The sequence below is a fragment of the Phaseolus vulgaris genome, chromosome 3 (genome assembly GCF_000499845.2).
Source record: "Phaseolus vulgaris cultivar G19833 chromosome 3, P. vulgaris v2.0, whole genome shotgun sequence".
In the NCBI taxonomy this organism is placed as follows: Eukaryota; Viridiplantae; Streptophyta; class Magnoliopsida; order Fabales; family Fabaceae; genus Phaseolus; species Phaseolus vulgaris.
Window position 1 is genome coordinate 12450363 of NC_023757.2, and position 72089 is coordinate 12522451.

The 72089-nt window shown below is 32.2% G+C and overlaps 6 protein-coding genes across 7 annotated transcripts; 2 read left to right on the forward strand and 4 right to left on the reverse strand.

The window, feature by feature from the left end:
- Positions 1-1447: 1447 nt before the first annotated feature.
- Positions 1448-13226, forward strand: LOC137806689 (uncharacterized). Of its 2 annotated transcripts, none has more exons than XM_068606925.1 (22): positions 1448-2199; positions 2304-2772; positions 2882-2967; positions 3211-3324; positions 3428-3616; positions 3731-3793; positions 4107-4163; positions 4544-4666; positions 4744-4860; positions 7162-7269; positions 7358-7493; positions 8062-8193; positions 8694-8870; positions 8958-9793; positions 10119-10296; positions 10384-10619; positions 11105-11168; positions 11288-11505; positions 11821-12010; positions 12385-12610; positions 12706-12861; positions 12975-13226. In XM_068606925.1, exons 1-22 carry the CDS (start codon positions 1552-1554, stop codon positions 13066-13068), a joined length of 4617 nt encoding a protein of 1538 aa, XP_068463026.1. In that variant the 5' UTR covers positions 1448-1551; the 3' UTR covers positions 13069-13226. The 2 variants fall into 2 exon arrangements, with proteins under 2 accessions (XP_068463026.1, XP_068463027.1); XM_068606926.1 differs by having other exon boundaries at positions 11312-11505.
- Positions 13227-19820: 6594 nt separating this feature from the next.
- Positions 19821-24085, forward strand: LOC137806690 (polyadenylate-binding protein RBP45-like). Its single transcript, XM_068606927.1, has 6 exons — positions 19821-20250; positions 20706-21177; positions 23152-23207; positions 23277-23407; positions 23513-23609; positions 23704-24085. Exons 1-6 carry the CDS (start codon positions 19987-19989, stop codon positions 23878-23880), a joined length of 1197 nt encoding a protein of 398 aa, XP_068463028.1. The 5' UTR covers positions 19821-19986; the 3' UTR covers positions 23881-24085.
- A 1463-nt stretch (positions 24086-25548) lies between these two features.
- On the reverse strand, positions 25549-28461 carry LOC137806691 (uncharacterized). The gene is made up of 2 exons (XM_068606929.1): positions 28199-28461; positions 25549-26991 (listed from the first exon to the last, which is right to left on the reverse strand). Exon 2 carries the CDS (start codon positions 26947-26949, stop codon positions 25687-25689), a length of 1263 nt encoding a protein of 420 aa, XP_068463030.1. The 5' UTR covers positions 26950-26991; positions 28199-28461; the 3' UTR covers positions 25549-25686.
- Positions 28462-30266: 1805 nt separating this feature from the next.
- LOC137806692 (uncharacterized) lies at positions 30267-31094 on the reverse strand. Its single transcript, XM_068606930.1, has one exon. The coding sequence runs from the start codon at positions 30871-30873 to the stop codon at positions 30568-30570; it is 306 nt and encodes a 101-aa protein (XP_068463031.1). The 5' UTR covers positions 30874-31094; the 3' UTR covers positions 30267-30567.
- A 3364-nt stretch (positions 31095-34458) lies between these two features.
- Positions 34459-34875, reverse strand: LOC137839128 (uncharacterized). Its single transcript, XM_068648254.1, has one exon. It carries the CDS (start codon positions 34873-34875, stop codon positions 34459-34461), a length of 417 nt encoding a protein of 138 aa, XP_068504355.1.
- Positions 34876-58485: 23610 nt separating this feature from the next.
- Positions 58486-59359, reverse strand: LOC137805817 (uncharacterized). Its single transcript, XM_068605733.1, has one exon. It carries the CDS (start codon positions 59196-59198, stop codon positions 58821-58823), a length of 378 nt encoding a protein of 125 aa, XP_068461834.1. The 5' UTR covers positions 59199-59359; the 3' UTR covers positions 58486-58820.
- Positions 59360-72089: the final 12730 nt, after the last annotated feature.

The window sequence follows — 72089 nt, forward strand, 5'->3', positions numbered from 1 at the left end:
TTGTCATTTATTGAACACTTTTAATGTATATTAATGTGGTCGGTCGATCACCGAGACCGAATAATATAACTTATCCTGCACTCAAAGGGTACATGTTTTACAAATCCTAAATTCTAAAAGGTTAACATTGTCTAAATTATTTGTTATCCACTTTATTAAGTATGATTTTTATTTAAAAAATATAGTTTGAGTTGATTTATTTTTAATAATTATAAAATCATTTTTCTATGTATATTTTATTTAACAACCATTAAATTAAAAAACATCGTCTCTTACTTGCTTTCAAACATTATTATAATTATAATATAATTACGATACTAAACATGTAATAAATAATAAGGGTTATAAACATAACAAATTTCACGAGCGATATGAGTCTATTTTTAATAGCAAATTGTAAAAAAAAAATCAAATTAAGAGTTCAAAGGCCAGTTTTCTTATTTGATTTTCGGTTTTTAAATTTCATAATAGTTTTTTAACTCTTGTTTCTATTACAGTTAAGGCTTCTTAAGGGGATTATTTGTTTTAATTATTCTTTTATATACAAGATTTCTTACCGTTTTATATATTTAGATAACTGTTATTTTAAATTCATCAATAATTTATATATACCATTTAGAAATTTCTTACGTGTTTTAGTCGAACAATTGTACCTTTTAATAAATAAAAATAATTTATTTATTTATTTAATGAATAAATAATTGAATAATATTTTTAAAATAATTAAATAGCTTCTCCTTTGAAAAGCAATAATTAAATAATTTTTTAATACTATTTTTACAAAATTATATATATATATAATTGAATTTAATAATTATTTTTTAAAATTCAATTAATTATCTATCATAAAATAATAAAAAATATTTATTTTATAATATTTTTAATATGAATATTTGTTTATAGATTTAATAATATTTTTATTTTAATAATTACCTATAACTATTAATAAATAATATTTTTATAATGGTTATGGAATAGTTTTTAGTGTACACGATTTAATACTAAATCTATTTTTTTTTAATATAATTTATTTTATTATTTTATAACTGTTTTTATAAATTAATTAATTAACTATTGTGAAATTATAAATATGATTTATTTTATAATTAATTTTTATGAATATATTTTTTATTTTAATAATTATTACAAAAAATAAGTTTTACTTTTTAATGTTTTATTATCGTAAAAAAAGTGTACATAGTAAAACAATACTTACACAGTAAAAAATATTATAAAAATTTATTTATTTTAATAATTATTAGTTGTGATTTTTTTTTTTATAATTTAATAAGATATTTAATTTTTAATAATAAGTTTTTATCTTTTATAATGTATACTTTGTTCAATTTTAACAAAAAAATATTAACAGGAAAGGACATCAAAAAGTTATTATACATGAACCATAGAATAAAGAAAGAAAGCATAGGTACAAAAAGCAAAGCAAACGGTCAGAAGAAGATTTTGAAATTCAAAATTCAAAAGGAGAGGGAGAGTGATTCTAGTTGTTTTTTCCCAGTTGGGAATTGAGAGCAACAGAAAGAGCAGAGTGCAATGGATTCCGATGAGCCTCCCTCTCCTTGTCTCCGTTCTTCCTCTCTTCTCAAGGACATCTCCAACTTCACCACTCCCAGACGCCCACCTTTCTCTCTCACCACCGCCCCTTCTCCCGCCACTCAATTCTTCACCGCCTCCAAACATGCACCTACCTCCTCCTCCTTCCACCGCCGCCCCAACAAACCATCTACCGCCGCCACAGCCAAGAAATTCAAGGCCTTCCAATTGGAGCAGTCTCAGTCCTCCCGTAAGGCCCAAATCAACAAGGAGCGCTCCCTCAAATCCCTCGCCAAGTCTCTCTCAGTCTGGCTCAACTTTCTCCTCCAAAATCCTAATTCCTGTGGCTGCCACTTCTCTGCCGCGGATGCTTCCGCTCCCGCTACCAACGGCAAGCGAGACGGCGCCCCGGTAACATCCGTCGTCGGCATCGATTCCACCTGGCGCACTCCCAAGCGCCAGAGGAAGACGTGGTCCGCCAAGGAAAATGCTGCTACGGCGGCTGAGGTTCCTGATTCCTCGTTTTCGCACCTCAGCGATTCTCTCAAGGATGTTTGCAGTTTCGGCGATTTGAAGCAGCGAATGAGCTTGTATTTCAGCATCGCAGCTTGTAAAGAGATCTTCCTACAAATGAATCGCGTCGCCAAGGTTCGTTTTGCTTCCATTAATTACCATAGGCTTTGCAACTCGCGTCAAATTCGTATCCATTTTGATCTTTAGTTGTTGAACTATGCGTGTGTTACCTTTCTTAGGCAATTGACGAAGGAAGACTGAATATGAAGGCGCATTGCCCTATAGTAACTGATGTCGGGTTGAAGGATAAGGCCACGAGAATTCTCATGTGTTATAATTCAACTTGGTTGCGAATTGGATTGTATGTGATTTTTGGCGGTGACTCCTTGGTGTTAAATAGTGATGTGGATTCTGATCATGATGCTGTGTTCTTGAGAATGGTCGTTGACAAATTATTTTTTTCGCATGAGGGCTTAGCTAAAGCGTATGCTTATAACAAAATGGTTGAAGGCGTGTATAGGTCAGGTTACTATGAGAATATGGGGAATGTGATATTGAAAAGAATTTTGTTGCTTGTGCTTGTTCTGGATAAAGCTAAATGTCAGAGTTACCTTCCACTGGAGTATGGTATTGATGGATTGGATGGGGGTTCTCCTTTGTTATTCAAACCAGAATCCTGGATTAAATCAAGCAGTCAGCTGATTCATGGTAGGTCCTCTTTCATGTTTGCGAGCCTACTCTTATCTTCTTTAATATTTTGCAACAGCAGCTTCTACATTACATTGTAGCTTGACTTTTTTTTTTGGTTGGAAATTAGAATTTCTATCGTCTGATGTAATGCATGGAGAAGGCAATCTTCTAACACATTTGGTGATTTTAGGTTACAAATTATCTCATCAACAGGTCAGTTACTTCTTCCATATGCTAAATTCTGATTTACCTTAGTGAAGTTGTCTGTTAATGTAAGTGTGAGCTTGCACATGTATCTGGGAGGGCGTTCGACATTTATACATATAGCAGATGTGTCATTTTAGTGTCAATATTTCACTTTCATGTTAATGTACTACTAGTAAATTTGTGAAGAAGGACATTGTATTTTGTATCAGGTCAATATATGTTTTATTTGAATGATTTGTGATTTTGTAGGAACCTCTCGTCGAGTATGATTTCAGGATCGGAGACTTATTTGTAGATCTCCAAGATGGATTAAAACTGTGTAGAGCTATTCAGCTCTTGCTGCATAATTCTTCGATCCTCATGGTTGGTTATATATATTTTTGTGTGTTGGAAATGATACTAGCATATCTGGCATTTGATAATCCAGTTAGTTAAAGGTTGTAATTCATCACTATTGTGTTGACAGAAAATTGTAGTTCCCTCTGATACTCCTAAGAAAAAATTAGCAAACTGCAGTCTTGCGCTGCAATATGTTAGGCAAGCTGGTGGGTCACTACTTGATGAAGATGGCATCATGATTGTGGCAGATGATATTGCTAATGGAGACAAAGAACTTACAGTTTCCTTGCTCTGGAACATGTTTGTTCATTTGCAGGTGGAAGTTCTGTTTTGCCTTATTTTTTAAGTTTCTGCAATTGGCTTGTGATTTAATTGATACTAACTTATAACCTAGACAACAATGAAGTTTTTTATGCCATTTCACCTGCAGCTTCCTCTTTTGGTTGATAAAACAAGTTTAGAAGGGGAAATTTCTAAAATTCAAGGAGGCAAGGTATGTTCCATGTTAGATGAGCTTTGTGGTTTGATTTAATTATAAAATCAATAATTGGCTCCTCTAAATTGAGCAAGAGTTAAGTAAGTAATCTCAATCATTGATGAACAAATCAATTTTTGATATTACAACACCTTCATATTTTGTTATGCATGTGTATTCTTCTCATTTATGATTGAGATCACTAAATTTACTATGAAGTTAGTTGTTCTCTTTAGAGGAGCTCGATTCATAAAATAATATCTACACTTTTTTCCACTTTAAGCTCACAATTCCTATATATTAGAGCTTTGGTTTTTCTTTCATCTTATAGGTTCTCGTAAACAATGCAAGTTCTAGCTCTATGGAATTGCTTTTGAATTGGATTCAGGTACGCTCCTAGAATACTTCAATAAAGCATGGTAGTTACTCTAGATTTTTTTTTCTTTTTGGTTTAGCAAGAGGCTAATCAGTATCGATGAACATAATATTTATTCCAAATTCATTATTTCAAGTTTCCAACATGTTTAACTTATACTGTGTGGTGGGTAGTTAGATAAATACAACTTTGTTTTGTTTTGTTTAGGTGTATACCATCAATAACTAGTTGTTCTTTGATAAAGTTTGTTTGTTACACTTTGTTTCAGGATTTTAGTTTATTTATTTTTGCTTGAACTTTCAGATTGTGCATATGTAATTGTGTGATCTTGGTATTTAATTAAGAAAAAAATCCTTATGTTATTTGTAACCTTGTTTTTTCTATATTTGCAGGCAGTTTGTGGCAATTATGATTGTGCAATTGACAATTTCCATTCTCTTGTTGATGGCAAAGCTGTCTGGTGCTTACTTGATTATTACTTCCAGAAAGAACTTCAAAATTCCTGTTCTTTGAAGGTCTTTAACTTCTTTAGATTCCTCTGGCTTCTGATAACAACATCTTGTTCATCAGCTTTATTTTTCACTTTTAACAGGAAGTTAGTTTGAAAAGTGGCAAGGCATCAATTATGTCGGTTGATGAATATTCAGATGCACTGTATAATTTTATACTATCCCAAAAGTTGACTACATTATTGGGGAACTTCCCAGAGGTAAATACCCTAATGTGTTAATATCTACTTGCATGCATACTGAAATTGTTGCCGAGACATTATCATATTTCTTCTTGACAAGTGATCACTGGTGTACTTTGAAACCTGTTAGTGATTCAGTTTCAGATTAGTTAAATTTTCAAATAATTCCTTTCATGAAGAGCATTTTTTTGTATATCTAACACTCATGTCAAAGGCCTATTAGGATTAAACCTCGACAAAAGCACAAGCTGCACAAAAATATGTGCTAAAATTTAATTATAGTTATTGGTGTGGGAAGTAGCAAACTTTGGCTGATTAAGGAAAATAATGGTCATTTTCCTAGTTGTGCATGCATGAGAAGAAATATGCTTAATGTGTATAGTCAATAGTGTATACAATGGATTGATACATGCTTGAATTCATATAAACTTTATAATATGAACTCTTAGAGGGCGTTTGGTACTTGAAAATTTTTTCATACCCAGAAATCTCGGTTCCCAATAATTATAATTCTTGGGAATGACTAAATTCTGTTTAGTTGGTCCATAAATATATTTGGGATTGTTATACAAGTTTTCTAGAAATTTACTAAAATCTTTATTTATTGTCATATTAAATGATTTATTAGCATTGTATTTTTTTTCACTAAATTTTTTTATTTCAATTCGAGGAAGTTAGTTCACCCTTCTCCCCATACCCCAAACGAATGTTTTTGTGGAAACTTGAGCAAAAATCATTTCTTTAAAATTTTACTTTTTGGAAATGTTATTATTTATTGAAAACTAAAAATTTCCCTACATTCTTATATTATTGCTAATAGCATACAAGGGCACCTGCCGGTAACTGATATTTATTAAGAATCAGAAATGGAGCCTAAAACATAACCTAAACCAGAGCCTAAACTCCTAATAGAATAATGTGTTGGAGCAATTGGTTATAGAGGGGGTGTGTTAAATGGAGCCTACTCTTCTTGCAGATAAAACAGACAGTTTAACAGATCGACAAGTCAAAGAAACAAACCTTTTAATAGCAACAAAGCAAAACAGCATAACAGATTTTTATATTGGTTCACCACAACTCTTGGACTACCTCTAGTTTTCACTTAAGTAACTGTTAAAGAGGTTCCACTAATCAAACGAGTACACAAACCTCCCAAGGTTATATCTTGAGATTAAGAACTCTCAAAGGATAAGAGTACTCTCAAAGAGAGCACAAATTAAGCTCACAAAGGTTAACTTCACAAAGTGAAGAATTACAAAGGTTTAGCACACTCCCAAGAACACTCAAAGCTCAAAAGCTTGATAAGACTCTACAAGTTTTGTGCTATTGTATTGTTCGTCTTTGACTTTCATCTCTTTATATAGCTCCTAGAATATGACCTTTGAAGCTCAAAACAGCAAAACAGAGATTCTAAATAAACTTCGTCACAACATATCTTTGTCTTTATTGTTGTAGACTCTTAGAAGGGAAACTTCAGATATGATCTTCCAATGCGCTCTTGTTTCAAATCTGCTCAAGGAAGCATTTCAAACTGATTCACAATATATGACAATTAGTTACAATTATTATAGAGTCATATAAACCCTTTTATTTCCTTAAGATCTTATTACTATCATTAAGATGTTCTTTTAAAACTATACTATATAGCCGTTTGAATAAAATCATTTTCAGCACTTGTAATATCTAGAAGATTGTTTAAACGTGGTGCATTTAACTGATCGAATAGTTTCCTGATATAAGAACTTTTGGTCTGATAGACCGTCTAACTTGAGACATGTTGTAGATGCTGGATGGTCTACTATGCAGTTTCACAAAACATCAAAACACTGTTAGAACGTTCAGATGATAGAATCCTCATTCAATACTTAGACTATTTTGTTATCATCAAAACTTCAAAGACACATGATCTAGTATCATCAAACCGTCTAGTGGAGTAAACCATCTAAAAAGATCTTTAGATCATCTAGGGTCTCAAAAAAATGTTTTTCTTTTTGTACAGCAAAACAAAAATGCTTACCAACTACAAGAGGCGCACTTTCCCCCTCTATGTTGCTATCCATCATCGCTACCCAGCATGCCAATCCAACATTGTCCTAATTCTCTCCCTCTCATTTTCTTCGTCTTAGAAACATACATTTTCCAAATCCTGGTTTAGTACTCTATCAATTCTATGGACATTTAAATTGTGTTAAATAAAAGCACAATTAATATGGATGTACTTTTGTGCAACCCAAACAAAAAGAGAAGAAATATACATTTGCTTTATCTCACTTGATACCATTGGCAGTATAATTTATTTCGGGTATATTTTTTTTTCAGGTACTTCAAATTAGTGACCTACTTCAATATAATGGTGCTTGCAGTGACCGAAGTGTGGTGATTTTGTTGGTTTTCCTGGCAAGCCAATTATTTGTCAAGAAAAATTTGGTAAACAGAATAAATGTTATGATCGCATTCTGTTTCTGTTGTACTCTGAATTTTGCATTAATTTGCATCTCTCTTCTCTCATTTTCAGGATCACATAAATTTCCATAAACTCTTGGGTTATGACTGCCATAGTCCGAACCATAGACATTTGAGGATGCTAAGGTGCCTTTCAAATCCTGAATCAATACAAAAGCCTGATGCTTCTGATGTGCTTGGCAATGAAGGTTTGGTGACTCAAATGATGTGAACTTCAATTATTTCTGCATGTCATCTGTTTGTGTTTATTGTTCAACTTCGATATGTGTTAATTTGGTTTTGATATGAGGAATGAGTTTTGCATATATTAAACCTGACATTACTAGATAAATGATTCTTTTATCCACATAAAATTACTTATGCTGATCTCATTGTGATGATAGTTGTATCATTTGGATTTCTATGACTTGGTATCATGAATAAAAGTGAGAAGGATTCATATTGATTTAAAACATTAGTAGATCAGTTGTGCTTTATCTTTAAAACATTTGATCTCCTTTTGCATAGGTTTTACCAGGAATTATTGCTTGCCCGTTTGCAGTTATTCATTCCATTGCATGATAGTTGGCTCTGAGTAGACAACAGCGTCCCATTTCTTCATTTCATATATTCTGCGACAATATTTCAATGTGATTATATTAGTTTCCAAAACAAAACATCCCAGATTAATCATAATGATGGTATGGTTTTATTCATGAAGTAATCAGTTTTCTTTCATATGAAAATCTTTGATCAATATCTTATCTATTAACATAGATGCTGCAAGAAAATTCAAGGCGATCCAAACTTGGTGGCAAGAAATGGCTGAAAGAAACGGTCTCAACAAACCAGCTGTCTCTAATTTGATGGGATCCAAAATCACTGAATGCAGCACCAACATTAGAAGAGGTAACTATTCAGACTTGCATAATCCTATTTGCTACTATTGTCATTAATATATTTACCAGAGCGTTTAAAAAAAGTACTAAATCCAATAGATTGTTAATTCCTAAAATCGCTGAAAAAGGGAAAATAAGCAGTGCTTAGTTCAACTCCTATCAGTCCTAGTTTGTATTTATACAAAGGAATGAATGTGTTTGCTAGTGAATTGAAATAGGCTTTTAAACTTTAGTTTCTTCCATGCATTGCATAGTAAAAGCGTGTGATATTATTAAGAAAGAGTGGACTTTAAGCCTAACTCAACCCCATAAAACCGGCTCATAAGGTTGAGGTTTGCACCCACTTATATACAATGAAAGACTCTAATCTCTAGTCGATGTGGGATCTCCAACAGATATGATTGTTTTCCACTCTATAATTGCAGCTTAATAATCTGCTAATTGCATGCAAAACTTGTTTTGTTGATGATATATGTCGTCTTGTTAACAATTGGTACTTAACATTTTTAGAAAATGCTACAAGAACAATACAACTGCATCTCAGAGGATTGGTTGCACGGTGCCGGTTTCTGAAGATGGTAAAAGCTATTACCCTTTTGCAAACTGTTTTCAGAGCTTGGCTAAAAGTGAGGCAAAAGTCAGCCTGTGTGATATTATCTACTGTTCAAGTCTGTGACTCTTCATGTGGTATGCAATATATCAGTTTTTCTCGAAAATTATCTGGGGTTATTTTTTCATTACTTATTGGTCTGTCTTGTTTATTTAATCACACAGAAATGTTGAAGCTATCAGAAACATATAAGAGATATGCCATGCTTTTCATTTGTAGACGTTCCTTTTTGAGGTTAAAGAGCTCAGCACAGATTATCCAGAAAGCAGTTAGGAGTTGGCTCTATAGGAGGCATAAGCAAGTGTCTTGTACAAGTCCTGATCTTTTGATTTCAGATATGGTAGTGGCTGCTATTAGTGTTCAGAAATTGGTCCCTGGTAGGATGGCACGATCTAGATATATTCATCAGCTAGATCAGAGAGAGAAAGATTTATCTTTTTCCCAACTGAAAGTCACTTTCCATCTTCAAACAAATGCAGCCATTATCATTCAGCTTGCTTGGAAAAAGTTCATGTGCTGCAAGTCTACTCAGAAGCAACACCTGTTTGCAACTAAAATTCAACGAAATTTCCGTAGGTGGTTATTGAGAAAAAGTTATCTAGATCAGATTCAGGCTATCGTACAGATTCAATCTTATTTTCGAATGTGGAGATGTGTAAATGCTTTCCAGCTCTTCAAGATAGAATTTAAGGCAGCTGTTGTTATTCAATCTTACTTACGGGGTTGGTTTGTCCGAAAGATTGCTGGTGCACGTAGGAATCACCTATTTGCAACTAAAATTCAACTAAATTTCCGAAGGTGGTTGTCAAGAAAAAGTTTTTTAAATAAGATTCAAGCTGTAATAAAAATTCAATCTTATTTTCGGATGTGGCGATGTGTAAATGATTTCCAGCACTTCAAAATTGAGTTTAAAGCAGCTGTTGTCATTCAGTCTTGTTTAAGGGGCTGGTTTGCCCGAAAGGATGCTTGTACGCGTCGGACGGACATTGTTGAGATTCAAGTAAGACAGTGACTAGCTTGTTATAATTATATTTATCCTCGTTTATTTTACATAACTTTCCAGTTTGCATGAAAAAAATTCATGAGTCGATTTGCTGTTACTTCTTTTGGTAACAGTACTGTGTACAGATGTTACTTATACATGGAAGAGTGCATCTTCAAAAAAATTTGGCATTGTCTTTAATGTTATGTTTCGTGTGATGAAATTATTAATTCATATAATAGTATGAATTTTTTGAATTTAGAAAAATGCCTTTTACATATTTTTTTGTAAGTTTTAGTTTTAGAATACTATGTAACTTGATAGGTTGCTTTAATGACTCCAGAGGCATTGCCGTGGTTGGCTTGTAAAGCGGGACTTCTTGTTCCTAAGAGACGCTGTAGTAAAGATCCAGTGTGTCATTCGAAGCTTGAAGTGCCAAAAGGCTCTCAATTGCCAGAAAGATGCTGCTTTGGAGATCCAGCGCTTTATAAGGGGGCATGTAACTCGGAATCAGCTATTAGGTAATTAATTAATGTTTTATGAAGCTAACTTTATTTGTGGTTTCTTGTCATCTCACAATACTATTATCTCATGTTTTGGTGATGTAGGCAGTGCTTCCAAGCTGGGCACAATTATTCCTATTAGTTGCAGCACAGCACCATTTGGGTTTTGTAGTTTTCAATTGGAACTGTTCTTGTTTTCGGTTGTGAAATTGCAACGATGGTGGAAGGGTCTCTTGTTGCTGAAGTTAATGAATAAATCGGCCATCATTATTCAGTCATGTACCCGTGGGTGGATAGCCAGGCGAAATGCTACTGTTTATAGACGCCATGTTGTCATCCAGGTATGATGTTCTAGTTGTTATTATGATATGCTATGCTGTAGCACTTTTGTAATTTATTTATCATTGCTGCTCACATGCTCAGGGTATTTTGAGTCAACTAATAATATTATTGATTTAAATATATTTTAATTTCTCGGGAAATTTGAGCGGAAGCATGTATGATATAGAATATATGATCGTTTGTCCCAAAAAGCAACGAAAGGGAGCAAATTGTGTGTTTTGGGGGTTTAACTAAGTTGGCCTTATAGCACGTTTGGTTTCTCGTTGAACTTCAAAATTTGTATACAAGCTACGACTCTACGAGGTACAAGCTTTTATCCGTACTGTGGTTTTACAAACAAACCAAATACAAGCTAAATCTCTTTTTTCTAAATAATTATGATGCTGCTACTGCCTGCAACTATTTCTTAATTTTCATTTGTCTTCGAATTTTTATTTTTTTTGTTCTTATATTTTACTAAAGCCTCTTAACTGCCATTTGCCAGGAAGATGCTGCGTTGGTGATTCAAACCTACATTAGGGAACATTTAACCCGACATCGAATATTAGGTAAATATTCATATTTTACGAGTGTTTTATGCAAAATCTCGTTAGGGTACTAATGCGTGATTTAGTTGTGGGGTTTACTTTTACTACATATACTATTATATCTTGTTATGCTGATGTAGGTGGTGCTTCTAACCTAAGTGCAGTCATTCCAGTTGGCTGTCGTAGTCTTCCACTAGGTCGATTTTTGCTTTCAGTTGTGAAATTGCAACGATGGTGGAAGGGTCTCTTGTTACAGAAATTGATGACAAAGTCTGCCATTGTTATTCAATCTTGTACTCGTGGGTGGATAGCCAGACGAAAGGCTAGTGTTCAGAGATATCGTATTATTGTCATCCAAGTTAGTATTTTGTACTACCCTGTAATTCTTTAGTATTTTCGTTTGTCGGGGGATTTGGGTGGGGGTTGTTTTATGATGCTGCCTTTTACACTAGGTAAGTAAAGAGGGTAGTTTAGACAAATAACATTCTTCTTTTGTTTTATTTTCCACTTTCACTATGATGCATTGTTTCATTCGTAGATGGATCAATGAAATCCTTTTGTGATGTTACTGATGTGATTGTAATTATTTTTAACCAAATTTTCATCAATGTTTAGTTTCTTTTTCCTAGGTTTTCCCTTTTTTCTTATTTTTCTTTTTCTCTAAATTTTGTAGTCCCACTGGAAAGGTTACCGTGCCCGTAAAGTTTCGAAAGAACAGTTACTGGATTTGCGTTTGAGAATGCAAAAGTCTGCCAGAAATGTGGATGACAGCAAGCGTCTCATAAACAGACTCTTGGCAGCACTTTCAGAGCTACTCAATATGAAGAGTCTTAGTAACATCCTTCATACTTGTTCAATATTGGGTGAGATTTTTCATACAGAATTTAGATTTTGTTGCGTTATTTTTGAGACGGCCTCTCAAACATGCAGTCTAATTTCTTAATTCTAATAATTTGCCTGACACAAATAAGTAAAAATTGGTATTTTTACTATAATTTATTAAGGTGGCCTGATATCTTTAAAGAGTCCTTAAGTTGCATTTCTTGTTATTTAAATTGTTCTAATTCCCTTCCTTCACTCTGTTGTCCCAAATTACAAAATATATAGATTCAAGTGCTAGTGATGATTCAGTTTCACTTGCATTCGCTTTTTCAGTTCAAATAGTAGTTCATTGTATAAGTCCTGACCAGTTATAATGATCATTCTTTTTCTCATTTGTTTGTCTGCATTTTCACAGACATGGCTACAGGGCATTCTCAGAAATGTTGTGAAGAACTTGTGGCTGCAGGGGCTATTGATACTTTGCTGCGACTGATTCAAACAGTCAGCCGGAGTATACCTGATCAGGAGGTTCTAAAGCATGCTTTATCAACTCTCCGAAATCTTGCCCGCTATCCTCATCTTCTACATGTGTTGATCCAAAGTCGTAATTCTGTACAGATAATTGTCTTGGAGTTATTGAGGTTGTTTATAAGTGCAGAGTTGTAGTTAGCCCTTGAAAGTTGATGTACAGTATTCTTATTCTACTTTTGTTATAACTTTATATAACTTGTTCCAGGAATAAAAACGAGGGCTTCTTCATTGCTTCTGAACTTTTGAAGAAGATATGTTCAACTGGCATAGGTGTTGAGGTGATTTTTAAGTCCCCTGCTCTGCTAAAACGATTGCACGGCCTTGTTGAGGACCATAAACGGAAGGGAGTTTTCGAGAAAAGGTCAGACTTTACTTGCTTTTTTAGATTAGAGGGATTAACTTTTAAAATACCATGTTTGTTGATTAAAATCTAACAGAAAGCTTGGGGTCTATAATTGTTTTGAGGCAATGCAGAAATCCTAGGGCTCCTAACCTGGTTATCAAAGAAAACAGAGAGAGAAGATTGAAGGAGGCTGCTGAGATTTTGAAACTGATAACAAGGGCATGAAAAGTTTTTTGTTTTTAAACAAGTTTCGATGAAGGAGGTTAAGCTTTGTTCACTTCTATTTACATTCTGTCCTCAACTCGTGGATTTTGGAATGAGCTTTGTTTATAAACAGTGTAACATTTAGTTTGAAAGCAAACAATTATTATTATAACCTTTAACAGTGAGCTTTCTGATGTTTTCTGCAGATTTTATATTTTACAAGTATACATTCAAGAAAATTGACTAGTATTAGACAACTAATAAACCAAGATTCCAGACTTTTCTTAAATGTGAAAGAGATACACTAGGGCAAAAACGACTATAGATATAAGATATAAGATTGTTTTTACAAGTTGAAATGACAAATAGATAAAGAGGTGAAAATTTATTTAGATTAACATTTCAGTCTACAAAGATTAATAACTAACAAAGGTATATATTTAAGATTTGCATATGAAAATTTTGAACCACATAAAGGTCATATTATTCTTTATGTAGAGGACTTTAACATGGCTGCAATCAAAATTTCAAGCAAAGTCATGCCACTCTCATGATGAGGCATGACATGAATGAACACAACTTATCTTAACATCTTCAAAACAAAATATAAAAACTAAATAATTTTAAATTCATTAAAAAGTTTATTTTACCATCTAATAATTGTAAAAAATCAAATTATTTTACAAAAATTCCTATTAATACATATTGTGTATATTTCAAAAATATATATTCAAAATTAAATAGGTTTAAATCCCCTTTTTATCTCAAAATTTCCTATTAATACATATTGTGTATATCAATTTTTAATCATACATTTGCTAATTTTTTACTAACCATTTGAATATTTTTTAGATGACAGAAAAAAATTATATTAACTTTTTAAAAATTAAATAAAGGTAATCATAATAAACATAAGAAAATTAATATTTCAAGATACTTAGACATAATTAAAAGACTAATAACCACTTCAAATAAATGTTTTTTTATTTTCATAAAAGATATCTTTAAAATATTAGATAAATAGAAATTATGTAATATAAGTATAAATGGATGAACATTTTAATAAGAAATAAACTGTATTATGCATGATTATCACCTTGGAATATTATATTACAATTATGAACAAACATCAATTAAAAGATATCTAGTAAATAAAATTGGACTAGTGCAGTCAAGATTATGATACAGTATAATATAAATTGTTTACCATCACAAAATTATTTTTTTATGGAAATTGCATATAATTTTACAAAAACTAATATTTATTTAATTTTAAGTATAAAATTAGAAAAAAATAAAGTTTAGTTAGATTATATACATATAAACTTTTTTTTTAAAATTGTTATCACAAAACATGAAATAAAACTATAATATAATAATATATGAAGTGAAAAAAATTAAATTGAACTATTGCATGAAAAATTAAAAAAATTGTGTTTAACTTTTCTTGTAACTTAATTTAAAAAATTCAATTATTTTTAAATAAAATTACTTAAACTCACTTATTAATTTGCATTAAAAATAGTTCTAAATTAACATATTTATTAATAATAATTAATACTATACTTCAAAAAATTTAAAAAGAATTTGAAATAATTCAGTTTATCAAAATTATCTCAAATTATAATACATATCAATTTGTCTAAACAATTATATAATTAAAATAAATTGTAATTTTATATGATGTTTAACCGTTTTTAAACAAATCAATATTATATGTTTAACTAATTTCTTTAGAAATAAAAAAGAATATTATACTAATACAAAAATAGGAGATATAAATTGTTCTGGTTGACCTAGGATGAACGCACCTCCTTCTGGGTTTGGAGTCACGTTTCTCTTAGTTGCATCGAGTATGGCTCCGTTGTGACATATGGCGCCCTACCTGTTCATGGCACTCTAACGCTCAAGTCAGTAACGACTCACAAAGCAACAATAAAACTCAGTTTAGTGTGCAAAAACAGCGTACCTTCATCTGGTAGCGCTCCACTGGTCCCTACAACACTTTTGCTAGCAAAATAGATTGCTCTTTGGACTTGTTCCTGGTCTTGTACTATTACCGAGCTAATTGTTTGATCTGTGATGGCGAAGTAAAAGCGCAGGGGAACACTGGCTACTGGCTTCCCAAGGATAGGAGGATTGGCCAGTTACTCCTTCGACTTTACAAAAGCCTCCTCGCACTCGGAGGTCCATACAAATCGATTATTTTTCTTTAGGCACTGGATATACGGGTAACCCTTATCTCCGCTTGTTGATAGAAAACGTGAGAGGGTCGTCATACGTCCTGTTTACTGTTGGACCTCCTTTACCGTGGCGGGGCTCCTCATCTCTGTAATGGCTGCACATTTGTCTGGTTGGCCTCTATACCCCTCTCAGTCAACAAAAATCTAAGGAACTTCCCAGCCTCTATCTCAAACACACACTTCTCGGGGTTCAACTTTAAGTTATACTTAGCAATGGTTGCGAACAGCTGTTCCAGATTGACCACGTGTTATCCCTTCTCCACAAAGGTGACGACCATGTTATCTACATAGGCCTGCACCGTTCACCTGAGTAGGGGCGCGAGAATCCTGTCCATTAAGCGCTGGTAGGTAGCAGCAACTTTCTTAAGGCCAAAAGGCATGATCTTGTAGCAGTAGCTAGCAAATTCTGTCATGCACGCGATCTTACTTTCATCATTGGGATGCATCTGAATCTAGTTGTAACCCGAGAACGCGTCAAGAAGTCTCAGCAGGCGATAACCCGAGGCGTTGTCTATCAAAAAGTTAATACTCGGCAACGGGTAGGAGTCCTTTAGGCAGACTTTGTTTAGGCCAGTAAAATTGACGCACATCCTCCACTTTCCATTGAACTTTTGTACCAGCACCACATTTGCTAGCCACTCAGCATACACGATTTCCCTGATGTGGTTAACATTCAACAACTTTTTAGTTTCTTCCTTTATGATCAGGCGTGTTTCTTCATTAAACTTCCTCCTCATTTGAACCACATGTCTAACCCTCGTGTCCATGGTCAACCTGTGACAAAGAAAATTTGGATCTATCCCCGACATATCTGTTGAGGACCACGCGAATGCGCTCATGTTCTAGGCTATCACCTCAGCTATTTGATCCTGCAACCTTTGATCTATCGAGGCACCGAGCTTGAACATCTTTTTGTCAATCTCCCGCTCCTGCACCTCGCCAGTAGGTGCAGGTCGTTGTCGATTGCCAACCTCGGTCTCCAGCACCTCAGCCATCTTCCCCTCATGCACAAAGGAGGTTGAGTTCAAGCTCTTTCTGTTCTCCAAGCTGCTCTTATAACACTTTCGAGCAGCCTTCTGGTTTGACCTAATCGTGATCACCTTCCCCTTATTGGATGGTAGCCTGATCTTCATGTACTTTGTTGAAGCTTTCTAACCCAACCTGTTTATAGAGGGTCTCCCCAAAAGCAAGTTATAGGTAAAAGGAGTATTAACCACGACATACTTGATGAGAATGGTCCCGACAACCTCCTCGTCCAAAAACGTTGTCCTCAGGTCTACATACCCTCGCACCTCCACGTGGTCACCTGTAAAGCCCACCAGGCATCCGTCATGGGGCCTCAACTGGTGAGGGGACAACCGTAGATTGACGAACGTTGACCAGAACATTACACCGGCCGAGCTCCCTTGATTGATGAGAACTCGGTCTACTCTCCTTCCTACTGTAATGATCGATATCACTACTGGGTCATTGTCGTGGGAAACTATGTCCACCAAATCGGCCTTTTTGAAGTGGATATCGGGTTCAAGAGCGTCATCCTGATCCCTGTTTCCAACGACATCACAACCCTCGCGTACCGCTTACGTTTAATGGTCGTACTACCTCCTCTAGAGAACCCTCATGATATGGTGTTTAACTCGGCATGGATGGAGACTTCATGCGTTTGGTCTCTTGGGGCGCCTTCCCCCTGAGGTTCTCTTTGGTCAGGCTCAAGGTACTCCCTCAAGAACTCGTCTCTCAGGAGCTCGGCCAACTGATAACCCAACACCATGCATCACTCAATGTTGTGTTCGAATTTTTTATGGAACTCACACCACACATCATTTCGACCCGCCATATTCCTGTCTGTTTTCTGGGGGAACATTAACTTTTCTGATACTGCTAGTATGCTGATAAGCTCCTTGTACAATATCCGAAACTTGGGACGAAACTTGTCCTCCTTGCTCCTAGCTTCGGCCTTGCCCTTCTTGTATGGGGCGTGCCTAGTGTCTGCTTTCTTTCCCATTGAGGTCTCATGAACCCTCAGGGCTCGAGAAGCCTTGCTAGTTTTTTTCGGCTTAGCCACCCGAGGTTGCGGGCCATTATTCCTGGCCGCCACTGCTTCCTCGACGCTAATGTGGCGACTGCTCTCCACCTGATCTCGGAAAAGGTTTCTGCTGGGTTCCTGGTTTAGGGTTTAGGTTCTTGGTCAGAGAATCGCAGAACGATCTAGAAGCAACCCCTTGCTCAAAGGCGGCCACCATGACATTCTCGTTGTGAGTTTGGAGCTTCACAGTAAAAGCCCATAATCGATTAAGATAGTCCTTCAACGACTCCCCTTCCCTTTGCCGCACGCTAAAAAGATCGTATAGCACTGGGGGTTTCACTCGGTTGGTATAAAACTGCTATCTAAACAGCTTGGCGAATTGCGCAAACGAAGTAATGTGGCCATCTAGGAGTCCACTGAACCACTATATTGTCGTACCTGTAAAAGTACTCATGAACATCTTACACCGTATTGTGTCTGATCCTCCCGAGATGATCATTTGAGCATTGAACGCTGTAAGACGGGTCTCTGGATCCTCTACCCCCGTGAACGTGATCTTAGGGGCCACGTAGTGCACGGGCACTAGTTCGTCCATGATAGCTCGAGAGAATGGTTCGACGTTGTCCCTTTCATGTAGACTCGCTTCTCGTTCTCTCGAGGGTCGTCGGTCACGTTGCTAGAGATCCCTGCGCAACTCCTCGTGAGTTTTGTGTAGTTCTTGCCGCAACCTTTCTTGCTCCAACGCATACCACTCATTGGCTTCTCGTAGCCTCTCCTGCTCTTGTCTCGATTGTTCATTGGCCTCCTGGAGAGCCCTTAGGGTCTCCATGAGTTGTTGCAGTGTGAGAGCCTCACCTCCATCTTGTCCCGTTGGTACTTGTCTCGTGTTTCTCATCTTCATCTGGAAACTTGAACTTAACTGCGGATGTGGATGGGATCAAGTTTTAGCGGGCCCCCATGGTGGGCGCCAAATGTTCTCGGCGGTTGACCTAGGATGAACGCACCTCCTTCTGGGTTTGGAGTCACGTCTCTCTTAACTGCTTCGAATATGGTTCCGTTGTTACCTGTTGATGACACTCCGACGCTTAAGTCAGCAAGGGCTCACAAAGCAACAATAAAACTCAGTTTAGTGTGCAAAAACAACGTACCTTCATCTGGGGTCTTAGGCCCTTTTTATAACCGTACAAGCAACATGCAACAACTCTCATATGAGAAAAGCAAATCTTAACTGAAAATAAACACATTTATCTTTTATCTTTAATAGAAAAAAGGCATACCACGTGTACCAATCATCTTCGGGTGCTAATCGCAGGCTAACATTTTGTTATAAATGAACGTCCGTATCTTCTTTAGGGTTAACAACAACTATCAACATGTATTTACGTGTTGCAAACATGCAACAACAATATCAACAAATATAATAACAAACATTACAATAACTACTAATATATATATATATATACTAGCACGAAAATAAGGGTATCTCGTACGACAACCTTATCATGCACTTTGGACCCTCCATCGAAATTGGGCCAGTCACATAAATCTTAACTCAGCCCAACAGTCGAGTTGACCTTTTACTTTTTTCGAGCACCAAGTTACTATTCACATATAATAGAATGACAAACTATGTACAGTACATAAATGATTCGAGAATATATAAATATTACATTATGATTATAGAACAAGTGGGTATGCATTACTCTTTATTTTTATCTAGAACAAAAATAATAGATGAGGAAGAAGAATTACTTATTAATTTTTCATCAACCGACAGAAAAGTAAATATTTTGTTAAATTAATAAATTATTCTTATTTTTAAAACTATTTTAGTAAGAAAATTAATGAAACTATTTTTTTACAAAATTCCTATACATTTAACTTTTTTAATTATATGAAAAACCTAAGATAGGGTTTAATTCCAAACTCTAATTACTTATAGAGAATTGTGAAATTCAGGGAGCATATTATTCTCTAAAATCAATCTTATTTGAAATAATAAAGTAAACAATAAGTAGAAAAAATAATTGTTAATATTATATGAACATGGATGTATCATAATATTAATTATTAGTGACAAATAAACATTTCGAATAAAGAAAATTTAAAATTTCTGTATATCAAATGTTCTTAAAAAAATAAACAATTTATTAAAAATATAAAATAAATAAAGAAATAAACCACAAAAATAGAAAATAATTAACATTTATTTCCTGAATTGGCAATGGGAACAATCTAATTAATAAATAAACAAATATTTTGTGTGTGTATAATACAAATTTTATTTATCATGAGAAGATCAATATTTTTATGAATAATAAGTACCTTTCACTCACCCACTTCATACCAATTTTTTTTAAAGGTATAGATAGAAATGAATAAAATATATGTATTGGTTCCTAAATAGATTAGAAAAAAAGTAAATAAATAAAGATTTAATTGTAGTAAAGATATTGTTGGATATTTTTGAATAATTTAAAAAAAGAAGATAAATAAATAGGGGCGTTGAGAGACATAAAGAAGGACACGGCTCAAGGTTAGGGTTTGGGTCTCAACCACTCTTTAAAACACAGTCTCAGATTCATTATTGTGGTTCTTCTCTTTCTCTCTCTTTGTTTCTCTATCTTTTCTCTCTGTGCTTTTGGATTGCTGAATTTGAGGTTGAAGAAGATGATGCAGCCAGGACCCGGCATGGCCCAACAACCCAACCAACAATACCCACAACAGCAGCAACAGCAACAGCAACCCTACATGATGATGCCCCCTCAGCCGCAGCCCCCTCAGATGTGGGCTCCATCGGCCCAGCCTCCACCGCAATCGGTGGCTCCTCCGCAGCCCACCAGCGCCGATGAGGTCCGTACCCTCTGGATCGGTGATTTGCAGTACTGGATGGACGAGAATTACCTCTATACGTGTTTCGCGCACACAGGCGAGGTATCTTCGCATTGCCTTCTCTAATCGCCCTTCGATCGATCTATATGTGTTTTTTATTTTCTTTTTTCGAATCTGGGTTAGATTTTATCTTGAAATTACTATGGCGTGGATTTAGATTTGGAATATGTTTGACATCGAATTAATCTTTTGCTTTTGTGAGGACAGATACTGTTTATCCTAGGAATTTATTTATGGGCCCAAAAAAATACCGTTTTCTTTTGAAAAATATAGATTTCAGACTTTTTAAATACAGATTTGCGTTTTCTGTTGTTAATGTATTATTTTTTAATTATGAATCTGAGTTTTTGATAATTGCATATTCTGGAAGGATTTGATTGATTTAGATGGGTGATGTTGCGTGTAAACAAGTAAAACTAATGTTTAGAAGCTTGTTGGTGGTTCAGGGTGATTCTCTGAATATTGGTTACTGATGGATGTATGGTGCTTGCTTTCAGGTGGCTTCCGTTAAAGTCATTCGGAACAAACAAACTAGTCAATCGGAGGGATATGGGTTTATTGAGTTTACCAGTCGTGCTGGTGCTGAGAGAATCCTTCAAACATACAACGGAACCATTATGCCAAACGGTGGTCAGAACTTCAGATTGAACTGGGCTTCTTTTAGTGCGGGTGATAGGCGTCATGACGACAGCCCAGATCACACCATATTTGTTGGAGACCTGGCTGCAGATGTTACAGATTATCTTCTGCAAGAGACATTTCGGGCACGGTATCCCTCGGTTAAGGGTGCCAAAGTTGTAATTGATAGGCTCACTGGTCGGACAAAGGGTTATGGTTTTGTTAGGTTTGGAGATGAGAGTGAACAGGTTAGGGCTATGACTGAAATGCAAGGGGTTCTTTGTTCAACAAGGCCCATGCGAATTGGACCTGCCTCTAATAAAAACCCTAGCACTCAGTCCCAGCCAAAAGGTATGTCTCTCTCATAGTTGTCATGTGCTTGTTATTTTGATGCAAACATCTGCCAATGTGCTGCTTAAATATAATTTAGATATGTTTTCTTTCAGATGCATACTTTTGGTCTGTTAATGAATATACTACTGGTTGGATTCAGTTCTTTAATTCTGTAGTTATCTATTTTGTGTGTATCCCAGATGTTTTAGTTTACAATTCTTTTCAGTTACACTCTTGAAGAATTGCAGTCCAAACACATTTCTTCCTGTAATTTCCTTTAACAATTTGGGCTAAGTAAATGATATTAAATAATAAAATCTTATAGAACTCCCATTGTCTCAAAGCAGGGTGTCAAGAGGCTCTGTCATCTCGGAGCCTGGAACTGATTTCAGCTGAAATGGTTACCATTTTAGTGCATGGCCTTGTGTAGGTCAGTTATCTGTTTATGTATTGCCCATTATTTTTTGCGGCATTTTCTTTTCTGCCTCTAATTACGGTATATTTTCGTTTCTTTTCATTTTGTTGCTTGGCCTTTTTAGCCAAATTACTTATCAGCTATTCAAATTACTTTCATATCGGTCCTCCATTCTTGCTCCTTGCTCCTTTAGCTTTACTCCTTTGACATTACTTAAAGAACTATATCTTTGAGTTTCTGTTTTAACTTTCCCTTCTTTAGGAAATCTTGTTTACTTTCTACTTTCTTTTCTTCATCTATCTGTCGCTATTAATTCAAGTTTCCAACCTCGTCCACAAGGAATACCTTGGGATACTGGTGGTTAGTGCTTTTATTTTGTAGAAATGCACTCTGCCAGATGGTTTTGTTGTCATGCCATTTTTTATTTTCGTAAGGCAAAGGTCTGTCGTCATTCTTTCTAAATTTCTCTCAGCACATGTGCAATTAAAGTTAACATTTACTCTTTATTGCTTAATCCTTTGGGAAGACCAATCTATTAAAATGTCAAAATGTTAAATGACTTGTGAAGTTTTCTTTAGTGTAGTAACAAGCATTTGACAGCTTCCTAGTTCATTCTTATGTTAGTCTCTATGGCAAACCCTGATGTGTGTGTATTTTAAATACTACAATTTTTACAAGAAACAATGTGTGTGTGTGTATGCATATGTATGTATAGATAGATAGATAGATAGGATGATAGATAGAGATACTTTCCCATTGAGAGAGGGGTGTCCTCATTTTCCACATTCCTTCTCTCATGCCATTTTATTTGTCACATTGTCCACAGTATTTGTAATGCCAATAGTTCTACCATTGCATTGTATTTTAAAGTATTTCTGTTAAGTTTTCTCATGGATTTATTTGAATGCATGGTTTGGTTTAATGTCAGATTTTGTTTATATCAGTAGATTTTATAATATTTTGATAGTTATTGAGAGAGGGAGGGAAACTGTCATTTTCTATATTCCCTTTGCATCCTGTAAGGTGAAAAATCCCTCTCTTGCATTGTAACCCTTTCTGCTGAGTTTTCTCATGAAATTATCTAAATCCATTGTTTTATTTCATGTCTGATCATATTTATATCAGTGAATATTTTTTCCATATTTTAATATTTATAGTGCAAGGTACTGGTTATGTTATTTGCTTCTCAAGGTGCTATTTCCCCCTATACATGTACTTCTTAATTGAAAGTGAGGTAGATTTTGTGCTTCTGAATGATGGTGCATTTCTAATAGTGTAGTGTGTCGAAAGTTTGTGGTGGCATGCAAGGCACCTAGAATTTGTTGCTTGTGAAATTGGTATGTATAATTGCGTGATTTTAGAGTTGAGTATGGGATAGTTAAAGTTTCCTACTGAATGTAGCAACATTATGTTGAAAAGTCGTGCCTCAACAAAAAAGATGTGCCTTGTGTCTTTGAAAACTTTATTAATGTATTTTGTCTTTATCTTTTTTTGGTGTCTTTTACAATGTTACCCATCTTTTTACTTCTACTTTGAACAATGTTACCCATCTTTTTACTTGTACTTTGAACACGCAGCATCATATCAGAATCCTCAAGGGGCACAGAACGAGCATGATCCAAATAATACAACGGTGGGTATTTCTTTGCAATATAGAAACTGCTCTTCTTTGTTCTTGTTCATGACCTGTGTTTTATTGCAGATTTTTGTCGGCAATTTGGATCCTAATGTCACCGATGACCATTTGAGACAAGTTTTTGGGCAGTATGGAGAGTTAGTTCACGTGAAGATTCCAGCTGGCAAGAGATGTGGATTTGTCCAATTTGCGGACAGGTAATTTAATCATTCAGACATTTGGTATTTATCTTGTTAACTTACTTCCTAGTCTAAATGCAGTGTCCTCTGATTGTGCCATGACTTTTCATGTTCATGTATCAGGAGCTGTGCAGAAGAGGCTCTGCGGGTTTTAAACGGCACACTTTTGGGTGGACAAAATGTTCGGCTTTCATGGGGCCGAAGTCCTTCAAACAAACAGGTAAGAAATGTTACTGAACTGTTATCATTCTGATATGCATTATATCCTTTTTAATTGATTTTTGTTATGAATTTGGATTTCGTGGATGACTCAGGCCCAACCAGATGCAAATCAGTGGAATGGCAGCGGTGGTTACTATGGATATGCTGCTCAGGGTTATGAAAATTATGGTTATGCTCCTGCTGGACAAGACCCCAATATGTATGGCAGTTATCCGGGCTATGCAAATTACCAACCTCCTCAGCAACAACAGCAAATAGGATATAGCTAAGCAAGTTCTGCCCCAATTTTCCGTTTTTTCTGTAATCCTATCCTATCTATGATACTTGTTTTGGTTCCTACTCTAATTGTCTCATTGAGAACAAACTTGGCTCTTCTTTTACCTTCCTATGATTGCTATTAGCATGAAACATTCTATGCGGACTTTTATTTTGTATCCATTAAATATTGCTTGCTGATACCTTGATGTTTATGCATCTGATGAGCCCGTCTACATTTCATATCTCCTATTATTTGTAATACTGAATTTTGCAGAAGCGGGTGACATATTGTGTGTGTAGCATATGATGCGTTATCGCGTATTGAGCTTGTTCTGTGGCGTGAAAGAGAGACGCAAAGCGTGATGAAGTTTTAAATAACAAAAAAAAATGATAAATGCTAACAATTAGAAAACTAGTTGAAAGGAATGTTGCATTTCTTTACATATTACATGTCATCTGGTTGCATCTATTGACAAATAATAAATTTAGGCATTGAAGTATTACTTTATTGCATTAAAAAATCACTGAAGTAATCTTGGAAATTATAATAAACAGTTTTTAATGTTAAGAAATTCATCATGTTTGTCTTTCAATGTTACTAAAATTAAATAATTAACTTGTTTGAAAGACGATTAATATTTTAAAGATCACTTAAATAATTTTATTCTTTTGGACGACACTTTAAAAAGAAAACAGGTTAAGGACCGAAATTAATAATTTATTTTTTCTCGAATAAAGTTAGTAGGATCCCAATAAATATTGCTCGACTTCAAGAACTGATAATTCGCCTAGTGTTTTACGTTTATTGGTAGTGTATTTGGATTTTAGATTAATTTGGTTTTGATTGAAAATTGTGTAAACGTAATTGATATTATTTTTTCAATTAATAGAAAATTTATTTTAATTTTTGGTTAGCGTTCCAATATTTTGATTTTGATTCAGTTGAGGTTAATTCAACTTAATTTATTAATCGAAATCTTAGCCACTTTTTTTTAGTGTTTGTTTTCGGTTCAAGGTGCCATTTTATAAGTTCCAATGAAGTTTTTTTAGTGAATTTCACCTTATGGAATTTTAATGTTTTTACAAACAATAGTTATACATCTAACTCAGTTGGTTTGATAGAAAAGTTGATTGTCATAAATTAGTGCGAAGTTTCTTTTGAAGAATTTTTACACTTGTCCTTCGCGAAATAGTGAGTATTTTTAATAGCAGTGCATTTTGTTCCTGGCCTTTTGAAGTACAGGATATCCCTTTACGATGGTTTACCTGTTTTTTTTTTCAGTCCATAGCAGAATCCAAAAGTTATACATTAGAATATTTGTTTTTGTACTCTCTTTTCTCTTTGCCTCACATGTTCGTTCTAACCAGTACATCTTAAAAGTATCTTCATAAACAAGCTTCGTTTAGCAAAACACCGACCAAATTGTTCATATTCATACACGTGTAGAGTTCATAATTTGCAACATGACCAACAGGAAACAAGTTATATTTCTTCATATATCAAGAGCTCAGTAGCAAGATTAAACTAAAAACAAATGGCACTGTTCATATATATTTAATCTTCATAAATAATCCAACCGCTTTTACCTTCTCCCCCAATACCATGTATTCAGATATCTCAGATAAGATTAAGAAGTAAAGACAGTATAGGTTTATCATATGGATAACCAAAAACAATGTTGGAAAGAAAACTGATTTATTAAAAATCGTGCCAAGTAGAACCGAGATTGTTACTCAAAAAAGAAAAATGAGACAAAGTTAGACTTGAAACTACAAATCTACATGTCTACCGAATTGATTATTTTCCAGCCTAATTTTCAAGTGCCTGATCCATTCTGTTTCTCATATTCGATTGGATTAGGTAAAGATTCAGTAGGTTGATTGAAATCCACTGTATTATTAATGTCTCCGAATGGGCTAAAGTTCTGGGGATCACTCCTTCCCCACAAATCACGTCCTTCAGATGGCATGGATTCAGGTTGATCGGCCACAACAGGAATATTAACATCATTAGTACTCGGTCTTCCATCTGAATTTGAGATGTCAACATTGCTAAAAGTTTCAATTCCAGGCTTTGTCTTTGTATCCTCTAGCACATCAGTTTTTGGCAACTCCCGCTTCTGCTCGAAGTAGTTAACAGTTTTACTAGTTTGTTCGGATGGCAAGACTTCAGGTTCAGTACATCGAGGGATCAGGTTGAATTCAATATTTGATATATTTGGTTCACCATGAATCACCTCGTTCAGCTGATGTACACCAGGAACAACCTGTTGTCCAGTTCTGATCTCCTTATTGGTGTTGTCAATTGATGGAACTAGGTTGACGGGTTCAGATGCTGCTTCTGAGTCTTTTGTTTCTCCACCATCAGCATTAGATTCTTTTACCTGCGTGGAGGCATCAAGTTCATGAAGTGTTTCACATTGTTGAATCGTTTTGCCATGATCACGCTCTGACACGATAGAGGTAGACTGATTCACATGTCCATGCTCAGATGTTCCCTGTGGAATTCCTCCACTGGAAGTGGGTATCAAAGTAGAGGCAGATTGATTCTCAGGTACTTCTGAGAGGCTAGAATGGATCGCAGTTGGTGGCACTTGCTCTTCAGACACAGGTACCCGAAATTCTGGCTCAAAAGGTTGTTTGTTGCATTGTACTGAAGAGGGAACAGAAGAAGAACCATGTATCTCTGCATGTGGGTTAAGAACTGGAATAGGAAGCTCTTTCCTTTTGATCATTTTGATATGTGGAGCCAAATCATTTTCTACCGTAACTGGAGAAACTTGGCTTGGTACAAACACTAGGCCTCTTAAAAAAGCATCAGTATCTGCAACCTTAACATTAAGAAGATATCCAGCATTAAAAGTGCCTTCAATGACTCCAGTGACTGATTTCCCCACCATTTCATCATTACAATCATTACTTGTACCAGCTGTTTGGCTGAAGTTCAACACATTATCAGAACCAGGAATTACAGGTACATTCTCCCCTTGAACTACATTTGCATCTTTTCTTGGTCGGCCACGTTTTCGTTTCACTGGAACATTTAAAGGAGTGCCTAATCCTTGATTCTGTTGGTTCATCTTGCAGAATGACAATTACAGAGTTGTCTTTAGAAAATATATCTGAAAAAGAGAGAAATGTTATTATTTGACTAAATAAAGTAGGTCTGATTATCCGACATTCCTTAATCTTAATGATGGATAAAATCAACAAGTGAGTTTAGAAGAAATGTATGATGGTGTATGTGTGAGAGAGAATAAGACATAAAGAGAATTCCAAATTTTATTATCTGAGTTATTACCATTTTCCTATTTATTCAAATTTGTATTTCTCTATGTTTAGAATATGAACAAGTTATCCTCTAAAGCAACAGAAAATAGTATCTATTAGACAGACCAACATAGTCCACATGCATACAAAATTATTAGTAAAATAAAGGGTTTCTATACTACCACATTAGTATCTATTACCCTTTATGTGTGCCTGTGTCCATGGTTGTGTGTATCTTTATCCAGAGTATGATACAATTCTCTAGTATCATCACTCTTTCCAAATAATTAAAATGCTTCACATATCATAATAGAGAGCTTTGCTATATTTAGTCCAACAATAGGTTTGATATAAAACTGCTGGTTAAGGAGAGAGAAGATCACTATGAAAAAGGCTCTGAAACATTAACTCTTCCTTCGTTTTAAAAAGAAAAGAAACACAAGATAGAAAGAAAGGAAACTATAAGCATTTCAGCACCTGAACAAACAAATTTCCTAATAGCAAAAATGAAGCATAAACTACGGAAAGATTGAAGCCACAGTCAGAGTGGGCTGAATTCTGAATTCACATTGATTTGGAAAATGGTACTTGAAATTGAAATGAGATATTTTGAGCACAATCCTTATTGTCTTTTATGCAGCAGATAAACAAAACAAAGCTTCAAGGGCAGAGACACTCTCACAATTTTTTAATAGTTGTTAAGCGATGTTATCTTTTAAATGAGATCAATTATGCGGCAATGATTCAAACGCAAAAACTAATAATTTTTACAATTTACAAAATGACTTTTCTTTAAATGGTACAACTTATATACGCTCTGAAATTAAAATAACTTCTTGCAGAAACTAGTTGTTGGATTCAAGGTATTCATAATGCATGTCTGATAACATGTAAGCTAGTGCAATGCAGGAGCAGTTGTCATAACTGGGATCAAACCCCTAAACTAACAATGGAAGAGATTTACAAGAGTAGCAAGAATCATAAATAAATTTCATTCTTGAACATCACAGAAAAGAAAAACTGTAAAATGTAGCGTAAAAGAAAGCATGGAAAACTCACAGATGGATTAGGGCTATCCAAAGACTTCGGGGGCCAAATGGGGTGGATGTAATCAACAGCAAAAACTGGAACTTCTGTGGCTGTGGCCAGAAAATGAATTTTGTTGCCTTTGATGTATTATTTCAAAAAAAAAAAAGAAAGAAAGAAAGAAAGAAAGAAAGAAGAGAAAAGAAAGTGAAGAGTGTAGAATGGAATGAATATTGATGTTAAATTGGATCTATTTATCTCTGTTAGACTTTCTTTCCAACACCAAGATCTTGCGCAGAACAACACACCGCACATGGCTGGCTCACAATAACTCTTAATTTGCATATACTTATTTCTTTATTAATTAATATGTAAGAGATTATTGCTTCTATAAATATATAAGTAAACATTAATAAAATATTTTCGAAATGATTAATTATCTCTTAATTTTATAATATAAGTATTAATAAAATATTCATGATATGATTAATTATGTAAAAAACATAATTTTACGTGTAAAATCACGGCTTAATTTTCACTCTTATATAAGTCACGTTATTTTCCACATATTTCGTTTAAAATAAATGAGACGGGAAAGCGTATTTCAATGTCTTTCCGTGTGTTTTTCTTCTTATATATTTATCTTAAAAAGTAAATTATATTTTTTTCATATAAGAAAATTAAATTTGTACTTGATATTTATATTTAGAATTATTACTTTTGTTCCATTTATAAATTCATCCAGAAAATATTGAAGTTGTGCTACGTATGAACTTTAAAGATTTAAAGTATGATAATATACATCTAAATATAGGTTTAAAGAGAATCATTGATATGAAAAACTATATTGAACAATAATAGTTAACGAATTACTTGAGAATCAAATATATTAATATTTTATTTTAGTTTTTTTATATTAATTTTTATTGAAAAAACATAATATTTTATTATTAAAAGGAATTCTAAAGTGAAAGTTAGAGAAAAAAAAAACTTTTTCCAATACTATTTATTATCTAGGTCGCTTTAAAATTGAACCAACAAAGATTCATCCATTTTCTATTGGTTAACCCATTTATTTCTACACATAATTTATAACATTGATTCTATAACATACCACCAACAGAGCCAACGTGGTTGAAGGTTTTTGTAGCAATGTTCACTTTATATCATAATTTTTTTTTTGTTTTATTTTCTTGAATATTATGTTTGTTAAACAATAAATTAATGAATATTAAATTATTTAATCATTTTTTGCATATATTAATTTCTTATTTAACAATTATACTAAAACATAATTAAAATCTGTTTTTTTTTCTTATATCAGAGTTCTATTTATATAAATAAAAAACTCAATAGAAGTTAATTATGTTAATTCAAATAATAATAGAGATAAACTTAGACAATCCTCCATCACTATCTTACTTATTTCCATTGTTTTAGACTTTAGCAGAATGGTGCAGTTGAAAGTTTCGAAGCAATGAATTAGTATAGAGTTTTATGATTTGTTAACAACAATTTATAATAAGCAGTCCCTATCCTACAACACAAAGACGGAGTTTGATCATATAATATATAATAGTTTGTATATCAAATACCAAAACTGAGTGTGCCAAGTCCTTGAGGACCAGGTTATATTTCTCTGTTTCACTGCTATTCAATGACGATTCTTTCTATCTTATCTCCAAAACACCAATGAAGGTGTTCAATGCTGCGTCTGCATTAATAAAATAATTCCTTCAATCTGTCTAATCATATATATATATATATATATTTATATACACACACATATTCTCTCAGTTTTATTATATGTATGTTTTTATTTATGTGTTAGGTGTCACTTGACTCCATTATTGATTATTCAAAAGACTAAGTTGCAACGTTGAATCGCGTTTTCATCAAAAACAAGATGGTTGAACCTTATATCTCAATCCTACGTACACCAGTTATCTCATAATATATATACGAGAGTACTAATTCAAAAAGAAAATATTCTTCACCTTTCTATAAGAAATTAAACACTAAATTAATAAATAAGACTTTTATAGCTTCTGTCTCATGATTCATGAATTATATTGTGCACAAAACACCTTTGACATGGTTATTTTCTCAGTAAACAGCTTTGGATAAGTTAGCATATTTTGGTTTATAACTGAATCACGAAGAGGAACCTTTTAACTTCGATCTGGTTTCACACACAAGAACTTATTCACAGCAGAAATAATGAACTGAAACACAAATCCCCTAAATCTCTATATCTATTATTTTACATGAAAAGATTGAAAAATAATGGTGGTTTTAGGTGTTCTATATATACACACAATCACTGACTCGAAAAACCTTCTCAGCATATACATGCAACCCTTTGAGCACTAGTAGTTGATGTTGATCTCATAATCGATTAATCAACTCACCTCAGGAATACTCTCTAGCGTGGGCATCCATAATCTATGATTACCATCATCATTTCTGGCTTTTATTAACCGAAGCAGAACTTGTTCTGCAGAAGCTCTCCCAACGTGCTTCTGATTAACCTGATGTTTCTTCTCCAACAATTCTGCCAACTCCCTCTTTGATATCTTTATCTTCACTTTCCCATCAGCATGAGCTTTGTCAAATACCTTGCTTGAGCTGCTCTTCTTGGACGTCAAATCGCTCCAGTCCTCGCCGTCCCACTCCATTGATGATGCCGGCTGAACACAGTTTCCCATATTTTGGTAGATGAATCAAATATATGGTGAGATGATTGCTAAAACTTGTTTAAGTGTATGATGTATTGATCAATAAATGAAGATAGATTGATTGCTTTGGTGACGTATTTGTTTTAGAAAAAATGAAGTGTGTGATGAGAGATATGTGTGAGGTGGAAGGGTTTGATAATTTGATAGATATATATATACAGAGATATGATGTAATGGGAAATGGATAATGGGAACAGTGATGGAGAATTTGGTTATTATATAGGACACGCGGAAACCTAGATCTGGTCTCATTCTTGTGCATGGCAGCCAAAAAGGTGGCTTCCTTGACCAAATAGTATGATTTGAAGGTACATGTGTGTTTGTGGTGTGCAAAGGGTGTGTGAAATGAAGGGGAGATTTGGCATCTTTAGGAGTGACTAACCAAGTGACTGTCACTCTGTGTCACTTTGTTTAATCAAATATGGTCTTAGGGCAAAGAGAAAAATGCTTGAGAATACCAAATGAAATTGCTGTTTGCATTTTTCTATTTTCTAATTCAATAATATATTCCCTTTTGTTTTAATATCTACCTAGGCCCCATATCAATATTTTTTTTTTTTTTGTTAAAACCATCCTATTGTATTGTATGTTTGTTGGCTTTGAAACAAAACCCAAAGTAATTTCTTTTTAAAGTGATGTTTTATGAATAACTAATTATCAATATTTCTGATCGGTTTTTTAATGAATATACTGGAGTATTTTTTGGTATGTTTATAAGATGCACAAAGAAATAATTTGGTTTTTTTACCATTATATGGTTATTTTTTTTCTTTTTACCAAAATGGGTCCGTTTTAAAAAAATTACAAATTTAAACAAGTCGTGCCAATTCGGCACAACTTCATATGCACAAATCGTCCCAATTAGACACGACTTTTGTCTTGTCATATTGAAGTTGTGCCAACTTAGCACGACTTCTGCCCTGTCATACTGAAGTCGTGTCAACTTGGCACGACTTCTGCCACGTCATAATTATTTTTATTTTATTGTTTATATATTAGGTAGTCAGTTATGTAATGTTAAAAATTAATTTGATACATAATTTTTTAAGAGTGTTAGTTTTAAGGAACAAAAAATTGGAATAATTTACTTCTAGTTCAACTTTATATTTTTATTTTATATCTTGTAATGAATCTTACTAATTTGTTTAGTTCTAATTAATCTATTCTCATCATTACTTGTTTTTTAAAATCATTACTTCTCAAGTTATTTATTTTGTAAATTCACAACAATAATTCTCTATTTATTTTCCAAATACAATAAATTTTCATTTATCTATTTATTTCCAAATTCAATAACAATTTTCTTCATTTTTTAATTAATCAAATAATCAAGTTATTGTATTACATTACTGTCAAACATGATCTATACACGATTATCCAATTTTTTGTTCCTTAAAACTAACACTCTTAGAAAATTATGTATCAAATTAATTTTTAACATCACATAACTTACTACCCAATATATAAACAATAAAATAAAAATATGACGTGGCAGAAGTCTTCGTGCCAAGTTGGCACGACTTTAGTATGACAAGACAGAAGTTGTGCGTAATTGGGACGATTTGTGCATATGAAGTCGTGCCAAATTGGCACGACTTGCCTAAATTTGTAATTTTTTTAAACGGACCCTATTTTGGTAAAAAGCAAAAACAATAACCCCATCATGGTCAAAAACCCAAATAATTTGCTATTGAGATACATGTTATAGATGAAGAGTATATACATTTAGAAAGAAATGTGATTTATTCTTTTTAATAAAAAAAACATCTTTTTAAAAGTTATTTTTTTTTATTTTAAAGAATAAATAAATTAATAACAGAGGAGCACTTGAGATGTTTCAACCCGTATAAAAAACATATATTACGGATTAAAAAAGAAGTTGACCCAAGACAACCATCCTGCAAAAGAAAAATTAGCTTGAAAGAGTTTAATTTACACATTGACATCCTAAAGCTGCTATACTCATAAATAGGGGTGACAAAGTGGGATGGGTCGTGTGGGCTGGCCCGCGGTCCGCTAAAAAAACCGCGGGGCGGGTTGCTTATTTCAACTCGCTAGCTCGCTTAAGCCCGCTCCGCATAACCTGCAGCCCGTGTGGGCCAAGTGCGGGACGGGGCGGGTTGACCCGCATAACTTTAAAATGTATAAATTTTTTTTGCATCCCCATATTTTGTTCATGTAGTCTCATATTTCACATTCTGAAATTTTTAATAACATCTTACTACACATGTCTCATGAAAATAATATTATGAGACCATTTACCTAATGCATCTAAATAAAAAAAAATATTTTTTAAATTTTTTTTAAATTTTTTTTCTTATGCAGGCTAGAAAAATAAGCCTGCAAATTCTATGCAGGGCGAGCCAGCCCGCATTGCCACCCCTACTCATAAATGTTCCCTAGCTTACCAAAATATCTTCATCCCAACTCCAAAACATAACACAAAACCAATCCGAAAGCATGGCCCAAGACATGAATCCAACTACATTTGCAATGTTCATGTGGTATATAAGAACCCCAATTTACTATATCCTTGATGACATTTGCTTTTTAGAGTCTGCTACATTATCGGTAAAGAATAAAATGAATAAATTAGGACATTTTAGGGATGTCATAACCCTTATACAAAATTTGACTTGAAGTTAAAGAGTTGTAACAACCTAGACACGCTACACAAAATAATATAAAGTTGGAACTCAACTATAGTGCTTACTAAAACTGTTCTATTCATTAGGATCGTGATTACTAGCCAAATCAAGCTAAACAAAAGTTACACACTAATCAGTCACATTACTAAAAAGTTCTTAATATAGATATACAATTCAATTCAAAATGTCTAGCTTCCTACAACAAAAAATATTCCTCAACATGGGCTAACTTTGTTGTCACCGTTCCCTGCTATCACCATTCCAGAATTGCGTAGCCACAACAAGAATTCCATGACCAATATGTATACCTTTTTTATGTTCTATCTTGATGTGTCACTTCCCCCATAATCTTTAGCTTCACTTCCAAACGAAGATATAACCTAAACAGAGAGATAACTTGCAACCATAACATACCTTTAAGCAACATTTGTTGATCAAGATAGGATACTTTGAAGTATAATGTGTTAGCATAAAAATCCTACGATACCCCTATCATACCCCACCAACAATGCCTATTTGGTAAAATATTTTTGTTCATACCACAATAGATTACTTGGTTATTGGCTCCTTTCAGAACATCACAGACTTTTGAGACACATAATAGAAAATTGAACCCAGTTCGAAAAGGAGATATTCACAACTGTATGCATATGTTTAATTCATAACCAGACTTTTAATTGAGCTAAACTCCATACTTCTTCCATGTCAACCTTTCCTTGCCTAAATATTATGTTGTTCCTATATGTCCAAACCTCTCATACTATTGCAATCCACAACCCTTTCCAAACTAAGTTTTGCTTCCCATTTAAATTCATATGGTGGAAATATTGATAGTTAACTATAAGTTGATTATGGTGAACTATGTGATATTGAATCACCTACGACACATCAACCACACCATATTTGTCTATTTACAGTTTAAGAATAAATGTTTAGCAATCTCATCCTTCTCATTACATAAGATACACCTAGCATTACTAAGTTGGATATCCTTGTTGATAAGGTTCACTTTTGTAGGGAATCTATCCAAAAACACTCTCCAACGTAGATGTTGTGCATTTGGGGCAATTTTAAGCTTCCATAATGGCTTAAACACTCCATTTATGTCCCCTTCATTGTGATTTGAGAGTAAAAGATAAGCCGATTTGTCTGTAAATTGACCATCCTCATCTTCCTTCCATATCCACCTATCAATATTGTCATTTATAGGAATTTTTCCTTCCAACCGATGGATAAGTTCTCGCTCATGTATTTCCTCCTTGGTCCATCTATTCCTTCTCCAATTAAGATTCCAAATCCAGCTATCATCTATCCATTCCTCCATCTCATTTAGCACTTTCTCCTTGTTCTTTGTTAAGGAATACAACCTTGGAAACCTCTCACTTAGTGGATATTCGTCTACCTAATTATCTCCAAGAACTTGATTTCTCCTATCCAATCTTCCACTCTATATGCACCTATTAAACCACTTATCTTGTTATGTCCTTGCTCACACACCTTAGCTACATCCAACCACCACCTTGATTTTTTTTTCATCATTCAAATTTAAACCCCTCCATGATCCATATTTAGATTTTAAAATTTCCACCCGCAGTCCTTGATCTTCCGTGTTGATGTTATTCCTAACCGTCTATCATCTTAGGATTGCACATTTTATGGGTTGCACTTTATTTATAACTTTTTGATTTAAGCAAAATATGGTGATAAGCTCAAAGAAGATTGTTATTGGACACGAACTTAACCAAGTGGTTAAGTAAGTGTGAAGATTCTCTTTTAGAGAGAAAAATAGAAAACACAATATAAGGTGATGATGATGATGCGATACGAAATTAAGAACAAAAAAAGAGGAAGAAAATATAATAGATGAACTGAATTGTAAATGAAGAAAAGGAAGAACATAAAAAATGGAAGAAGAGTGGTGCAAAGAAAGAAAGGAAAAGGTGAAGAGATGAATAAAGATTATGGAAAATGGAATAAGGAGTCACACCACTTGGAAGGATGGAAGCTTCCAAGATGAATGGTTAGGAGCCGGTACTTGAGGTGCACTACTCTCAAGGTAAGACTCAAGAACAATTTAGGAGACAAAGCTCACTAATCACTCAAGCAAAGTTTCTCTTCTTAATTCAAATTCAAGTTTGAAATACATGAGGCAAGACACCCTATTTATAGGAGAGGGGTGCCTTGGTGGGAAATGAGAGGAGAGAGGAAAAGGGAGAAAGGAGGGGCAACCTAGGGGTTGACTTTAGGTCAATGCCACCCCTTAAGCCTAGTTTCGAGAAGCTAGGTTAAAAATCCTAATCCTAGTGCACTTGTCATGAAATGTGAGCTTGACACAAACCCAATTTATGTTGATTACACCCTACATTATGTTATATACACCCTAATCTATTGAAATTAAAAATAAAGATACTAGCTGGTGCAAAGCTCCCATCATGTGGGCTCTGCTCCTGGTAATCCTCTGAGGAATGATGGACTCTGAGGTAGGGATGACAAAGCGGGGCCGACCTTCGACCCGCTGGTAAAAAATGCACGGCGAGCTCACCTTTTCAACCCGCTTACCCGCATTCGCCTGCCCCGCATAACTCACATTAGCTAGCAGCGGGGCGGGGCGGGCTGGCCTGCAAGCCCACAAACCAAAAAAAAAAATGACTTTGGTAGCAGTGGAGTAAATGTTATGTTTTTCTTCCTTTTTCATTTTAGGGTAGAAAATTACAAGGATCATTGGAGTTATAATTTCCTTGAGACTTCTTTTTGGTCTAGTTTTGGGGATGAAAATAGAGGATGTTGGATATGATATTTTTCATGAAATTTGGAATAAATAATAATGGATATGTTAGGTAGTGGGTAAGTCAAGAATATTGGAAGGTTGATACTTGGATTATGTAACATTCAATTAATGTTATTGCTATATTAATCCTAATACCTTTGTTTTTTACAAGAATTTTTCAAGAGAAAGAGTAAAAAAAAATCATTAAATTTCTTAATAAAAAATAAAAAATATTGAATGCGGGCTGGCCTGCAAACCTGCGGGCCAACCCTTATGTGGAGAGAGACGAAAAATCTAGCCCGCACTCACTTTGCGGGATGGGCAAACTCGACCCACATTTTGTAGGCCAAGTGCGGGGTGGGCTGGCCGCCTTGCCATCCTACTCTGAGGCACTGGCTATGGAGTGATCCTGACCTAGCCCTAGGTCTTGTGTCATGCTCATGATCATTCTTCTGGAAGGTTAGGCTAGCTTAGTGGGTCTTCTATCTCTCAGGGCTTCATCAAATCCTGACTCCATCTCAATATGTATTTTATGACCAAAATATTGTGAGAGTTGGCCTCACACATAAATAACGTGTCATCCGCAAACTGTAGTATACTCACTTCTAGTTTTTCACTCCTCACACTTATACCTTTAAATAAATGTCTCTTACACATTTGTCTCACCATCCTTGTTAACTCTTTTTCTACTATTATAAAAAGAAAAGGAGTCACAGGGTCACCTTGTCTAAAACCACATGTTGGTTTTATTTTCTTTGTAGGACCATTGACTAAAACTGAGATAAAAAATGATTCCATACAAGCCCTTACCTGTTTGATCCAATCACTACATAATCCTAGATGACCCATTTTAACGAGTGCCATGCTTTCCTTTTTCCATATACACCCATGTACAACTTCATTAGCAACTAGGACACTATCTAATAAACCCTTGTCATTTAGGAATGCTGACTGTGTAAACTCAATAATCCTAGGCAACACAAATTTTGAGTCTATTTGCTAGAATCTTGGATCTTAGAAATGCATCCAACAAGAGAAATAGACCTAAACTCATCCAATCTTAAAGGGTTTTCATTTTTAAGCATTAAGGTTGTGAAAGAGAAATTATACCCTATTGGTATGTGGTTGGAATGCTGGAAAAGCTTAACAACCAGAATCATGTCATGCTTTAATGTCCCCTAATTATTCTTAATAAACTCAAAGTTTAACCCATTTGGCCTTAGGCTCTTATCATTCCTACAATAGTCAACTGCCTCCTTGATTTCCTTTCTTATATAGTCCTTTTAATCATCTGATTATCCTCACGTGGTAGAGAAGGGAATTCTACATTATCTAAGTCTATAGGATAAGAATAAGGAGTTATGATCCTGCACCTCCTTTTTCACTCTATTTGGTTCTTCACACTAAGTCCATTGTATTTCAACCTCTTTCAGCTCATTTTTCATTCTCCTCCATCTAATCCCAGAATGGTAGTATTTAGTTTTAGCGTCTCCTTGCTTCATCCACATAGTTATAGCTTTTTGGTTTAGAATTAATAGTTCTTTAGTTCGAAAATCGTTTAAGTCGCTTAATAATTTGACGTGTTTCTCTTTCATTTCGTCACCTAGGTTACTATCATTACCAAACTGATCGATATGTTTTAGTTTTCACTCCAATAATGGTTTTGTAGTACTCATGCTCCAAAATATGTCTTTGTCCCAGCTTTTTAAGTCAAACTTCAATATTTGAAGCTTTTGTTTGACCACCACTAGAGTATTCCCCCTTTCATTGTACGAATTTCGTTTATCCTTGATCATGGAATTAAACTCTGGTTCTTTATTCCATACATTGTGAATCTCTAGTCCATGTGAGCAACCAACATTCATCTAAGATGACCTCAACAACATATAGGGTCAAAAGAGATGTCCTTAGAAAACTTCTAATTGCACTATAGTATTTTCCTTTAATTGCATCAGTATCCCTCCCTTTTTGTTTGAGCCTAGGAATGTCTTGTTGTTGTTATCATTTATCCTACAACACCACACCATAAACCTTCATAGCTAATTTGGGCTACATCTTGGTTATCTTGCTTATGGTCTAATTAGTGCATGAGAAAAAAATAAGAAGTAGTTCTAGATAGGTAGAGATAGCTAACATATATGACCAGATAAAGAGAAGAGCATAGCTACATAAGTTATTTTAAACACTGACTCAGATTCAAAGACTAATCAGAAAAGAAAAACGGATAGCAAAATAATTACTCTTCAACCATAGCCAAGACATAAGTTGGGGCATATGAAAAATTTCCTCAACTATCTACTATCCATTGTTGAAAGGCAATTGTATTTCTATAACCCATAAAGTCCAAACAATTGGTGTCTACTTACCTTTCCATATAAGATTTTGTTTATGATTTATAAGGGGGATATAAAGTTGATCAAAATGATTATGAATATTATTGTGTCGGACAAACTGAATACCAATCTAGCTAAAGTAGGAATCCCAGATAGCCAATGCTATTTCACAACCAAGAAACGAGTGATTTACAATTTTTTGTTAATTTTTTTCACAAAAGTCACTTCAAATAAGTTTTTCACAAATAAATAATTGCTACAGTATAGTCTATATATGTAGAATTTTGTTTGTAATTTGAAAGTGACAAAAATACTTTGTATTGAATCTTATCACGTTGAGAATAAGAATGACATTTCACCTACTCAGGCCTTCCTATTGGTGATAATCCATCTAGGTATTCCTTTTGGGAGCCTGTGCTATCAAAGATCAGACATAAACTTTCGGTGTGGAAAGGGAGAAACCTATCCTTCGCGAGAAAAGTTTGTTTTATAAAAGTTTTCATTAATGTCATACCTCTGTTCTTCTTATCCTTCTTTAAATCCCTAATAGGTGTTTGCAAGGAAATTGCATAGTCTAGCTGGGAGAACATTTGTAAATTGAAAGAGGAGGGCAACCTTGGTATTAGGCACATTGATCTATTTAATAAGGCACTTTTGGAAAAATGGTTATGGGAAATGGGATCCCCTGAGACTGGCCTTTGGAAGGATGTTCTAGAATCGTAGTACGGATCGTGGAGGAAGGTAAATTCAATTACATCGGATCGAAATAAGTACAAATCTAGATGGTGGAATGATTTATCCAAAGTAAGCCTATCAGATAAGGGAAGTAGATGGTTTGCTTCAAATGTGGTTTTTGGCAAGTAGGATCTGAATCAAAGTTCAAATTATAAGAAGACAAGTGGCTAGTCAACACTCTACTCAAAGAGAGATAATCCATAATCTACAATAACTCAATGCTTAAAGATAAACCTATTGTTAGGTTCAGAAGATGGTATAGAAAGGGTTGGGAGTGAATTTTTTGTTGGAGAAAAGAGTGGTTCGAGTGGGAAAAATCTATGGTAGAAGATTTTATGGCAAGATTATCACAAGTTTCCCTACATAGAGATAAGGAGAATTTATGGTTATGCAACAATCCCCTCACTTATAGATTCTCGGTAAAATCTGCCTATACATAGTTAGAAAATCTTGGAACTAGGGGTGTATCTACATCGTTTGCATATCTTTAGAATCTAAAGGTTATGCCCTCAGCTCAGTATTATGTGTAGAGGGCTTTATTGGATAAGATAGCAACTAAGAAGAACCTGCATAAAAGGGTTTTATATTGAGGGATATATTATGCGCCCTATTTGGGAGAGAAGAGGACTTGACATCACACATTCTTATTTCGTGTAAGGTATCAATTACAGTTTGAAATATGTGCTATGGCTTGGGATTAGTTTGGTGAATCACAATGTGTTGGTTAATCATTTTGAACAGTTTTCATGCATTTGCTTTAATAAAGAAAGTAATGGTTTGTGAAAAGTTCTTTGAGTCTCTGTCATTATTTGGAAGCATAAACAAAGATAAATGCTGAGGAAATTTTTACCATGGCACAAGTCTAATCATGAACATGGATGAAACATAAAGTTTGAAGTCCAAATTCTTCTTAATCTGCTTTAACATGAGAAAAAATGATCTTTGCTTGAGTATTAACTTATTGTTTTTTGGTGGTTTTGAGTTTAAAATCTGTTTTAAGTGTTATTTTGTTGTCAAAAATTATTGTTATGCTACATTATCTTTGAGCTGGCTAGAGGAGTGGATGGTCGAGAGATTTTTGGTGTAGGTTACGATGTAGTGGTGCAGGGTGCTTTGGGGTGAATGAATGATGCATAATAAAATATGGAACAAGGCAAGATGGTGTTTGGCTTACCTTTGGCAAATTCTGCAAAAGGGCAACATAGGTGATTATATTGAGGTGCTGGATTATTAAGGACAGTTCAACAACGTTGTCTTGCGGCCAGTGGAGGCAATTCTGCTCGTTCCAAAAAGTTATCCTTATGTGGAAACGGATGTAGGGACATATACGAGGGACTTCAAAAGCGTCTTCGTGTTACAATGTTTTTTGCTGCAGAGATGTAACAGTGGTGTGGATTATGCAGAGTATTTATAAAGAGCTCAAAACTTCATGCTTTTGGAATATTAGGCAGCAAAGGCCATATTCTTGTTTATGGAAGCAAGCCAGAATAACACTGGTTTAGGAGCAGCTACTTTTCTGGATATTTTATATTTTATAATTATTTTCAATAATTTCAATTTCATTGTTTCTCTTCAATATCTTTATTTTTTCCCCATCCGTAACTTTTAAAAGATCAAACTTATTTTATAAAAATAATTTCAATACAATTAATATGTTTAGTAAAATCGAGTTTCTTGGATATCTAAAATTAATTTAATACAATTAAATTGAAAATGTACACAAATTACTAGTCTAAATAAAAAAGGTTCCAAATAAAATATAATTTCTTTTTTTACTGCAACAACTTTATTATTTTATTATCAAATGTTATCCAAACTCATAATTATTAATTTCAAATAAAAAAACGAGAGATGGTGAATTTTAATAATTTTAGATGTTGTATGAATAAACCTTATGATAGATGAAGGTATATGCATCTTATGGTACGTATAATATCTTGAATATAAAACAAAAAAGCTATGTTTATACTTAAAAAAAACCTTACTTGTAAATTGAATTTTAATTCAAAATAGAAATAATTAAAAGTAATTTTATATCATAAAACAAACTATTGCTGTCGTAGATCCAGAAAATATTTATTTAATCTTAATTTTAATCATAATATAATTTATATATAAAAAAATATTTTTAATCTTGATTTTAATCATAATATGTTTTTATCCTAGATATCAAATAGTGGACAATAAATTCTTCAATTAGAAAAAGTAGAAAGACCACCGTTTTTATACTATCTTAAAGGCAATTCTCTTTCAGAAATATGACCTTAAATTGACTCACTCAGTCATAGTGAGAAACCAAATATCTCAATTCACAAACACTTTTATTTCTTACATACTTCTTCTACAACATTCAATTCATATATATTAGGTTAAGCCACCTTTTGGCCATGCACAAAAATCATGCATTCATGATTATGTCAACATCATGCTTAACAACACCCACTCATTCTAATATAGAAATTGGTAAATGTAGGACAATAAAGAAAATGCTTTTCAATATAATTTACATGATGTAGAAGAGAAAACAATTTTTTCCATTAATGAAATTAGTTTATATGTATTAATTAATTTGTAAAAACTCTTATATAAATATGTCTAAGGAAAGTAAATTTTATAATAATCTTGTGTGCATGAGCGAGATATGTGTGTGCGTGAGTGTGCATGCGTGTGGGAGTTTGTGTGGATGTGTATGTGTACGTGCATGTATGTATGTGAGTAAGTGTGTGAGTGTGCGTGTGTGTGAATGTGCGTGGTGTGTGTGCGTGTGTGTATGTGTGCACGTGTGTACGTGTGTATACATGTGTGTATAGGTTAATTTCATAAAATAGAGTCATTAGTGGATTTTTAAGAAAAAGATAAGTTACTTAAGCAAAGAAGTATCATAGTTAGTTAAGAAAGAAGTATGTAACTATAAGTTAGTAGGCTAATATCACTACAAAAAAAAATCAGTATTATTTACGGATATTACCTATGAATATTATCTATGGACAACATTACTTACAGATATTATCCACAAATCTGAATCCATAAGTAAATTCAGTATTATCTATCAACTATTACCCACAAATCTCTATTACCTACCAACTATTACCTACCAACTATTACCTACGGATCTCTATTACCTACCAACTATTACCCACAGATCCCTATTACCTACCAATTATTACCCACGGATCTCTATTACCTACCAATTATTATCATAATTATATACATACACTACAAGAAAACAAAGATTTACGTAGGCAAAAAATGGACGCAAAAGGCCAAAAACTGACGCATATGCATCGGATTTTCGTTGGCCACAGTCTCGACGAAAAAACCTTGGAAGCAAATGGAAACTAGCGTGGGCCAGCGAATTGGACGCAAATCGCATAATCTGAGTGGACGCTCAAACGACACATATGCAGCGACTTATGCGTGAGCCAAACCCACGCAAAATGCCTATGCGTCGGGTTCCGCTGACGAAAATGAAATATATATATATATATATATATATATATATCAGAGGTTGCGTGGGCCTAACTCACGCAAAAGCCGGTGCATATTAAAAAAAAAAGTTGGCGTGGGCCAAAGGCCGACGCATAAAGGGAAGAAAAAAAAACAATTTATTTTGTTTTCTAGCCAGTTTATCTGTAAAGAATAAATATCAACCAAATCACATTCAGAAAAATTACTATCATTCACAATACATCCACAAACACATCCAAAGTACAAAAATAATACAAATAGTTAAACAAAGTATTTGATCCATTCAAATATTCAAAATTATATGAATACTTTAAAAAATATTACAATTAAAATTGTACTTTACAAATTTAACTAAAAGTATCAAAATGAATCACATAGTGATGTGATAAACCTGTAAAAAAATACAAACAATATAAATAAATAAATGAAATAATTAAAATACTTAGTATATAATAAAAATGTCAAATAGTTAAACTTACACTATAGGATGCACTTTAAGGAACAGGTTGATCATCCTGCTCTGGATCATTTAAACACCCCCACGTCACTAAATAAACTTTATTCTTTGCATCATCAATATTTTTTTTAAACACTACAAAAATTAAAACCTTCATAATATAATTCATTATTAAAACATAATTAGTGGGAAAAGAATATCACATAACATCAAAGATTCTACCATAGGAACTAATCTACATTTTCGTGTTATAATTGAATTCTTTTCTATGTAAATTACAAAAGCTTACATGAAATTGGTGGAGTTGCCATATATATTTATGGAATCTATTATCAATTTACATTCATTTTTTTCTCTGTAAGTGGGAAACCATGGCCTTCCCAGCTACTATTGTTATTCTTCCTATTGGCATTCTTTTCATCCTTTAGGTAAATATTATTCAGATAACATAACATTCACATAAATATATTATTAATTTACAAACTTTTAATATTTTTTTCAAAAATTTTCTCTCTAAATAGTATGTTTGGCCTAAACATTTAAATTTTTCCTATAAAAATAAATATGTTGAATATCTTGTAATATAAAATATGTTAGAGTAACTTAGAGATTATATCTTTAGATTAGTTTTCCTTTTTGTTTTGGAAAGATAAAATTTAAATCAAAATCTAAAATAAATAAAATTCCTAAATTATTAAAAAATCTAAATAAATAAAATTTAAATTATTTAAACTATTACATGGAAGTTAGACTTACCTTTAGTTGTCTCTACTGGAAGAACAATTTAGTATTGACAAGGGTCTAAATCTACAACTACAACAAAGAAATAAAAAAAAAAGAGAATCGAGGTAGCAAAATTGAAGCGAATTAGGAAAACATGTGTAAATATGTTTATCAAAATAGATATAATTAATTCTTGTTTAACAAGTTTAGGATCTAATATCAATTTTACTAACGAGAAAGAATTAATTCTAGTCAATTAATTTGTTTTGATGCATGAGATTGGGTCACACTCAATAATCCAAACCAGTAATCAATATACCAGCAACCAATATACCAGCTTAAAAATCCAAATAAAAGATCAAAAAAATCTGAACCTTTAAATGGAGTGACGTGGAGGAGGCGGTGACGCCCAACCAGTGACACAGAGGAGGCGGTGACACCCAACTAGTGACGCAAAGGAGGCAGTGACGCCTAGATAGTGACGCGGAGGCAGTGGAGGAGGCGGTCACACGCAGGCACACGGAGGAGGCGGTGACGCGGAGGAGGTGGTGGACTCTCCCAGAGCAGTGACGACCTTGGAGGCAGAGCTGAAGAACGACGAAAATTTTAGGTTTTCAAATTTGGGGCAAGTTCTGTGAGTGTTGGGAGAGCGGGGACACATTAAATTTTATATATAGTCCCAGTATGCGTCGGCCACATCCGACGCATACTTTAAAATATTTAATTTTAACTAAATTTAAAATCGAATTCAAAATTTAAAAAATAAATTAAAACTTTTTTTATATAACAAAAAAATTTAATTTAATGTATAAAAAAATTTAATTTCATTATACAACAAAAACTTTTTTTAATTTATAAAAAAAAATTTAATTTAATTTATACAATAAAAAATTAATTCAATTTATACAAAAATATTTAATTTAATTTATAGAATAAAAATTTACTTTAATTTATACAAAATAATTTGATTTAATTTCTACAACATAAAATTAATTTAATTTGTAAAAAAACTTTATTTAATTTATACAACAATAAACAAATTTAATTTATATAAAAACTAAATTAAGTATAATTTGTATGTGACATAACATCTACTACCACAAATATCAATGAACCTTATTATTGAAATTGCTCATGATACCCTCATCATCCCTTCTAACTTATAATTCAAAATCTAATAATCAACTACATTCCATTATTCTAAGTTAATTCTATATACTATCACAAAATGACTCATATTTCTCAAATTGCTTATGATACTCTCTTTGAGCCTTTACAATGTACTTCTTAGTTCAACTCTTACCTTGACAATGGACTAGGGTTATTAACCTATAATCCAAAATGTAATCATGAACTCTATTCCATGATTTAAAGTTCATTCTATATCACACCCAGTCAAAATTTACTTATTTATGTTACATTTATTAAGAACTAAGTCTACTAAAATTACTATGTCAAATACCTATTATAAGGAATATTGCATATGTGTCATCTTGTTACTTAAAACTTACTACATTATTATGTGCTTCAGTTGGAAAATATCAATTTCTTTTCGAGATCATACTCAGTAACTATACCAATGGCATTTATAGAGCATGTAGTCAACTTTGGAACACTTTGGATAGTGTAGCAATTTAACAATTAAGAATAAGTTACTTACTCACACACTTAGTCTTTATGTTTGTATCATATACATTTTCGCTAATTCTTATGCTTCATTTATGAGAAGTGACATCTTTAAAATTATAATGAATATCAAAACAAAATTCCTAGTTCATTCATCCATTGCACACATATAACATTTAAATTTATTTAAGTTACTAATCAAAAGTTTTATCTAACTTTTTTTTTCTTAAGCCAAATAAAACATTTTTAGATAAAATTGACTCTCTATTTTTAAATACATCCATTACATTTTGAATTAATTAATTACTTCATATTAAATTTATATTCTTAAATTTATGTATATTTTATATAATATTTAAAAAATTTAAATACACATTTTTTTTACTATTTTTTTCTCAATTATTATTTTTCTACATGTTTTCAAATCTTTATAAACCTTTTAAGATAACTTCTTTTAAATAATTTCAAAATTAAACACTTCATCAATTTAATAAATTTAATTTAACTAATTTATAGTATAATTTCAAAAATAAAATATTTATGACAATAAATAAATCAAATAAATTTAAAATAAATAATCTTTAAAATAATAAAATATTTTATATAACATTTAAATAATTTAAAAATACATCTTTTCTTTTCCTCAATTAATTTTAAATCAAACACTTAATAAATTTAATTTAACTAACTTATATTAAAAATTTAAAAATTTAAAAATTAAATAATTAAATAATTTATTATAATATTAAAGAAATAATTTTTAAATAAATACAATAAATAATTAAATATTAAAATATTTTTTATAATGTTATACATTAAATAAATTTAAAAACCTAATATATAAACATGCGTGGGCCGTGGCCGACGTAAGCCGACGCATACATTAAACTATGCGTGGACCGCGACCGACGCAAAATGATTTTTTTTTTAAAAAAAAATTAAATCTGTTTTGCGTCGATTGTCTTCAAAATTAAGTTTGCGTGGGTTTTACGTCTGTTTAGCCGACGATATTCGCGTTCACAGTTGGCCCACGCAAATATTTGGCAGCTAAATCCTCATTTTCTTGTAGTGATAATATTAAAAATATTATTATAATATAAATAAATTATAAAATCATAACCACAATCATAAATAATAATAAAAATAATAATAATCATAACTAATAGGTATACATATTATTAATATTATAAAATTTATAATACTAATATAATAATATAAATATTATTAGTATTATATATTAATAATATGAATAATATTATTAATTATAATATTAATAATATAAATAAAAATATTAATATCATTAATATTATTTATAGTATTAATAATATTAACAATATTTATAATATTTAATAATACTAATAATATTTAATAATATTAATAATATTTAATAATAACTATACCTATCTGGTGCTACTTCCCCCCAAAGAAAACTAAATATAAAAGTTCAGAGCTTTTATGGCTCTGATACCAAATATAATTCAGTATCATATTCACTATCATATGGATCATAATAAAAGAAGTAATAGAAGAAGTAATCATGAAGCATGAAATGGAAGAACTTAACTTAATAAATGAATAAGAGATATTGTATTGGAAAAAACTAGAAGAAGATTGTAAAAGACATACTGAAATCATGAAGAAAGTTGTTCAAAAACAAGTTTATTTCATAAAATTTCACACAAGCTTCGATAATACTCACTACTCAATTCTGTCATTCTCATCTTGAAGGGCTTCCTTATATAGGCACACTATATTACATACGACAACGAGTGCTACATTATTGTTCAGACAAACAAACATTCATATTCAAATTTGAAATAATTATTATCTTGAAGAATCTTCTGGTCAATGTTGTTTTCTTTAAAAGTCTTCTGACTTCAGTCACGTCTACTGTTACTAGATGCTCCTTCACTATCGTCGGATGCTCCTTCTACTGTTTTTTATTTGCCTGAGCGAGTTGGACAAAAACCAGTCTAACGTCTTTAGAGTGATCTCGCCTAGACGTAACTGAGCTTGCTTGGACGAGATCCTCTGGCAACTTTTAGCTTAGACGAATTGGGACGAGTGTTTACAGCTTTCAAGCTTTATCTTTTATATAGTTGTTGTTGCAATGCTTCCATAACATAGCATGAGAGACATATTGATAATGGATATTTGAATAAGATATAAGGATCAAACTATGATTTGCCATTTCAAAATTATTTATAAGTCTCTCTTAAGATGTGAAAGCTTCGAAAACTAAGTTGTGGAAGGAGCAAGAAAAATAGGATAAAAGAAAGAGAGAGAAATAGAATAGACATAATAAATAAGTGTGGCAAAGGCTTGAATACAAGAACACGGTAAGGTCCAAAATGGAATAGATGACAATATATATATGCATTCATATTGGGGAGGATGGGCTAGTAACAAATGTGGGTATGTATTGTCATCTAGTCAAGAAATCAATGAAGAAAACATTGAGTAAACACAATATTTGATAAAACATGAGAAATTCCTAATACATTACAATAAAATCATGAAATATAAACTAATTTTAGAAAAATAATAATAATTAGTTGTTATAGTAACTAAATTAGAGACATTTTAAAAATTAAAAAGAAATTGGTATTTAAATTAGTTTATATTATTGTTAAATAGTTTCTAAATTAGTATCTAATTAGCTATCAAAGTTTTAACTACTAATTATTTGGATTCTAAATTTGGTAACAAAAACCTTGATTGCTAATTAGATACCAATTTAGAAACCATTTAATAATAATAGAAACTAATTTAGAAACCAAAAATATTTTTAGTCTCTTAAATAATTTCTAATTTAGTTATAGCAACTAATTATTTTTTGTCTCTAAAATTGGTTTCTATTTCATAATTTTCTTGTAGTGATAAATTTTAGATAAAGTTTTATTTTTGAAGAAGAATGGTTGAGTTTAGGTGATACATATATTGTTAATTCATATATAGGTTTGAAACCTAAAGATGCAGTTTATAGTTTTGGATGATTAATAATTTTTTATATTTTATTAGTATAATTTCTTCAGCACATTTTTATACAAAAACTCTCTCTCTCTCTCTCTCTCTATATATATATATATATATATATATATATATTAATAATAACAATAATAATAATAATAGATTTGTTGCTCATAAAGAAAACTATAAATGTATAGGTGCCAAATTCGGACACTAAAGATATTGTTTTATTATGTATCTTCAAGATAGAGAAAGTGTATGACAATGACTTTATCACCACTATATGTTTTTATGGCCGTTCCATTTTTTGTGTGAAGAAATCTACGTGTTAATTAATAAACTTAGCTAATTATAATTTGGACAAAAACTTATATATATATATATATATATATATATATATATATTCAACAATAAGTTAAATAAGTTAAATTAAAATAAAACACTTTAAAGATATCTATATTTCTTAGCTAAAGCTAAAACCTACATAAAAGTATTTATATAAATTATTTGGCACACCTCAACTTTCTTGAAAAAGTAATAGTTTAAATTTATTAGACAATAATATATATATTCAATCACCGATATGAAGTAAAAAAGGGAATACAAGTCACATTTTTCATTGTTAAGTTTAAAGTTTGTGTGTATATTTATGTTCCTCACACTTGTTTTTGGGTCCGTAAGAATTAAAATTGATGGGTGCAGCGTTGGCGTGATCCCCTGTGAATAGCGTGGAACATGATTAGTTATATTTTCCATTAAGTTATGATACGAAGTTCTTGAAATTTGAAGTTGAACATGTTTAGTATTAGTGAAGAGCGTGATTATGCTAGTTCCAAAGAGACCTTCTCAATCAACACTTTCTCTAAAATTCTCCTACATTTTTCATCACAGATATATATTAAATTTTTAATGTAAAATAAGTAAACTTTAAAATCTTCAATTATATAAAAATTATGATGAGACTTACCGAGTAATAAAATTTAATACAGCCCCCAAAATGGATGGCATGTGTGAGAAACATTCATACAAACAGTGAACAAAGAACAAGTCAATGATTAGGCCTTTATCTTAATTAATTACCACTTTCCAATCATTTCCCTTCCTTCTCTCTCATGCTACCCAATTTCGAATCAAAAAAAATAAAAATCGACTTTCTATAGATTACGGTTCAGTTTAGATTCAATTTTTTAAACTCATCCATGTATGACCTAATCAAAATATTGTCATTTGAGAAATGATATTGAAATTCAATAAAAACAGTATGCGTAAATTTTAAATTTTAATTTTCATATAATCAATTTTACTTCAAATTTGGTAATAAACCACACAAAACTGTATAAATCTATTCTAAAAATAGTTATTGAAATTATATAGAAGTTTTTTTTTCTCTAAATGGTTAATATATTTATTTATTTATTCAAAAAAAAAGTTTGGTCTAATATAAATCAAATTCAAATAGCCTACTCGCATTAATTTGCAACTCGAATAATTTATATCTACTACTAACTTGATGAATCAAAATAGTAATTTCAAGAAATTCAATTTAAATTAAGTCGGATTGGTCATGCTGAATCTAAATTCAAACCATTCAAACCTTAAATTTATATATATAAAAAATAACTTTAAAGTCATTAACAAAGTTATTATTAATTGTTTGACTATGTACATGTTTATTCTATCCTTACATACAGTGAAAATAAATTATAAATTGATATATTTGATTATAGAATTGTCAAAAGTAATATTTTTTGGAAAATTTTTTTAGCTAAACGTTGTGAATAAAACAAATATCTTCTTAAGAAATAGAACCTCCAGAAACAAATATATATTGGTTTTTTATCTGTTGTAAAGAGAGTTTCTTTTGTTTTACACAGTCCGAGCATTTCAAATATTCTGTATATATATCGATAAAAAGTATTCCATATATATATATATATATATATAATATTTATGGTAAAAAAACTCAAAAACAAATATTACTGGTCTCTTTATTAAAAGAACCGTTTGTCAATTGATTCACTATATATTGTATATTACTCTATTATTGTAATTTATTAAGTACAGTTTATAAAAATAATTTAATAAACTACAAATTTACTAAATAATGCCAATGACACTGATTCATGAATATGCTAGATATGAATGGAAAGGCATTGTAACCACAACTGAATTAGGGTTCTGAAGATGACTTCATCTAAATGGATGGATTGTAATTATTTGAGTAAAGTTTCTTTTACACTAAGAATAAAAAACAATGAATTTACAACAGTATTTATTCATATGAAACACAAATCCTTTACATAAAAAATGGTGATTTCTGAGCTGTTCTATACATTTAGTGATGCAGATAAGTATCTATATACGCAAGGCTTTGCCACCATGAATGGATCTCATGGTTAAACAAGTAGCCTCTGGAATAGTCTCGAGCACAGGCATCCACAATCCATGACGCCATTCACGATCTCTGGCCTTTATTAAGCGAAGCAGAACTAGTTCTGCAGAACTTCTCCCTACTTGCTTCTTCTTACAAACCTGTTGTGGCTTCTCCAACAGTTCAGCCAGCTCTTTCTTTGAAATCATTATCTTCACCTTCCCATTCGCATCAGGAGAAGCTCTCGCCGCCTCCATAAGCTTCTCCTTCTGCACTTTCCCTAAACTCAACACATTACCACCGTTTTCGTCAATCACTTTTCTTGGGCTGCTCTTCTTCGATGTCAAATCACTCCAGTCCTCTCCGTCCCACTCCATTGATGATGCCGGCTTGCAACAGTTTCCCATGTTTTCACAGATTATTATCAGATTGATTGTGATGATTGAGAGATTGACGAGGTTGAAGCTGATTCCATTTGATAGTTCTCTATATATAGGGATATGGGTGGGGCATGTTTTTCTTTCTACTCTTTCATTCTCATCACACCTCAACGTGGTCGCATTCTAAGTCATTGTAGCACAAAGGTGGCTTCCTTGACCAAATAGTACAATTCTAATCATCACGTGTATGGCGTGTACGTACGACTAAGCTTTCAACCCCGTTTCGTTTAATCTTAACCGTTTTTACTAACAAACTGACCCTCAACTTACTCATCAAATCATGGAATTCGAATCTTTGAACTTTAATTAATTACTGTCACTGTTGGATATTAATCATAGGGGTCACCTTTGAATAAACAGAATGTTCCGCTTTATTACTTAATTAAATTCGTATTGGAAGTCAACATTTCAAGCTGCTTACAAAAACGAAATACTTTTTCTCTGTTTTTTTTTTCTCTCCTCTTAGCTGTAGAAAGAAATCTTTAACAAACTATAAAGAATGGCAAAATTAATATTTCTTCTTATAATATTATTATGACCTACCAAAATTATATTCATCACGGATTCTTAGAAAAAAAACTATCCTTTTTTACCGGCAAATTTTAATATATGTAGATGCATATATGCACAAAGGAAAGGTGGCAATTAGGTTAATATTTTCACACTTCTTTTTTTATACTTGAATGATTGAAAATTTTCATACTTGCATCGTCCTCAGATGTCGTGATGTGCCACTTAATTTTCACGTAACCAAATTAAATGGAGGAGAATGGGTATGAGATTTAAAATGGAGAAGAAATAAAGTTGAGGGTGAAAAAGTACAAAAAGAATTATTAATTAGTAACATAAACAATGTTACTCTTAAAAGGGATGTACAATACACTTTCTCATGACTAGGTGATTCTCAAGGTTTTTTTTATTTTTTTATAGTGAGATCAACATACAGGTTTTTAAGGAATACAAACAACAATGGTAATAACAACTATTTTAAATATTTATAGTTTGTAAAAACATTTATTAATGTGTTGACTCTAACAGGAGGGTTATGATAGGAAAAGTACCTACAATGATAAATCTTATTAAAAGACGGGTAAATTTAATTAGCGTGATATGTTTGTTTGTGTTCGCAAGTAGAAGAATCTATGTATTATTTATTTTTTGGGTTGTGACATAGCTATGAAAGTTTGGAATTCTAGTCTTAGGTAGGCAATCAAGTTGTCCAACACAATAACTTTTATAATCATTTCGAACAATTTTATCTACCTCGGCTTAATAAAAAAGCAAAACCTAATGTGGAAGGCCATGTGGAACGTAATAGTATTAGAATTGTGTTGTCTTCAAACAATTGGTAGTTGATGCAAATTTTGCAGATGGCTCAACTTAGAACTTGACTATGGTTGAAGTGTAAAATCATAACACTCTCTTTTTATTCTCTTAACCCATTCTTGTGTTTAAAATCTCTCAAATAGGTCCCAGTTTTTATCTTGCTATATCATGATGGTTGGGGAAGGTTGTGTATCTGTTTTGATTATGCAGGTTATGATTGATAAATGAATGATCTGCAAACAAAAGAGGAGGCTTAAGGTATAGTAGGAGACCAAAGTATTTGGTTTATGCAGTGAAGGAAGCCACATTTTTTTTCCAGCAGTATAACTACATCATAGCTACATGAAGGTTAACGAGAATGGATTATGCAGTTGGGAGGCTACACACATACAAGGTTGCCAATGGAAAAAATATTTCTTAGAGGTTGTTGCTAAACAATTGAGCAACCTTGGAACATAACATGTCTTGGAACCACAAGTGCAAAACATGTCACTCGCTTGTATAATGGGGCTGCCATGAGGCATTTTAATGATTGTTTTGCTTTTGTTTATGTTTGGAATGGTTTCAAAAGCATGGTATGCGGAGGGTAGTGGAGGTGTTTTGTGTGTGTAGGGTAAGATTTTATATGTATACCATATGTGAGGTTCTATTTTTTGGTTAAATGTAGTACACTCTTGTTCTGGTTTTATAAGAGTGTTATGGCTAGGTCTAGATAGTCTAACTATCTTTGTGCATAAGGATTGGAACACTCCTTCAGTGTTCCATGTTCATTTTAATTTATTAATTATTAGTCGATAAAAAAATGTAACCAAATTAAATGACTTTCGATACAAAGATTCCACACAAATCCACTGTTATCTTATGCATATAACTAATTACTAGGTCATAAGACCATAATCTCTCTAGTGTATAACTATTTAGAGAAAAAGCCTTCATGCACAATGAGAATTAAAGGTTAAAACTCACAATAAAAACAATAAAAGAATGTAAACTTAACATGATTTAATATCTCTTCCATGTAAACATCTTAATATTAATTTATTCTCTACCATTAATGATATTAAAATTATTCAAAATAAACTTGATAAAATCCTACATCCAATTACCTCCCTCATGGATAAGGTGGTAACCTCCTCTTTTTCAAGTGTAGCGATCAAGAACTTTATTTTATATACATCACTCAATCTATTAAAAGAGGAAACAAAGTGCAAGATTATATATTGAATACAAGGGAGAACCTAAAACTTAAACAATACTAAGTTTTTTACACTTCAAAGTTTCACATCACTTACCACTCGATGTTAAGAGTGGTTTCTATATTCTCTTAGAGATGTTTATTGGGTTGAATGACTTGATGATCAACCTCAATTCAATCTAAACATAGTAGATCAAATTCTTTTTGTGAACTCAAAGTGTCTCATTCTTGGACAGGTTGGGCATGGGTAACCCAAGATCTAATGTTTTTATCTATGTATCCTCCTTTTATCTCATAACATGATACATCAGTGTGTGAAATAAACCAAAATTCTTACAATCTTACCATTATCACATCTATTGTTCACCTTCATCATATTTGCCTCTATTGTTTTTCAAGTTGTCCATTTTTAGAGTTGTTACATCTTAATCAATAATGGATGAAATTTTTGTAACTTTTGGCATTAATCATATTGGTTACTGTAGTATTGTTTACTGCAAAATCTGGAAGTGAGGAACAGATTGCGAGGGTGGTACTGCTGAAAAATTTCTTTTCATAAGGAAACTAACATTGGATAGGGATTGTTAATGTCACTAAAGCTGCTATCTTTTTTTATTTTGTTATATTGGATTCATTAGCTTTTTTGAAATCATATATTGTTCAGACTGAGCATCACAAAGTTAGATTCTATGTTGCTGGAATTATCTTTGTTTGGATGGAAACTATCATGGTTAATCACTGTTAAGAATGAAGAAAATAAATATAGGATTAATATCCCTTGTGTAAAATACACACATAAGGGTCTTTATTTATAAATGAGAATAATAACATAATCAATAACATAATAACAGAATAATATAAACTATGGGCTAAGCTTGTTACATTCAACAATCACCTTGGAGTTTTTAGATTGTTTATATTGTTAGAATGTGTGGCCAAAACAAGAGGGGGATGAATTGTTTTCACAAGATTTTCGCAAAGATTGAAAGTAGAGTGAATTTTTTTGAAAAATCAACCAATTGATTTTTTGTTCAACTAGATAAAATTCCAGTTTTGTAATTCTTTACAAGCAAAAGTAATTAGTTGTTTTCTTGAAACAACATGTTGTTTATACTAGAAAACAATGAACAAATTGCAAAATAGTGTATAAGAGAAGGGATAGAGAGATCCACACAAAGAGGTTTATACTGATTCACTCTTAACCAAAACCTACATCCAAGCTAACCATTGAGAATTCACTATGCAATCAAATTTAGATAACAAAACACACTAAGAATGTTGACCTTGAATCCCTCAACAACACGCAACACTTCTTAGCCAAAACCACACCAAGAATGTTGATCTTGAACCCCTCAATAACACAACACTCTTTGGCAACACCTCAATTTCCAGAAACCCTTCTTGAAACTGATTTACACAGATTTACATTATTCAAGTAAAGTATATAGAATACACCTAGGTTTTACAAAGCAGTAGTACAAAAGAGTAGAAAACTCAGTTCCTATTTCACACACAAGCTATGATCCAAAGGCTCTTGATTCTCTTGAAAACGTTTTTAATAAGCTCTTTATCTTAGGTTCTTGAAAAAAATCATAAAACAGTCTTTATATAGACTCAATGAAGTGGTTAAAACTGTTAGATCATAAATCAAAAGCAATTTGAAACATTTAAAACAAATTTGGAACTCTTAACAAAATTCTGTTAGAAAAACAACAGATTGTTTTACAAAACAGCTAATTGAAATTATTTTTCTGTTAAGAATTTCATATAAAAAAAACTAGTTATTTTATCGAAATAACCAGTTGTTTCAGTTTTTTAGAAAAGAAAAAAATAAAGCAAAGCCTTTTCAAAACCTTTTGAAAACTACTAAGTGTTAAACAATATTGATTTGAAAAAAAAACTGACTAAAATTTCACAGCTTTTTAGAAAACACTTCTTTTAAAAGAGATAAAGAATCAAGTGAGCTTGGATCAATACAAAGTGTGAATTAACAATTCAAAAGCTACTAAACAACACACACAAACACAACAGCAGGTTCTTCAAGTCTTCAACTCATATTTGGAGGCATTAAAGCATCTTGTTCAACATATACATCTAACGATCTCTTGTTCTATGTATATGTATTTACAGAATACATCTTTGGGTGGTTCACGTGATTAATTGTATGGTCCTAGTTTGATTTTGGGTATGTTTTTTTTAAGGTTATACAAGAATCATAACCATTTTTGTGTAATAGGATTGGAACATCCCTAAAAGGATCCATATTTATTTATTTATTTATTCTTTTTATGATAAAAAAAATCATATTTATGAAGACGTTTGACTTGAATATTATCTTTGTGGTAGAAATGATGTTTTGAAATAAATAATTCGACAAGTGATTTGAGATAGAATGTGGAGAATATTGTTCCTATTTCATATTTAGTTCTTTTAATAATTATTTTTCATTGTTATAATTTTTACTTTGGTTAGTTGTAGAATTTTTCAGTGTTCAAATATATTCTTAAACATGAATGGGGATATGCTAAAGATTATATTGAATCCTTCAATTATAGTTAATGAATTGTATTTAACTAAAACAAAATGTCATGAAGATGCATTTGTGTTGGAGAGGAGAAGACACTATGGTAGGTGGGTGGTGACATACTTCAATTTTTGTGGCACCATAACAATAGGAGATTCTTGGCGTACAATATATTTTAACAATAATATTTCTTTTTATTCTTTACTCAGACGGTACTATCATATTTTTAGACTCTTGTTGGAATAAGAAACTAATCTATACTTAGTTGGCTTAGGGAAGGAAAGGAGATTTATGTAGGAGCCATGGTTGAGTTTTGCAACATGGAACGAAAGGAAGCTCGATATATGAAGCAAAATAAGTATTGTTTGGAGTTTCAAGTTACAAAAAACAACCTGTCAATGCGGAAGATGTCCTACAGAAGAGGAAAGTTGTGAGTAAGACTTATGCATATGTGTAAAGTTGTCTAGTCTCAAATGTTCATTCCCAATCTGGACCGAAATTAACACTTGTAATTGTTGAAAATGTCTAAGGTATGCTTTGGATTCATGTTCTAGAGAGATGTTGTTGAACATAAAAATATAAAGAGTCAAGGTTTTCAAAATGTACACCGACAAGACACAGTGATTTTTTTGGCATAATGTAGGATGTGCGGTGTTAAATGGGGTAAAGGGCCTCGATATGTTTTATTATTGTCATGGATTTTATGTTTGGTACACGTTACCAATCATGTGCGTCTAATCTTTGAAGATTTGTTTCTTTGATCATTTTGGATCTTATTGGAGTTTTATGCAGGAATTTTGTGGAACTTTGTGTAATTTTGTGTACAATGATTGAAACATCACTTAAATACTTTTATTTATTAATTTTTTATTTGCCGATAAAAAAACTTGATAATTTATATCCTTATATAAATACATTAAATATTATTACTAATTTTTTTTAATAATTTCTAATTGTGCTCTGACATCTACACATGTAAAAAAAAATGTTTACATTGTCTACCAGTAACTTTAGAAAAGTATGAAAAAAATTATTAAAGAAAACAAAGAATCTACTACATATGTGTTTCTAGAAAATAAAAGTGATATTTTCCGGTAATCACCGTATGTTACATTAATTATTTAAATATAAAAAATATAAGAAAAATAAGTTTTAATAAATATATAAAAAGTAATTTATGAAAAATAATCATCTTATCTCATAACCTATATATATATATATATATATATATATATATATATATAGAAAAATTTGTCACGAAATTACTATGCTCAAAACTTGAGATCTAAAAAGTATTTTAAATTTGAAAGTTAAAGTCTTCTCTTAATTTCAAACTATTACTATGCATTCAAGTTTGTTTATTTGCATCATATTATTCGAGAGTTTGCCTAAATTATATATTATTCTACAATATGTTAAAATTACATTATCATTTTTTTCAGAAAATTTAATAAAAATATATGTATATTGACTTTAAAATAAATTATCATGTTAAGATTTTAATGAATTTCAAATTATGAACTTAAAAGTCATATCTAAATATAATTATTTGAACTATTAATTTCTAATATACGTGAAATTTAGCATTTTCTTATTAAAAAATTATACTATACTTTATTAAGAAAATAACATTTACAAAGATATAATTCTATGAACTATATAGCCGAAATTCACAAGAAAAATAAGCGAACTCGACCTAATAACAAAGATTTGAAGTACATAGATTCTATGTTCATACCTTAGTACCACCGTTTTACAACATTAAAAAAAACTCCATTTCTTCTTCCTCTAACTTCTAAATCTCTATAAAGGGATTTCGAATATTATATAATGGAAAAATTAACATGGAGAGGAAATAAAAAAAAAATGCTCATTCTCATTAAAATAGACTTTTTTTGTGACATACATATATATGTTTTCACAAAGAATTTTTCCTTCAGTGATGATATTTTGAATAAGTCTGCCTCTATACATATTATTCTCTTCTTGGGAGAGTGTGTAATTTATTGGAGTACAAATTAAAATTTGAATAAGAATAATTTTACAAGCTTCAAATTTTATCAAATATGGTTAACAACCAGATTCAACAAATCTTGATCTCAATATAAATGGATATAGTAGCCACAACAGGAATTTACCTGTAAGGAGAATTAGGGTTTAGAACCCTATATATCTAAAACCGATTCTAATTTATTGATATGATATACAAATCTGGCAAACTCTATCCTACTATTGTACATGAAAAATATTGGATTCTTACTGTTCTATACAATTACTGATGCAAATAACCTTTTGAATACACAAAACCATTGAGCAGCATGATCTGATCTTGAATCAACTAACCTCAGGAATACTCTCTAACACGGGTCTCCACAACTCGTGACGAGAATCCTGATGATATCTTGCTTTTATCAAGCGAAGCAGAACTAGTTCTGCAGAACTTCTCCCTACTTGCTTCTTACAAACCTGTTGTGGCTTCTCCAACAGTTCAGCCAGCTCTTTCTTTGAAATCATTATCTTCACCTTCCCATTCGCATTAGGAGAAGCTTTTAGTGCTCCCATAAGCTTCTCCTTCTGCACTTTCCCTAAACTCAATCCACGACCACGAGTTTGATCAAACCCCTTGCTTGAGCCTGTGGTCTTGGACGTTAAATCACTCCAGTCCTCGCCGTCCCACTCCATTGATGAAGCTGGCTGGCAACAGTTTCCCATATTCTCACAGATGAATGATGTGTGTGATGAAAGTTGGTTATAATCCTTTGAGTGTGATGTGTATTGGTAATGAAGATTGTATCAGCAGTGATGTGTATTGTTGTTGATAATGAAGATTGTATCAGCAGTGATGTGTATGTTATTAAGTGGTAGGTATTATAATGAAGTTTTGTGAGGGATGATGGGTTTGAATTTGATAGGTATATATAGAGGGTGGTGTGAGGGGAATGGATACGTTGGTATTTATAATTTATAATTGCGGTGACGGCACCTAGAATGTGGTCTCGTTCTTGGTCATGGCAGCTGCAGGTGGCTTCCTTGACCAAATACTAAACACGTGTCTGTTATATAAGTCGACTAAGTTTTATCTTTTGTTAGAGTGTGAAACTAATGGGGAATGAAGCATCCTAAGGAGTCACTAAGTGAAAATGTCACAAATCTTGGATCTTCTCAAACTATTTATATCCAAATATCATTCATATCATAAAAAAAACCTATAAAAAATTGTTAAATAAAAATTACTTTTTAGATAAAAAATAAATAATTAATCATAATTAAATTAAATATTAGTTAGAGATTAAAAAATTATTAAAATTATTAGTATTTAAAGTAGTTTTTATTATTAAAAATTTATAAATTAATTTTTAGATTGATATTTAATTACTTTTCAACATTTTAGCTATCCATCAAATCAAATTATAAAGTTGATAACTAAAATTTTGATAGTTAATTAGATACCAATTTAAAAACTAGTTTATAAATTTTATTAATAATATAAATTATTTTGATGGAAAAAACGCACGCGGAAGTAACACAATCACAAACTATGCAACATAGACACTGACACGAATACCGATACGACAGGGACACGAACACGGAGATACGTAAAATCTCTAAAATGTAGGACACGGGACACGAATCTATATACAATATAATTATGAATTATATAAATTGACAATAAAAATTATGTTCACAAGTATGTTTCAGATTTTTTTTTGGAGCAAAAAGATGCTTTTCAGGAGTGGTTCACAAGGATTTGTTTCTTATTTTTATAATCATAATAACAATTTATACAATAAAGTTTGAATTTTTAGAAAATTAATGTATTTTTCCTTTTTAAAATTGTGTTGGAACTGTATTAGAATTGTCAGAAATCTAAGAAATACTTTTTGAATTGGACACTTCACGGATACACATCTTACCGGTGTCATACGAGTGTTGGTGTCCGATACGAGTATCGGACATCAACACGCCATTTAAAAGGAGTGTTCGAACTTTATAAATCACGAATCAACGGTCAAAAGTAAACAACACACCCAATTGGTCCTGCCTTCACACTCAACATATTTTAAATATCATAATTTTTTTAATTTTAAAATAATATCTAATTTAATTAATATATTGAATAAGTCTCTAAAATTAATTTTTATTTAATTATTTAATTACCGTGAAATACCTTGTCAATCAAGATTTCCTCTCCAATTCACCCGGTACAAAGTTGTTTATTTTTAATGATATTTATTTTCCTTTCAAAAGAATACCATTTGAATTACTATTTGTCTGGGGTTTCAATAGTTTAACACGTTGGTGAGATTTTGACACACATTTACCATTTTTTTCTTCCATACAAGTTCCTACTATTCTTAATTTTTCTTGTAATGATATTGGAATAGATTTCAAACAGAGTTACCTCCCTAAGGTTGAACAAGTTTGAAGAAACAGTGAGGCAACATAATGACAGTGATAGAAGTGTGTGAAGAGAAGTTAGGTATTATATATAGTGTGTAGCATGACTATGTGTTGATTGAGACGCCAAGTAGGAAAAAGGAAAAAAGAAGAAAAAAAAGAGTGAATATATATTGGTCATTCAATAATCCATTGTTATTCTTATTCTTATCTCAATCCAAACCTCATTCTCCATTTGGCCATCCAAACAGAAGAGGTATTACATTTTCAACGCATATATAAATAACAGAGTCAAAAGTTTTTTGTTTTTCAAAGTTATATCATGTTTGTATCGTGATGCAGTGAACTTTAGTATTTTACAAATACTCTTTTCCTTGTTCGTAGAGGTCATGCGGCCTGGCCTAAAATAATTATGTATGAATACTTTACGAAGATCAACGTAATAAAAAATGGAAATGTCTCTAACAAGGACCACTTGTACAAAAACACGTGAAGTTTCACGTATTTTTAATCTTTTTAGATTTTTCTTTCCCAATGACCCAAGTGAACAAATACTAAATAACCTACACATTAAGACATCAACATAAATTAATTTATTGCTGGATTCAGGTTTTTTTTTTATCAGCAATAAAAAATAAATAAATGGGAACCACTTTAGGGGTGGTCAAACCCTTATACATAAATAGCTAGCGTTTTATCAACTTTCAACCAAGGAACACTTTCTAACTTAAATAAGGAACAACCAAAACAACTCAAAAAAGCGTTAAACAACCAGCCTCATACAATCTATTGGGTTCAAAACTCAGTTGGGATACGTAAAGGAATTACAACAGGACTTTGCAAAAATCCAAGACCAACATTTACATGTACCCGTGCAAATACCTCGAGCGCATCTATCAGTCCTGGATTCAGGGTAAGGACTTTATTTTAGAGTTGTTTTAATTAGAAAGGTAATAGATTTTTCATTTCATTTTTTCATATAGATGCACGAGATAACAGTAATGCATCCATTTAACGAGATAAGTTAACTTAGGTTGATGCGTTGAGTTGAGTTTTTTTTTTATAATTTTATAATTTTAATATTTTGATGTTTAGTTATACTACTATATTTGTTTTTGTTTTATGATTGACATATATAATAGTTATTTATTATTTTTTACATTTTTTTGTTTGGGTTGAAATTTTTCACTTGATGAGAAATGGGCTCTGTTTAATCTACAACATATTTTAGAGGGTCAAGATATTAATTTGTTTTGATATACAAGGGAATAAAGTGGGAAGAAGAAGGAACAAAAAAAAGTTAGAGAATTTATTAAGTTTCTTAGAAAAAAAAATTAAATGTGTACATGAAATACCATAAATACTCCTAATAAGAAAAAATAATTATAGAGAAAGAAATTTATTCTAGGTGTTTAACATCAAACCATCTTATCCATATTTAATTAATTATTTAAAGTTATTATTTTATTTTTTAGTATTATTTTAAACATGATTTTTTTTTTTAATTCAAAGAAATATATAAATAATAATAACAATAAATTAAAAGTAAATATTTTTTCATTCAATTCAATGAACTTAGATAAAAGAAAGTTAGTTATAAGTTATATTATTATTTTAAAACTTTTCAAGTATGTTTATATTTATTTGTGTTGTTATATAGTAGATGAATGTCTACATAGTTAAAAATATCACCTTGGAGTACTAGGATATTCATAGGTGAAACTTGGAACTATATGTACCTGGATGCTCGAAATTGTCAATGTTAGGTAGTGAGTGTATATCTCTTTTGTAGGGTGATAAATTGTCGATACTCTCCAGAAAAATAATTTTAATTGTATCAATGTTTTTAATGAGAAATATTCAACTACCTAATCACTTCCTAATATGAGTTGATTTGAGAATTACACATTTTTAAAGATTTCACTTTGATTGATTTTGATTAGCAAGATAAGGTGATGACTCAGTGTTGGACACGAACTTAACCAAGTGGTTAAGTAAGTGTGAAGGTTCTCTTCAAATAGAAAAATAAAAAAGAACCACACAAGGAATGACAATGCAAGCAAAAAATTAAGAAATAAAAAGATACTAGAATAGAAGTTTGCGGAAATGAAAGAGAGGAATTTAGAGTCTAAGAAGAAAGAACTTAGATGGTTGAAGAATTCCATGGAGGTGGAGAGATGGGGGAGTCACGCCACTTGGAGGCGGAGGAGCCCAAGATAACTGATGAAGGGAGTCGCCACTTAAAGCATATTTGCCAAGATAAGACTCAGAGAAAACTAGATACTCATAAATTCACTCAAGTAGAGTTTCTTTACTCAAAATGTGTTGTGATTTACAAGAGGGGTGATCATCTATTTGTAGTGACAGGTGCCATGTGATTAAGGCATGGAGGGAAATTTTAAATTCAAAATAAGCTATCTTAACTCCTAAAAATCTGCCACTAATTGTAGATCTATAAGAGGTCATGCTTTTCACATTTAAGTATGGGCTTAATGTGAAAAGTGTGATTAGGGCTTGCACATGGGAGATGATGCACTCCAAACTCTTGAGTGCATGATTGAATGGAGAATGCAGTGGAATGGAGTGGTGATGGAGGCATCGAACGATTGAGAGGTGCTAGGTTTGGGAAGTTTGATGGTGCAATGAAGCGGGATGAGGTTTGGCCAACCTTCCTAAGTTCACTAGGCCAAAGAGGCTCACTAGCAAGAGAGATTTGGGAGGGAATGATTGTTCCAATTCAGAACTCTTCATTCAATTAATTGCAAATCTGAATACATTAGTGGATTTGAGTATAGATGAAGGCAGTTTGCTCCTTAAGCTACCATAACTCTAGTTAAGTGAACTTAAATATAGTGAGTATGGTGGCTTAAGGAAGTCGTATGTGCTCTTCTAAGGTGCTATAGAAGCCCTTACTTGTGTGACAAGTTAGGGTTTCTAGAGTATACTTATTTATCTATAAAATACTCTAGATAAAAGTATAATACAAATCTTATACAAATTATTTTTATTATTTCTACAGACAGTTCATATGTCTTTTATTCTTGTGTATGGTGGCTTTGGATGGTCCTCCATCGGGAGACTTTCAAGATGTCAGGGTTTCTCTATGGCCCATGAACAAGCCCAATTTTTATGTTTTTTTAACACCTCCTCTTAAAAAGATTAAAATAAAGAATAGTTTGTATCCTGACCCATGCTTTGGTGTTCTGCTCTTGATGATCTTCTGAGGGATGGTGGGGCCTTGAGTCCTAGCCTGAGATGCATGACCTAGCCTTGAATAGTCTTTTTCTGCTCTTGGTCATCTTCTTGTAATGTTGGACTAGTTTAGATGGTGATGCTCCTTTCATGGTTACATCACTTCCTAAGTAACTTTTCACGTTCATATTGCGTCATCAGAAATAGAATATGATTCCATATCTTTGATAAAGTGAGATTTAGTCATATAACTGTAGATTAAATTATAGACCTTCATTGTTTGTATTGTATGTTAACTTTATCAAGATTGATATTTAAGGTTTGCAAAGACCTTACTTTTTGTGTGTTTTTCTTTCATATGTACATGCGGTGCAAGTAGAAGAAGAACATGCTCAATAAGAATTGTTTAAGAAAACTTTATGAGATCTTCTCTAAGATGTTGTCTCATGGAAAACCTGGTTTTTATATCTTTGGGATATATTATAGATAGTCCTATATTTTGATATAGACTCTTATTATTATACAACACATATATGTTTTTGTAATATACTATGAATAATTATACAAATGTAAAATGTTGACATATATATATATATATATGTGTGTGTGTGTGTATGTATCTATGAGGTTATGATATGATTAATGTTCCCATTAAGAAAATCTTATTGCACACAAAAAATTACTCCTAATTTCTAGTTAAATAACAATTACTTATATAATAAATTACTTATACAAACATGGTGGTAAAAATTGTTGGTTTGATTGTTATCGGAAATTCTTGGAAAGAGATCACCCCTTTATAAGAAGTAAGAGGAGATTTATGAAAAATAGAAATAATCAGATGGGCCTCCTTATATGTTGAATGGAGAGAAATTGTGGGAATTTATTTGAGACTTTCCAAAAGTTGTTGATGGTTCATTTGATACCTTACCAGGGTATGGACAATATCGTAATTGGACAAAAAGATTATTTTTTTGGGATCTCCCATATTGGAAACACAACTTGTTAAGACACAACATTGACGTCATGCACATAGAAAAAACTTTTTTGATAATATTTTCAATATTGTAATGGATGTGAAGGGTAAAACAAAGGACAATCACAAAGCAATAATGGATGTTGCTGAATTTTGCGCACGTGGGGACTTAGAGTTGGTACAATTAGGAAATGGGAAGTTAACTAAGCCAAAGGCAAACTACAATTTCACAATAAAATATGCAAAATCATTTTATAAATGGATTACAAAGTTGAAGATGTCAGATGGTTATGCGTCTAACATTGCAAGGTGTGCAAATATTGATAAAAGGGGTATGCATGGAATGAAAAGTCATGATTGCCATGAGATTATCATGTTTTCATGGACTATTTACTACAAATTGCATTTTGTTCATTACCAGAATTTGTCTGGAATGTCATTGCTGAAATAAGTCAATTTTTTAGAGATTTATGTTGTAACACTTTGAGGATGGATGATTTAATTTGAATGGAAGCAAATATATCAATCATTATTTGTAAATTGGAAAGAATCTTTCCACCAAAAATATACCAATCATTATTATGCTAAAGACTTTGACGATCAGCCTGTGCATTAAGTTCATCATGAATATAAGTAAAATTAATTGTAGTATCATCTGATGTATATGTCTAATGGCAGAGCCCCCAGCCACACACAGCCACACAATAAGGAGGATGAAGACTTAGAGTCTGTTTATGGACTTATTTGAAAATATGGGTCCAATTGGGCTTTTGTCTATCTTTGTAGACCCAATCAAAAGAACAACTTTAGGATGAAGGAATGTATAAAACATGTCCAAGAAGACCTCCAATTCATCAAAACATAAACTAGAGATTTGGTCAGAAGAACACAAGAAGACTGAGTTTCGGCTGACTAGTGAATATTGTTTTTGGGTCAAGCTTTAGCTTAAATAAATTGTATAAATTTGTTTAGGCACCTTAAAACCAACCTAGATTAAATTAGGGTTTTTAGAAGACTTCTAATTTAACCTAGGTCGATCCTAAACCTAAAAAGAGTCACATGAACCACACCTTGGTCATGCTTGCCTTGTGACTCTAAAATAGGCGCCAATTTCAAACCTCTAACATTTGAATTTTCCCACCATTTGCTTTGTACATTGGTCGGACCTCTACCTATATAAAGAGGTGTTTGGATCATGAAATTCTAAGATCAAATATATGAGTGAATAGTTGCCAAGTTTGCATGTTTTCTCACTCCCTTGTCTAAACTCTCTAAAATGTGACCTTGATCTTCTTCTTCACCTTTTCCAAGTGATATGGCATAACCAATCACTCTCCCTACTTCTCATGCACCTTCAAGGAATCCATAGCTCCATTGGAGTCATCTTTGTTCGCGACTTCAATTGAGCTTCCGCACACCACCTCAAAGTTGCAAAGAAATCCAATCGGAATGAAGGCTACATGCAAATATCCATTAAATGAAGTTTTCACAAACCCTAAACTACTAACTAATCAACACATACATGCAAATATTTATTATAAAACTAATTAAAATTTTTAAAATACTAACCTTTTATAGTGGAGTTGTGGGTGCAATAAACTCTACGATGGAAGCACCAGTCTAGCGCAGTGGGCAACGAGATGTTCAGCGCAGTGGAATAAGTGGTCTGGCGCGGTGGTGAGGTGAAAAAGATGTATGGCGTAGTGGAGAGGTGAAAAGGAGGTTCGAGAGGTGCTAAAGGCATGCGAACGTCCCGGTAGCATGTGGAGGTGCTAGCGGCATGCGAAAGGTGTTGTCAGCATGTAAAGGTGTTGCCAACATGAAGGGTTGGTGGCAGAGGCAGCTGTTTGCGCACGTAGAGGTTTAACGTGCGAAGGAGGGTTGGAGCAACAGAGGAGGGCTAGAGCGACGTTGACTATGATGGAGAGGGAGAAAGGAACGAAAGAGAGCTTAGGGTGCATAGGGGGTAGATCGGAGGCAGGGAGTTGTTTGAGTGTAGTGGAGAGGGAGAGAGGCACGAATGAGAAAAAGAATGAATGAGAGCGTGTAATGCGAGCTGAGATTTAATTTTCGCTCTTTTAACGACGGTTTTCCACTTAACTGTTGCTACTTTGCCACAACTCCTCATTAACGACAGTTTGAAAAAGAACCATCATTATTTTTCCTACATATCTTCATCAACGACAGTTTAAAGTCCAACATTCGTTATTTATCAACATTTATTCACCAAAATGCCACTGTGCTTCTTCCTAAGATGGGTTTCTATCAAATGTTGTTATTCACAATCGTTTTTAAGGTGTTTTGCACTAGTGTTATGGTCTTTTTTTCATTTTAAGTGTGTTTTTGGTCCACCTAAATTCTTGTAGTGATGGAAGAAGGTCAAACTCAAGATCAACCACTAGGTCAATGGCAAGAAAGATTCAAGAAGACTAGGACTCTGCTACTGATGGCAGAGACTTTCTTTTATACATGTTCAAAAAATGTCATAACGTAGTGTAGTTTCTTTAGAGTAGAATTTATTTTTCTTGCAAAAGTAAAGTAAGAAAAATAGTTGTAAATTTTCTTAATTGTAATTTGGGTTGAATTAGGCATCTAAAAACCAACTTATATTAAATTAGGGTTTCATTAAGACTCCTAATTTAACCTAGGCCAGTCATTTAACCTAAAGAGAGTCACATGAAGCACACCTTGGTCATGCTTGCAATGTGACTCCAAATAGGCGTTATTTTCAAACCTATTTCTTTTGAATTGTCCCACCCTTTTTCTTGTAACCTTGGTCGGACCTCATTACTATATATTGGGATGCTTGACTCTCATTTCTAAGATCAATATATGAGTGAATTGTTGCTAAGTTCGATAGCCTTCTCACTCTCTTGTCTAAAATCTCTAGGATAGACACATTTGGTCTTCTCCTTTCACCTCTCCAAGTGATATGACCCAACCAATCACTCTTCCTACTTTTCATGCACCTTCAAGGAACCCATAGTTCTATTGGAGTCATCCTTGTTCCACTCCTTCCATTGAACTTCCGCAAACCACATAAAAAATCCAAGAAAATAAATCGACAATGAAGACAATGCTATCATGTAATGTACATAAATAGATTAATATATTGTAACATATACAAAATTGAATCTTATTTGAAATTTCTTGATGTTTTAACAAAAAAATTTAAGTTCTTATCCTTTCTAAGATTGGAATGTAGGATATATTGGAGATATATAGTACGTAATATATTATATTATGCATTAGAATTTATTGTTTGTTAATTTTTTAAAATTTTCTAAAGAGGGTGCAATAACTTATCTTGTACATTCTTTTGTATAACTTTTCATTTTGTTTGATGGAAGAATGCCTAGTTCCTAACTTTTTTCTCTTATATTCTACTTTTTCGTATGATTTCTTTTGTTAATTATATATATAAGTGATTCGATAACGGTTCGGTAGCGGATGATTTAATAAGTTCAACAAACACTTGTTAGGATAGACTCGAAATACCGACTTATAAGGTGAGGTTTGCACCCACTTATATACAGTGTATGGGTGGTCCGATAACGACCCGATAGCAGGTGGCCTAATAAGCCCAACAAACACTCGTTAGGATAAACTCGAAATGGTTCTAATACCATATTAATGGTTCGATAGCGGGTGACCTGATAAACCCAACAAACACTCGTTAGGATAAACTTAAAATGACTTTGATACCATATTAAGAAGTGGACTTTAAGTCTAACTCAATTTCATAAAACTGACTTATAAGATAAGATTTGCACTCACTTATATACTATGAAATGTCTTAATATCTAATTGATGTAGGATCTCCAAAATGTTCTCTGTAACTTTTCTACTCACTGTTGTAACTTTTCTACTCACTGTTGCAATACACGATAGACTAAAAATTATCTTGTATGAAGGTAGACTTTGACAGAGAAAGACTTTGGTCAATGGCGTCTCTTGTTTGGAATTAATCCTCACGCATATCTTCTTTGGACCGAGGGAAATAAAATTCATAATCTAATGACTTGGAACTTTTTATGTGATATGATGCTTACTTATATGACATTGATGAAAGGTTTATTTTGTTCTTGTGGAGGTGCAACAGGTTACATCATAAAAGGATCAATGGCTGTATTGGGCACGTAAAGATGAACCTTATAGCTTTGTCACTGTCAAGGATTTTGGTGTCTCAAAGGACCGTGACGAAGGAGTTAATTTTAACACAATGTAGCAGTTGTTTCTGCATCAGAAAAGCTCTTCAATTTAACTTTCTACCCACTCCACTACTCACTACTCTACTAATGATAGTTATGGTGAGAATTAATTGAAATAGGCACAATTAGGAGAAAGTAGGTGAAGAGTGAGAGGCCATATACACACAAAAGCATAATATCAAAGAGTTAATGCCAAATTTGATTAGGCTTGTTTAGTTGCCTTAAGGAGAGAAAAGAAAGAAAGAAAAAGTACACATGTTTTACTCCACTCACCCACTCACTCCATGTCTAAGACATCTTCCCATCCTAGCAAAAGTCAATAAAGACGCATTTGGAAACCTGCTGCAATAATGAAATATCAGTGGTTACCTTACCATTTACCATTTACACTTGCCATCAGAGTGAGAGATAACATATCTCTGTCACATATGGGCAAATTTCACCTAAATGGTAATGGTGCACTTTTTTTTTTAGATTTACCTAAATGGACAAATTCTGAAAAAAATATAGAAATGGGCATTTTTTTTTAATTCTCAATATCAATTAAATTTATTAATCCAGCAACTATTGTCTTTTTAAGTAAAGTTGTCCACTAAATAAAATTAGATATTGAATTGGGAACTGCGGTATATTTTATCTCAATTAAAGTTATCAATTTAGTTGTCAAGTTTAGGATTTAAGGTTTAGGATTTAGGGTTTATAAATAACACCAAAATTTACTTTTGTTTTATTTAAGAAAATGATATATAAAGTTGAAGAACTAAAATGATTTTTTTTTTACAATAATTTTAAATAAATTAGGTTAAAAATGATTTGTTTGATAAATTAAAAATATTTAGTATTTTTTAAATATTGTTAAAGTTAAAAATACACTTATAAAAAAATGTGATATGATTTATGTATAAATTTTTAGATTATATAATATATGAAAGTATAAATTATATAATATGTAAAACGTGATAATATACATGTATTTATGTAAAATAAATGTATTAAAAAATAAATTAAATTATTGAATGAGTCATTAAAAGAAGATGATATTAAAATATTTGATGGGAACAACATTACCATGACTCTACTGTCTAAATAGACAATTTTCTCTGTTGTGACCTTTATTGCAATAGTAAAAACATTTTTTGGTTTGTTCTGAATTGGTTGATCCATTTCATTATGCAAACGAATTGTAATTGGTCGTTCCGAGTTTTTACGTCACATGTGGGGGTCAGGTATGAAATTTGGCCTGGTATAAGTAGATCAATAATCCTCTTTTCGAACGGGATAGAATTCAACTTGATATGTCTTTCTAATCGTGTGAAGGTGTAAATTGGATCAATGAATGTCATAATTTGTAAATGACAAGAGGGACAAACGACAATAACGTGACGACAGGGAAGTGGCCACAATCACACCACCAATCATTTAATCTAACTGTGTATATGACTGAGACCGTCAACCATGTTGGGGGTGGTTAATTCTTGGACATTAAATTCAAAATTTTCTGCATTAAACCTTTCCACAAAACACATAGCCGAATCTTGTTATTTTTTCTAAGGTTGTGATATCTTCTGGATAATAGTGACATGCGCGTAACATGGTGTCTATTTTGAAGGCTCGTTCAACAAACCATGTTTTTGTTTTTTCGAAAGTTGTCTTAACCAAAGCGGAAATCGGCAAAAAACGAGCTCCCTTAAGCACAAAGTTAATGCATTCCGCTAGATTTGTGGTCATATGACCATACCTTTTTCCACCATCGTATGCTTGAGTCCATTTCTCTAACGGTATAAGATATATCCAAAAAAATGTTTGCTTGAACTCAGATCGCATAACTAATAGTTTTGCATGTGCTGTGGGTTGTTTCATCTCATAAGTTGTCATAAAGAAGTAAATAAAACTAGTTAAACGGTAAAAGGTCGTAATTATCTATTTAATTTTAATTTTTTAAATATTATTTATCTATAAAATACAATTTTTCACAATATTCTTATTCTTATTTACTTCATGTAATTTTAAACAGTTTTTAAATTATTATTATGTACATTTTTTAATTTTAAAAAAATCAATTGAACTTGCCAACTGAATTGACAACTTTAATTGAGATAAAATATACTAAAGTTGTCAATGTCCAATTTTATTTAAATTGTCAATATGATTGACAACTTTAATTAAAAAAAATAATGAATTAATGAATTTAATTAATATTACCTACATCATTAACAACTTTAACAAAAAAGTTATCCATTTTTATAATTTTTTCAAAATTTTTCCATTTACATAAATCTAAAAAAAAAAATGCACCATTTTAGTAAAATTTCCCCATATGCCTTTACATTCAGAGAGGGAGATACAAATTTACTACAGAACAAACATTTCAATTTAATCAAGACTAATTTTACTCGATTATTATAATTAATAAAGTTATTATTTATACATTCCATCAAATTTATTATTAAATAAGGATCACAATTTACAGTCTGGTCTACTGGTGGGGGTAGAATAGGTTAGTCCATAGAATTCATAATAAAAAAATCACTATATTTTAGTGTTATTGAAATAGAACAATAATAATGTTGTTTTTAAGTGAAAATAATATGATAACTAACTATTATAATTTTTTAGTAGTTTACCCACACAAAATTTATATTTTATTTTTTATAAAAAAAAATAACTTTAACATATTTATTTAATATAGATGTTAATTTTATATTTATTTACCTTAGTTAACATGTTAAAAAATGAAACGGTGTGAAATATTTACTGATAATTTGTGTTTCAAAAGAATAAAATGTTGAAAAATCATTCCTTATAAGTTATAGAGGATTACAAGAT

Excerpts from the sequence above, each read along its gene's own strand:
- LOC137806691 (XM_068606929.1), bottom strand. The coding sequence starts at position 26,949 with ATGAACCAACAGAATCAAGGATTAGGCACTCCTTTAAATGTTCCAGTG.
- LOC137806689 (XM_068606925.1), top strand. The coding sequence starts at position 1,552 with ATGGATTCCGATGAGCCTCCCTCTCCTTGTCTCCGTTCTTCCTCTCTT. Across the intron at positions 3,794-4,106 it reads CTAAAATTCAAGGAGGCAAG|GTTCTCGTAAACAATGCAAG; the intron begins GTATGTTCCATG and ends TTCATCTTATAG. Across the intron at positions 12,011-12,384 it reads TCATACTTGTTCAATATTGG|ACATGGCTACAGGGCATTCT; the intron begins GTGAGATTTTTC and ends GCATTTTCACAG.
- LOC137806692 (XM_068606930.1), bottom strand. The coding sequence starts at position 30,873 with ATGGGAAACTGTGTTCAGCCGGCATCATCAATGGAGTGGGACGGCGAG.
- LOC137839128 (XM_068648254.1), bottom strand. The coding sequence starts at position 34,875 with ATGGAGGAATGGATAGATGATAGCTGGATTTGGAATCTTAATTGGAGA.
- LOC137806690 (XM_068606927.1), top strand. The coding sequence starts at position 19,987 with ATGATGCAGCCAGGACCCGGCATGGCCCAACAACCCAACCAACAATAC. Across the intron at positions 23,208-23,276 it reads ATGATCCAAATAATACAACG|ATTTTTGTCGGCAATTTGGA; the intron begins GTGGGTATTTCT and ends GTTTTATTGCAG. Across the intron at positions 23,610-23,703 it reads GAAGTCCTTCAAACAAACAG|GCCCAACCAGATGCAAATCA; the intron begins GTAAGAAATGTT and ends TGGATGACTCAG.
- LOC137805817 (XM_068605733.1), bottom strand. The coding sequence starts at position 59,198 with ATGGGAAACTGTTGCCAGCCAGCTTCATCAATGGAGTGGGACGGCGAG.